The sequence below is a fragment of the Apus apus genome, chromosome 1 (assembly GCF_020740795.1).
Source record: "Apus apus isolate bApuApu2 chromosome 1, bApuApu2.pri.cur, whole genome shotgun sequence".
NCBI classification, from domain to species: Eukaryota; Metazoa; Chordata; class Aves; order Apodiformes; family Apodidae; genus Apus; species Apus apus.
Window position 1 is genome coordinate 101,411,453 of NC_067282.1, and position 72,089 is coordinate 101,483,541.

A 72,089-nucleotide genomic window follows, 5' to 3' on the forward strand; every position below is an offset into this window, starting at 1 on the left:
AGGCTTAGATATTAGAAGAAACTTCTTCACTGAAAGGGTTATTAAACACTGGAACAGGCTGCCCAGGGAGCTGGTTGAATTGCTGTCCCCAGAGGTGTTTAAAAGATTTATAGATGTGGTGCTTATTGTTATGGTTTAAGCAGTGGACTTGGTGGAATTAGGTTATGGTTGGACTCAATCTTAAAGGTCTTTTCCAACCAAAATGATTCTGTGAAAGTGCTCATCCACATTAACATGAGTTTTTTCAGGATGTTACAGGAAATAAATTCTATGAAAACAGCTTTGTAAAGACAAAAAAAAGATGTGTACGTGATTTATTTCCCCCCTCCCCCCCCCAGCCTAATCTGTTCTTTATTTCTGTTGGCCATTTTAGGGAATGTCTGCTGTTTGGGAATACCTGACATCAGGTATTTTCCGTGTCAGAATCACCATTTAGGAGACATGTTTTTCAACACTCATTTTTATCTGTTAGTGAAAGAGGTGGGTGAATAAATCTATGTTCTCAGCAGAGCTGCCTTGGTGAAATGGACATCCTTTACAGATAGCCTCCTCACAAATGCTGCTTTAAATCTGCTTATCTTTCACCTTCATTTTTTAGAGTATAAAATAACCTGCAGAAATTACATGCTCTGGAGGGGTCAAGGGTTAGATGTGGCACAACCATACCTAATTTCTTGTTTACCCTCCCCTTCTCACAGAAACCACCCCCCACACTTCTTCTTTTAACATTAGCCTTACTCAGGTTTATAGGAGGTGTTTTTTCTGTATGCCCAAGGTTTACAGCACTCTGCACTGATGTTAGTCTGTTCCTTCTCTGTTGCTTGAAGTTCTAGGGGCACTGCACTGCAGACCTGTGTTATGATGCTGCTGGTGCATGGGGGAAGGGTGGTGTTTCACTCTGCTTTAGATGCAGAGACAGACTTTAGTTGATCTGTATGTAACCCCTTGGGGAGCAAAGCCCTGGCCTAGGGCTCATTATAATGCTTCTTGTTGTAAACAGGTGTAAGAAATTACAAATAAAACCCCCATAACATCAGTAAAATTTCTAGAACAAGGTTGTTGGTTTTTTTTGTATTTCAGAAACAAAGAAACCATGTCTTTAAACTTTGATCTTCTTATGCATTATTAGCTAAAGCAACTATAGTCCAAGGTTAAAATATCCTTCTCAATGCCTCTTGAAGTTAGTCTTACCCACATTTCAGTCAGGTACTGAAGAAGCAAAACAAAGCAAAGCAGTTTTTCAGTTTTGTAAATCAAAAAGCTTTCCCCATCATGCAAAAGCTTTGTGCCAGGATTTATTTCACAGATAAGTGTACACATATGCTCTGTCTGAAACACCACAATTGCTAGAAAACACAGATGCTCTGAAGGATTAAAAGAGAGCATGGGACCTGCAAATAGATCTTGGCTAATAAGGGGTTTTTTTGCAGTTCACTGGCAGTACCGAAACACTGGCATAACTAAACTACAGTTTGTTTCAAATTGCCCCAAAATGAGGATATTCAAAGAAAAAATGAAAAAAAAAAATATTGTGGCTGTACAAAATGGCTTATTTGGCCTGAAATAAACCATTGTAAGTATTTAAGTATTAAGAAGCTGGAACACTGTTTTCAGTCACACAAGCATAGCATTTAATCTTTAAATTATGAATATTAAATTGTTGGGGTTTTTTGTTTTGATGTTTTGTTGTTGTTTTTCCTTTGTCAGAGTCTTAAGGTCTTGTTTTTCTAACCACTCCAACTAGGCAATGCTGAATGTAAATTAGAACTCTTTTTATCAATCTGTCAGTATCTTTCAGGAAAAATCTATAGCCACAATTGCCATCCCTCTGTCCAGCCAGAAACCATGTTACCTGCTTTTAATCTGTATAATAAGCATGATTCACTAGTGACATGCAACTGTTGGGAAATTATCGTGAGCTCTCGGTCTTATAGCAGTTTTTCATCCTTTTAGGGTAATATCAAACTATAAAGCAGAAGGAAGATACTGGTCTCTGCTTCCTCTCTGGGGGAAGGTTCTTCTCTGAAGTATCAACTCCATCTCTCATGCAACTATGTGAATCATGGAATATGCTAGGGCTGCCTGGCATGAATAAGTTTGTAGACCACAAGTGAACAAGTTTTTGAATGTTGTAACCAATTTTTAATGGTGGGAAATTTTCCACCTCACAATGGGATTTTACCTAAAATATGCAACAGACTTAGCATCCAATCCTGAGGTTTTGCAGAAAGCTATTGAAAACACAATAAGTGTTATTTTACATATTTTAATTTATTTGCTCTCCAAAGACCTATGATAAAACACATGTTGACCTTAGTAGCATTTCCTTTTTGTTTTGAATTTACAATGTATATTGTTGTTGAAGAGCCAGTACTTTCCTGTCTGTGACAGCCTTGCTTTTGAGAGCCAATATGGGAACAGAAGACTCATATAATGGAGAAGGAATACATCTGGCAACTTCATGTTTCTTTCTGGTGTATTCATGCACATTGTGGGGTGAGCTCAGTTGCTGAGTATTGGGCTCCTGTGTGTTTCCTCTGTATAGCGTAGTGTGAAGTCCAGTGGTTGTAATGCAACCACAAAGCAAACCCATTAAACCCTGAGCAACTGCAGTGTTTCATAACCTGGACCATGAGCACAGTGCTGTTGCTAGACTGTCAAAGCAACTGTGCAGACACCCTGACCCCTGGGGAGTTCGACTTAGCACCTCAATCAAGGGAGATAAGGACTTTGTGAGAGTCAGCATTAGTGTTAGCTAGAATAACTGAGATGCTTGTCTGTTTTTTCTTTTGATCTCTATCGTCATGGATACATGTGCACAAGAGTATTCCTTTGACTAGGAAGCCCACAGTGCTTTTAGTTTCTTGGTATTGTCCCACAGGACCCGCTTCCTGGGAAAAGTGGAGTAGGACTTCAGATAGTGACTCAAAATCTTTTCTTCGCTGGAGATTGTGCACAGCCCCAGGAAACAAACAGAGGAGGGCATGGAAAAGCAGCAGACATTAAAAGCACTATCACATGTTTCTTTTCCATTCTCAGAAGCCCTGGTTGCATAATCTGCTTGTTCTCTACAAGGAAGAAATAATGGGGGTGAGCACTAGGGAGGCATCTTTCAGTTCACTGGGGAAATGACTTCTCTCTGCCCTTCTCCACCTAGGAATGGCAACCCTCCAAGGGAATCTAAAGGGATACGCAGTCCTGGAAGGATGTCCTATCAGTAAAATATGATGTTTTGCACAACTTAAGAAATGTTGCAGACGTGCATTAAATCATGTCCACTGGTGGGAGAGACACTTCTGCCCTGGGTAGGGTCACATCTTTGGTTCTGCGGATTTACTGCTTAGCTATGGGGGTGGTTCATAGAAAGTCTTGAGTATTCTGGTATGAGCTATGCTGAGGAGGTGGGGAAGGTTTATGCCTGCCTTGGGCAGGGGCACTGTCAGAGGGCAGTGGAACTCTCTGCCATTACTCAGTTCTTGACAATAGAGGACAACTACTCAGAAAGTGAGGCTGGAAACAGAAAGTTGATGAAAAACCCAGAAAATAATTAAAAAAAAATAAAAATTCAGTTCCAGAGAAGTCTATGCTCTTGCTCTTTTGTGGCTGGTGGCACATTAAGAGTAGAACTGGTTGCAATGACCTTCTGGTCAGCAGTCAATGAGAGTACAGAAAACAGATACAGAGGGTACCACGAACAGAGAGACAGTTTCTATTAGGGGCAGCTCTTGCTGTTTCACAGTAACATACTACAGTGCAAAATTGTCCAAGGTACAATTTTGGCTTGTCATGTTCAAGTTTTCACTCTGGCTGAGGAAGACTGTGTCTGACAACGTGATCTGTGAAGACTGATTATTTTTTTCCAGGGGTACTATTGTGCAAACTGAGGACCTTAGCCTGTCACCAGGACCTTGATGGTCCACATAGCCCTGCTGGGCTTCCTATAGCATTGCAGTGTCTATGCTGGAGATCTCTGGGGATTAGGATCCCTCACCATTCAGAGTGTCTGGAGTCTTGAATCATTCCTTTATCAAAAATCTTTTTCCACAAGAAGAATAAGAGAAAGAAACATATGGGTGAGGGTGTATGGAAAGACAGTATAAAAGCAGCCAAGGTGCAGTGTACAAGTAAGAAAATCACTGGTCATGTCAGTCTGTACATTGTAGCCCCCAGCCAGACTCTGATACCATACACTTTTTATCATGAGCATCAAAGTAAACAAACTTCCTGGTGGTTTTTGCAGTTTTTCAGAAAAGACCCATGCAGAGTGGCATGTCATTTGGAGCACAAGGAAAGTAAGTGTTATTTTGGTTTTCCAAAGGCAAATAAGTGTGATCTTGGCAACTGCCAGGGACACGCATGGTCTCCCCCTCACCCTCCCAGGCCCAAATGAACAGCAATTGGCAGAGGCAACCCCAGCCAGTGATGTTGGGGGAAGGTACCCCATCCTTTCCGTCCAAACTGGCATCTATTCATAGGAAGAGAGTCCTGAACAACAGCAGTAAGGTCTTGCTCAACCTTTCTCAGCTGACTGATTCCCTCTTTTTATGGAGCTAGCCCATCTGCAGGTGTCCTTTGTGCCACAGACAATATTTGCTATTGTGCGATTGTTTTTCTCTCTGCAGCAGTGTATGCTTTCTGCACACCAGCCCCTTTGGGGTGCCATGTGACAGAAAGACAGCTGGGTCCTGTCCTTCCCACCCTGGCATGCCCAAAGCCCACCATGGCACCCCTGGGGGCTCAGCATTGCCTAAGAAAGTCATACGTTGAAATGCAGGGCACAGGACTTGGTCCCCTTTGCTTCTTTAACCAGCAATGTCAGCTCAGAGCGGGGGTTTCATGGAAGCTGGTAGTGATGGCCGTTTGGATCTCAGTCAAGAATAGAGTGGGACTGCAAAAGCATGGACAGGGAGGGCAGGTGGGTGGCCCAGGAGGTCAGTGGGACTGTGCCCTGTTCCCAAATGTATCTGCGATGCCTCTGGCAGTCTACTTGTTCCCAAGCACTTTGAACCAGCTCCCCACTTCTGTGCCTGAAGTCTCTGGAAGATCCCCAGTGTAGCCACTCTGTGTCAGCAAGTCTGTGAATGTTAGCATTTAATATTATTCTGAGTAGTATTTACAGCAGAACAATTTTTCTGGCCTAAACAAATTATTCCTTCATCTTTTCCCCATAAATTATGTGCTTCGGTCCCTTGCAGCTCTTCTTGTTCTGCTTTCCTAAATGCTTCTGCCTGCCTGTATCCTCTGCAGAGCCTGGTGCCAAGGTCTGGATGCAGGGCTCTGCTCACAGCTCCTTGATGTGGAGCAGAGCAGAGTAATTGTTTACAGTGCTTGCTGGCATGTCCCAAAATGACATTTGCCTTTTTTCCAACAGTATCACATTGTTGATTCATGCTGGCTCCCAGCTCCTCTCTGACCCCCAGACTCATTTGCACAGCAACCCAGTCCATCTTGCCAGCTTGTCCTTTTTCTGGGCACCCAAGTTTTCCTTCCTGAATGCCACCCTCCACATCTGTCTTACCAAGTTTCACCCTGCTGATTTCAGATCTGTTTTATTTGATTTTATCAGGACTGCTTTGAATTCCAGTTTTGTCTGTGAAAGAGCTGCTCAGGCCTCTCCAGCCTCATGCTGGTGAAAATCTTACTGAATCCAAGATATACCACATCTAGAGCGTGCTGCTACCCACCAGCCCTGTGACCCTGCCAGAGAAGGGAATTTGGTTGGTTTGACACAATTTGCTGTTTACAAATCCATGTTGGCCATTTCCTATCTCCTTGTTATTCTCTGAGTAATGTACTGATTGTCTAATAATTTAGCTGAGTATTTTTCACCAGTGTTTCATAACCTGGAAGTTCTGTTGACTGCTCTATCATTCCCAAGGTGACCTTTCTCTTCCTTTCTAAATGCAGATACCATGCTTTGCCCTCAGTGAACCCACATCTAAAAATTCCTCCACACCTGGCTTATTGGGACCAGTCTCCTTAGGACTGCCAGGAACACCAGCAGTATGCGATGAGTCCATGGCCAGTCCTGTAGGTAGATTTGCATGCCCTTACTGGCCAGCTTTCAATGAGCCATGTGTTCCCAAAAAGCAGTTTGCTGCTTTCCAACACACAGCAAAAGTGGTGTCATAGGAAGAAAAGCTGCTGCAAATAAATCAAGTCAAAACCTGCTGTGTAATTCTGGGAGCTGAATTTGTCCCGTGAGAAGTGGATCTCCGTACTCGGGTCTGGGAGCAATGCCTGAGCTGACCAACAGAACCACTGTCTTTTGCTGTAGTTTTGAAAGTGTCACACAGAGTTAACTCCTCCAGAATTAAAAGGAAAATAGATACAATACAACATCCTCGCATTCACCTCTCCTAAAATGCCTTCTGGTAGAGACCTCCCCCATTCTCTTGCGATTCACTGCTGAGTTTTCTGAATTTGAGAATGACATCATTTCCTTGGCCTTAATCTGGTCCCCTAGCCACCTAATCCTGCACTACTTGCACCTACCCACATGACTTAAACCCCTGGAAGATACCTTTTACAGATGCTTCCTTTAAGGATAAAAATATGTTACAATAATAGTAAAATAAGACATTACTCTTGCTGGCCTTCACACTCGTTAACACTCATCTGGATCTATGCAACCTCATTTTTATGCCTATAATTTTATTTCCATAAATTTTAAATCCATACCTAGGCTGTGGGATTTAACCACAGGTAACTAATGCTTTTCTTTATGAATCTCTACTATTGGTGCACTTAACTGTCGTGCAGAGTACAAAGCTCAAGAGAACATTTCTTTTGTAGGGACCATATGTTAAAAGAATAAAGCTCTGACTTAATGCCATAGCCTTGCAGAGGACCACAGTCAACAAACCATTCTTAGATCATGGGATAAATATCGACAAGTTCCAGAGTATCACTTAAGCCTGTTGCCATAGCAATTTGAGATTTTATTCTATCAACTACTTAAAAAGGGGGATAAATGAACAAGTCGGTACTTAGTTCTTACCAAATTTGCTGTGTTGGCAACACTCAAAGCAGATTTCACCTGCTTTTAAAAGTGGAGCACAGGCATCTCTAGGCCAAGGTACTCCGCTTAGGTTTCCACCCTGAACATTATTTTTTCATATTAATGGAGAAGAACAGTTGTTTTCCTGCACACTCACCAGATGCTTTAAGGTTCACAGCTCCAAAACTGATGACACTACTTACTTTTTGGAGTCACATAACTTTATAATTTCATGTGAAGGATAAGCTTTTTAATGGGTAGTCGCAGAAGGGCACAGGGGTCATATGGTGAGCTTTCCTGAGCACTGAACGCTGAGGCTCTTAAACACAGTGCAGGAAGGCATGTATTATCCATAATGTATGGAGTACCCCTGAGCAGACAGTGTGAAAAGCTGGTGTCAGTGCATCAGGGAACAGCAGAGATGAAGTTCAGGAACCTGGGCAAGCCTGAGGGGATTGGATTAATTGTAGGAGGTGTCAAGGGATCAAGTGTTGACTCTTACCAAGTTATTTCTTTATAGCTGTAGCAATTGTGTGAGGCTCATGTCCCTCAGCAGGACCTGACAAACTGATCAATAATAATTTTTCCTTAGTGAATCACAGTGCAATCTTCTGAGGCTGTAGCAGTCCCCTCCTACATGTACAAAGTTGCTGCAAAGATGGTGCAATGTGAGAAAAAGATTATTTTGCATTTTCTCCGAAGTAGGCAATACTCGTTTGCCCCTCTGTTTTTTACTGTCACCTTCAGAACCAGTTGGAGGTGTCCTGGTAAGTAGTTTCTTAGGATTTTATAGTTACTATTTCTTAATATAAAACTGTAGTTTAACTCTTAGCATTTTGTAACACTAAGGCTCTTGAAGGGAAAGGAAAGTGCTTTTCAGTCTGTGGTACACACATTGTGCCAGTCTGTAAGGCAGCAGATGAATGGTCTGTGGATGGATAAAAGAAGCAGGAAAATCAAAGCATCCCCATACACATCCATGAAAGAAACAAACAAGGGGGGGGAGGGAAACAGAAATTAACATCTGACGTTTAGAATCAATTGCATTCGGCTGTGGAAGAAAAGCAAACTGGCAGCACTACAGAAGCTGTCTCTTGATTATTATTTTTTTTTCAGAAGAATGCATAGCTTTTGGAATAAGGAATGCTAAAAGGCACTGTTGGGCACTATTGCCCATCCTGTTGCATAAGAGTTACGGAGACCACAATGCTGCCATGTGAAATTTGGTAAGTGCCTTTGTTTAATTGCATAGTGTAATTGCTGCTGTGTCTTTGATTTGGCAACACAGTGAAAATTATTAATTAGCTGCCTGGCTGTTATGACATTACTGTGTGAAGGCCTTTGATGGCAGAGGGTGATAAAAATGACTTCATTGGCTTTTGCAAGTCAGGATTTGTCACTCTGGTGAGTTTTGGTGCCTACCTGGGTACATTTGCTGTCCCTGCAACTCTCTGCAAGAGCAGTCCTGGAAGGGTTGAATCTTTCCGTTGCCAGTGACTGACTCACACCACTTGGTCCAGCCTTTCCCTGAGGAGCAGCCTTTCCCCCTTCTCAGTGCTCAGAAACCAGGCAGCTGGCACTCTGCCCATGGCTTGTTTGTCAGAAACTGGGACCCTTTCTTCTCTGAAAGCACGGCTGAAGAGCAGCGGGCATGCCTGGCCTGGCCTGGCAGTGTCCTGCAATGTTCTGGGGCTGAAAATGTTTCTCACATCTCTGGTGATTTGCTGCTGGTGTGGTGACAGCTCCCAAGATCAACTGGATGCCATTTTAAAATTATTTTTTATTATTTTTTTCTTTCTTTTCTTTTATTGCAATCCTGGCAGGTACAAATCTTCTATTCACTGCTCGTTAAACAAGCTTTTTTTGAGAGAAAGGGTTTTGTCCCCTCCTCTGCACTGACTCTGACATGCATCACCCAGAAACGAAGACACCCTGGTGGAGGGAGTGGAAGGAAGGAAAGGGGTGAAACACTGCTCCAGCGCTGGGGACAGCTCGTCCTCTGCAACTGCCACAAACACCTCTAGGGGCTGCCCCCCAGCTGAATTTCATGCAAGGCAGGTAAAAATAAATTCAAACGGCCTTATTGGCATCTGCAACTCATTTGGAAAGTACCAGGCTTCAGGTGTAACTGAAAGGTTCAGAACCAGTATTTTTTAAATAAACTGCTCTGAAGCACTGTTGCTTGGGTTCCTGGCGAAACTGCTATCTTGGTGATGGGGCCAACAGACACTTTTGCACATTCATTAGGGATCATATTTTCAGGGCTACCCACATAACTCTCATCTGGATCCTGACACATGGAGTTTATGAATATTCAAAAGGTGACAATCTAGTTATTTTTGCATTAATAAGTTGTCTGGGCAGTAGTGAACTGTAGCTGCTATGCCAGCCTGGAAACTCAAATAGCTTGTGTCTTCTTGCTTCTTTTTTCCCTGGGAAACTATGACAGATAATTCCATTCAGCATCATCTACAACATCCTGCCCTAGGCACTGTCAAACTCCCCCTGTGTATGAAGCATCTGGGAAGCTTTCTCATAGCTGTGACGTGCAAATTTGTCAGCTTGCCTGCATGATGCAGCCACCCTGAAGCTTTCAGCAGCTGCAGAGGAGCTGCCTCTGAACCCGTATCAGAAATGCCCAAGGTACACAACCCATACATAGCCATTTTGAAGAACTGCTTATGATTTTTAAAATAATATGCACTTTCTGGGCCAAGATCTCTGTTGGCACAAACAGAGTGTCAAGGACACAGTTAACAAAAGCCAGTTTTGTGGGTGGGAAGATTTATACCACTGAGGAGAGTGATGAGTTTGCTCTCACCCAGCAAAAGTTGGACAGAGTTTAGTTCTGCTTTGTTCTACTGGATGCTGCTGTCTTAAGGCTTGTCTTTGCTTGTGGCTGTAAGGAAAAATCTGTTTGGTGCAGCACCACCTGCTCAATGTTTTCTGCTGACAAGACTGAGAAGGAAGACCCCTGATTTTGGAGCCACAAACCCTCCCATGCTTCCCTTGCAGCACACCAAAATGGGCTAGCAGGGAAGCCATGTTGCAGATCCCCCTCTCTCCACATCTGACAGCTGGTCTCTTCTCTTAGGGCCAACAGTTTTCTCAGATGCAGAAGGCCAGGTAAGGTGATGGCTGCAAGTTTTGGATGAGGGAAGAGGAAGAACATGGTCTACTAAAAATCAGCCCTGTTGAGCTCACTAAAGATCATAGGTTGAACTCTGAGGCATCACCTTTCTGGGGATACCATTGGCAACATCAGTGAGAATTAATGGAAACTTTGGACCGGTTTGTAAAGCAGAAGCTTGGAAATGGAGCAAAAATCCCTTGGAAAAGCAATATTTGATGAAACTTTTCTATTGTGACTGAGACTAAAATATGCTCAAAGAAAATATTAATGAAACAGGTAAGAGAACAGTTCACCTAAGTCCCACAGAAAAAATACTTGGACACCCTTAGCTCATTAGCACACCCAAGGAAATCTTGCAAGAGTTATTATTCTTTAGATGAGACCTCTTTTTTTTAATTTTTAATTTTTATTTCAGCATTACTTCTTTGCAATCCCAGGATGGTCTCTAAAGTGCCTCTGTAGAGAACTGTAACTCCATATATGGCGTTTCCAAGCTTAGGGAGGACAGATGCAGCCGTGTTCTAAAGAAAAGGCTCTAGAAAAGTGAAGACTGACCCTCTCTATGACCTTTTAGAACTAGGAGCAGTTGGCAGGTCTAAGCATTGGGCAGGACTGGAGGCGAGTATGTGTATGCAAACACAAAAGCAGATACAAGACCAGATAACATTCATTTTACTTAATCCTTGGTAGAGACACATTCCTGAAAGTAACTAGAGCACCACATCTTGTGTGCATTCCAGAAACACTGTTTCTGCATCTGAGACTGCGCTGAAGGGGTGCAGAGCCTCAGCCACTTGGGGTTGCCATGCTCTTGGTGAAGGTTTGGGGCTGTGGCTGCTGCCTTGAGTGGGCAGAGGGAAGTATCAACATGGGGATGAGCCACGAGGCACAGCAAGGGTAGCCAAGTTCCTGGAGGGGGGCAGGGCTTCCCTATGAACTGGGAAGTGGGACCAGTGACTTTTTCCCAGCTCTCTGACTCCACTTTGCTTTCCATCCTGAATTTATTTTGGCAGGATGTCTGGCCACTTCTATTTGATTTAAGTGTATCTTCCATTTCTCAGTGAGTGCAGGCCTATGGGCACGAGAAGCATCTGAGCTCTTCTACTGGTGGCCAAAAGAAACAGGTCTGTGGCACACGCATGGCACCTTCCTCCTCCCACAGCAGCCTTGGATACCCTGTTGTGGAATGAAGGGCTCAAGTGTGTGCAACGTTAATGCAATGACATGAGTTTCACCAGGCTTATGGGCAGATGTGATATTTTTCATTAGACCAGCTGATATTTGAAAAATTGCCCCAAATAGGCAAATTGGTGGACACACAGCACTTTCTTCAGGACTCGGAAAGCAGCAGCAGCATCTTTCAGACAAAACACAGTACAAATTCTTCGTTCAACTCAGTTGTACTAGCTGACCAGTCAACTTGACAGAAAAAAAGCATTACAGCCTGTGGGGTCAAGATAGGGTTTTATCAAGGGCAAGGTGATAACACATTTATTCCTTCAGAGCAAAGCAGGGGAAAAACAGGTCAGCAGGCTGTCTGTGTGGAAGGAGCATCATTCAGCTCAACCAAAGGAAGATCAAAGTATGCCTTAAATACATGGACTTTGTTGAGTCCATAACTTCTTTTTCACTCTAGTAGTGTTAAGCATTTTGCTTTTCAGAGTTGTCTTTTAGGGTTATGTCAGAAGCCACCCTTCAGAATGACCCTCTCAGAGGTCTGAGGGAACATTCAGTGAAAAACATTCTCTACACAGAAACTGCATTCTACAGTCCTTTATTAATTGTCCAGCAGAGTTCACTCCAGCACGTAAGTGTTGTCCAGCTGCATAGTTTCCAAAAGTCCTGCAGTGCACAGGTGTACTGTGGCACATTTCATGGTGAGCCTGTGAAGGCTCCCTGGATTGCGATGAGGTTGCTCGGAGGGCAATAGTGACAGGGACTGTGCACAGGTATTTTCTTTTTCCTGCTGTTCATTTTTCAAGAGGGGTTCAGTTTGTTTTACTTCTGATCATGACCTGGTTAAGGTTGGGGGCTATTAAAAATTTTGGAAGTTAGTTGCTGGGGGAAATCTCTTTCAAATCATATAGTCTTCTAAAGCTGGTTGTAGTTGCTTACTGATTTTCCATGTGGGTCCCATTAGGGTTTAGTATGTGAAAACCAATGGGTGGAGCCAGTCAGTTTGTTTGGTTTTTTTGCATTGAAGTAAAATTCTGGTTGCACATTCACTGTAAGGTGAGAGTAGTTTCTTTGATAAGCAAAACCCAATCTAACACCAATGAATTTTCCACCATCATTGCTCTCCTCCAAGTGACTAATGGTCTCTAAGAGTCCGCTCTAAGGCACAGCAGTATGATATGGTTTGAATGGTTTCAAGCTCAGTGGAGACATGTCAATCTGCAGGCATGCTTGTGCATGGAAGATTTGGTGTGTCACTTCTCTAATGACAGTGCCCATGAAGCTGATAGAGGTGTGAGAATATTTCAAAGACAGCTTGATGGCATTGCTGATTGCTGGGTCTGCCATGGGAATTTAAACCGAAGTACAGGCTTCCAGTCCAGATGGTGAACATGTGATTTCTGAATGTTGGTTAAAGCATAGGCTTGGTGACATAGTAATTTAAAAGGAAAAATTTTCTGTGAAGTTAGTTATAAAACAGTTGCTGTATTTTGGGCTAAACCAGGTGCCTATGGCCTGAACTGATTGGAAAAAATATTGGAGACATCAGGGGTGAAGTGGGTGAGTTTGGTAGTATGCTTGGGTTGGGAATCTATGACTAAGTTTTATTTTGTAGGTTCTTAAGAGAGGCTGCCACGCTCTCACTGGGGATGTTGTTGCACAGGCAGTGCTTGGCTGTGGTAGCATGAATGGTACTAATTTGGGGTGCTTCATGTTACCCAGCCCATGGAAAAAATCCTCAGCTTTCTGTGTGAGGAGGGGTTGAGGATTGTTTCTCAGCCTTGTGATAATTCTGAAGGAAAGCTGGAAGCAGAAGATTGTTGGAAGCCAAAATTGTTGGTGTTTTTTTTTTCTTTTATGTATGTATTGCTGGCTCAGGAGAGCCAAAGCCCTGAATTCGGAATTGTTGTCTCAGTGCAGCCTTTGTGTGCCACGGGGCTTCCCAAACTCTGCAGCCAGGCAGCTGACTGGCCTCTGCCGACAGCCTGGCTCCGGCTGCCAGCCCTACGTGTGCACGCATGCAAAGAGCTGCCTGACCTCCCCCATCTGCCCCTCTCTTTTATTCTAATCCTCCCACCGAGGAAGAAGTTACTGCATGGCTCAGGAGTTGCACAGCCAGGGAGTTGGGGAATATACTGGGATTGTCAGTCAAATTTTATCCCAGCTTGGGGAGCTGCTTGTTCTCCTCTGGTACTCCAAGCAGCCAGCTTGAAAAGAAGTGCTTCTCCTGTGCTACAGGCCAGTCTTGTTCACAAAGGTCTCTTTGTTACACCCATGTCTATAGCATTGTTCCTCCAGAATGAAGCTCCCCTGCCAAAGCGCTGGCATACTTGGCTCTGGAAGTGCCAGGCTGGTAGCGCAGGGAACAAATTCCAGCTCATTCCTCCTTCTCTGCCGCCTGAATCTTCCTGCTCCACACCTGTTTTTTCACCAGCTTCACATGATCAGGTGTGCAAAAGTCCTGATCTCCAGACAGGTCTGGATAGGTTTGTCTAGTGTCTGATTTAGTGCCTGACCCCTGAGCAGATGATGGCAAACAGGCTTTCAAAAATGAGACCGGCTGCTCAGCCCAAGGGGAATCCAAACATCGAGCTTTTCATCATACATTAAGGCTTTTAATAGGAAGGATTCTTATGGAGGTTCTTCCTGCCTCCTCACTGCAGCCATAGGAGCAGCTTGAAGAACAGCAACATACACTTTAGAAACTGATCCTCCAGAATGTGGAGCAAAAGGAGGGCAGTCACAGACCCGGAGAATGAAACACTGGGACTATCTGGAATGGCCCTGCTCCTTGGTCTGTGCACAAAACCACACTGCCAGGCACCTGGGACCATTTGAAAGCTTTTTAGTCTAATGCATACATTTCTGCCACAGGACACACTGTGATCCCAGTGCAGCCAAAGGCTGTACCTAGAGTTCCTGGTGGTGAAAGCTTTACTTGAATTGCCATGTAATATTGTTATAGCTCTTTTTTCTAGTCAGCTTGCCCTGTACCTCTGTGTTTTTTCTCTGCTGCATTTTCTGCTACCTTAGAGGAAAACCAGGGGATTTTTCCAATCAGTATTTCTGATGAAGTTGACTCATGTTTCATAACAGGAGGCTTAATAAGGAGGTAACAAAAGCAGGGACCAGTAAAGCCCTATCCCTTTCCTCCTTTCTGGATCTGCATCTCAGTCCTGAAATGTCCCTCTAAGGCATCCATCTGCTCCTGGCAAACACCAGTCAAACACCTGTGAGCCAGATGTAAACAGCTGCATGGTAGGTGTCATTTGTGATCCAGCCTTAATACAAACCATGCTTAGGAATGGTTACAAACGGCTCCATAAAAAAGACAAAATGCATAGCACAGGTAAGTAGCACCTCTTTTCTTATTTCATCTTTCCTTTTATCTTCTTTCCTTTCATATCTATGGTATGGAGGATGCTTTTGTGTGGTGGGAGGTATAGCAGTTGCATTTCATTAGTCTGGCTGTGGTGTATTGCTTAAGTAAATGTTTAAGTCGTGCTCAGTCTAAACATTTGTTTAACTGCTTACCTGAACAGGGATATTTCAGTGCTATTACTTAGCTTCACTAACACTGTGGCTAGCCTGGCAGGCTGGCTACTTTTCTCTGATATTTAACTTGGTGCATGTAAAATTACCTAATCCAAGAGTTTCTGATAGCAAATCCCTTTAAAGACTGCAGTTCCTGGGCAGCACAGACCTTGCAAGGGCATTGCCTTATAGCAAAGAACATTTTGAACACCCCTCTGGTTAAGGGTAATGTGCCTTTTGCCTTTGAGTCATCAATGTTACAGGCTACAGCTGCCTTTGTTCACTTCTCCAGGGCTGTCTTTCACTACTTGTTTCCCATTACATTTTCCATTTTTTAATACTTTGGGTTGATATCAGACACCTTTTTTTTTAAGTATTATTATTTTTTATTTTATTTTAAACTTGTAACTTCTTGCCTTGTCCAAAGGCTGCTGTTAGCAAATGCAGGGCATGCACTGACAATTTTCCAATAGTCTGTGTGCCTTTGCTGACAACTTCAACAAATATATTGAATTTCAAGCTGGATTGTGATATTTTATAATCTCACTTTTTACAATCTCACATTCCAGGCAGTTACAGTTTGAGTCTCCCGTCATTGTGAGCTATTAGTATTTTTAGCAGGCTGCTGAATAGTTCATACTGTGTCAGATCATGCTGGTTTCTCTGTAGTAGTTGCATTATAAGCCCCCAAGGAAACATATTCTCTAAAACAGGTTTGGCTCAGACTGCATGTTAAATCCAGGTTATAAAAATGCTTACACTCTCTTTTCTTTCTTCCTTTCCATTCCTCTCCTTCCTTCCCCTTCCTTCTTTCTTCTCTTTCTTCCTTTCTTTCTTCCTTTCCTTTCTTCTTTCCATCCTCCCTCCATCCCTACCTTCCTCCCATTCCTCCCTCCATCTGTTTTCATTTGCCACACAGGCTGGGGATTCTCAGGAAAAAGAAAGCCCCTGGGTTGTTCTCACCTACCATCAAGTAAAGTTGCTGAAATGAACTTGTAGCCACAAGAAGAAGGATCGAAAGTTAAATGATAAAGGCAATGTCAATACGCTGCTTTTGCGAGCCAGTCTCAGGTGCATTTCAGAAATCTCTAGAAAGTGGAGTACCTTTAAGTAGAGTCTGAGTGTTTTTCTAATCACACCTGAATAAAGCACTATGGACTTGATACTTACAGTCAATTGCCTCATGTTTCATTTATAAAGCAAACAGCGGCCATTAACTGGCATCCTTACTAAAATTTTGAGGGGAAAAAAATTACAAATCTAGAGATAACAAGCACACGTCTATCAGGTAGGTTTGCAGATGCATGCAGACTTATAGTTACCACTCAATATAGAAGGGCAGCAGGGCTGGAGCTTATGTCAATGCTCCCTTGAATCGGGAGATGAGTTAATAATGATGGGCTCTGGTACTTGTGCATATTCCCTGCCTTCTCCTCAGTGCTGTTTCCATGGTATCTCTTTGGCGACAAGTCCTGAGGAGGTGGGGAGAGACCAGAGTTGAGCGTCTGCTGGTACTACTGCAAGTAAACATGGTTTACTTAATCTTCAAATGTCAAAAGAAAATGCAGAAATGTCAGGCTTGACTGGCAATACCAGTTGTAGGTTGGACACTTGAAAGTTAGAAATTCAACAAATACAAGCCTTTTGTTTGCTCTTACTATCTCCCCACCCATTTCCCACTCAACACTTCGCTCTCCAGCCCAGAAGCAAATTGAATAGTTTTTGTTCCAGTTCCAGGAAGTTCTAACAACAAATTTAAAACTGTAATAGAAAGCAAGAAATGGGGTAAAGGACACACAACAGTCTGTTTTTTGTTGTTTATTTTTTTATTTATTTATAATTATTGTTTTTTTCTCTTGAGAGCAAATTTGCAGAACAATATTTGGATAATGTATAAGGATGAAACAGAAAATTGAAGATGACAGTTAAACGTGTTTATTGTCTCGGAAAATTCTTAACATGAAAAAATCGCTTCTGCTTTCTTTGAAATCCTTGCATTAAGGAGGGGTGTCGCGAGCTGATGCCAGGGGGGGCTATAATCAGCAGAAGGCCTTTGCTGACTTAAAAGGCATTTTTTTTAGACTTATGTGGGGAAGAAGAAGAACTGTTTCCCACAAGGGGGTTCATTACTGAGGGGAGAAAAAAAAAAAGGAAAAAAGAGCAATAGGTAGGTTGATTTTCCCCATCAAAAAAAGGAACTGAAACAGAATCTTCCTTTGGAAAGCAAACAAGAAAAGGGTTGAGTAACCCTTGCTAACAGTTACTGGCACTGTACTTGAATCTAAATGAGGACTGTACATTGCACTGATCTGTGTGCACAGCCTCTGCAGTTGTGCTGCAAAGGAGGAAAAAAAGTTACACCGTGGCTGTACTTGATCTAAAGGCTCTAGCTTGTTTGGGGGAAAAGAGTGATGTGGTAATACAGGTGGACCAAGTTAAAAAAAAGTCATGCAAGGATTCCCATAAACTTCCAACAATGCACCCGCCTTTTCAGGTCTATCAATAAATGACCTGCTGTTTCAAAACAGCAAGACCCCGTAGCCCCCCAGAGGCTGCCGTTTTCAGGTCCCTGGTATTTAGTGCCCAGGGGGTGGCTGGACAGTGCCAGCATCCCATGGACACGTTTTTTTCCTTTACCCATTTTGAGATGACTCTTGCCCATCCAGGAATACTAATGAACAGCAGGATTTTGGTTTGGTTTTGGGACCCACCACCAGTTGGATTGCAACTCTGGAGCATTGGAGGGACTTGGACACGGTGATGTGCTTTAGTGAGCTCTACAGCTTGTCTCTCCACATGACAGTCCTGTGCATCTGGGAGGGTGATGGGGTATTGCTGCTGATGTAGTTCTATCAGCTGAAGATCTGAAAATGAATTAGCAGCTGACCGGTGGGTTTAGTTCTCTTTTTTTTTTTTAGATTTCTGATCCTTTGTACACATTAGAATTACCGGAGAGGTTTATCAGAATTTAATCTTCATATTTTTTATTTGGTGGCATTATGTTGACTTGTTGACTAGAGACAATCTTTTCATTTAACACTGTATAACTGAAGTTGCTGCACAGCTCCTGGGAGGAGTAGTTTATTTGCCAAATAAACTATCTTTTCATGTCTCTGTCATAGATTAGATATATGTCTACCTGCCACAAGTCAGTTACAAATTTTGTTGCTTCTTGTTCTCTTCTGTCAGACAAGACATAAATTAAATTTTATATTGTCTTCCAAACTTCATAGCAGGTGGTGCTCTATCTTACTATATTATAGATGGAATATTTTGGGATCAAAGCATGACTCCCTGCACAGGAGGACACCAGCAAACTCTCTTCTTCATGACAGGTGATGAATGATTTCAGCATTTTAGCAAGATTGTGGCTTTCACCTGGAAAATCACAATTCACAATGGTAATTAAAGAAATTGTTTATATATAGCCATCAATGCTTGAGTGTTATGAGCAGTCTGAGACTGCTGTGCTGGATAAAGATATTCTGCAATTCCTTACAAACTGGATAAATAGAGCTGGCCTCTTGAGCTCTGTAGACTAACCATTGAAATACATGTATTTGATTCACAACTGCAGAGAATCTGAATTGAAATTTTACTATTACGAAACTCCAGAAGAGGTAAGTTCTGTTTTCTAACAGCATCATTTTCTCCCGGAAAGTACAACATAAATGCAAATGAAATGTTCTGTGAAAATATAACAGTCTCAGGAAAAAAACCAAACCCAAATCCCCAGACAAACAAAATTAGCAAACCATGATATTGCTTTCCTTTATCAGAAGGCTTGATTTTGATACTTTGGGAAGTTCTGTTCCAAAGAAGCAAGATCATAGAATCATAGAATCATAGAATCTTAGGGGTTGGAAGGGACCTCGAAAGATCATCTAGTCCAACCCCCCCTGCTAGAGCAGGGTCACCTAGAGCACATCACACAAGAACGCATCCAGGTGGGTTTTGAATGTCTCCAGTGAAGGGGACTCCACAACCTCCCTGGGCAGCCTGTTCCAGTGCTCTGTCACTCTCACAGTAAAAAATTTTTTTCGTATATTCACCTTGAACCTCCTATGCTCCAATTTCCACCCATTACCCCTTGTCCTATCACTGGTCATCACTGAGAAAAGCCTAACTCCATCTCCCTGACACTCACCCCTTACGTATTTGTAAACATTAATGAGGTCACCCCTCAGTCTCCTTTTCTCCAAACTAAAGAGACCCAGCTCCCTCAGCCTTTCCTCATAAGGGAGATGTTCCACTCCCTTAATCATCTTTGTAGCTCTGCGCTGGACTCTCTCAAGCAGATCCCTGTCCTTCTTGAACTGAGGGGCCCAGAACTGGACACAATACTCCAGATGCGGCCTCACCAATGCAGAATAAAGAGGTAGGAGAACCTCTCTTGACCTACTAACCACACCCTTTCTAATGCACCCCAGGATGCCGTTGGCCTTCTTGGCCACAAGGGCACATTGCTGGCTCATGGTCATCCTCTTGTCTACCAGGATTCCCAGGTCCCTTTCTCCTACACTGCTCTCCAGCAGGTCAGCCCCCGACCTGTACTGGTGCATGGTGTTTTTCTTCCCCAACTGCAGAACTCTACACTTGCCCTTGTTGAACTTCATCAAGTTTCTCCCCGCCCAACTCTCCAGCCTGTCTAAGTCTCTCTGAATGGCAGCACAGCCTTCTGGTGTGTCAGCCACTCCTCCCAAATCATGTCATTTGGACTTCATAATTTGATTCACTTAATTCAGCAAGCTATCATGCCATGATATGTCAAGCTATAAAATATCATACTACATTAATTATAGAAACCTAAGCATGGCTGTGCTGCACCATGCTGAGGTCCACCCAGCCAGCATCCCCTCTAGAGCAGTGGCTAGCAGCAAACACTGGTGGTGAGGAGCACCCAAGCTTATGGAGAGGACATTTCCTGGGACCAGCCTCGTGATTTGGAGCCCTCCACATACAGGTCTGGTGTCTATGTTGCCTTGCCATGATGGCAAAGTCCTCCTTGTCACCATGTCTTTTCACTCTTGTGGGAGATCTGGAAGCTGCAACTCACCCGTGTTGTCAACAGATTTGGATGAAGAAAGGAGGATGCATATTTCTCCTGCCATGTTATCTAACATTGCTGTAAGCAGCTTTAGAAGATGTAGTACCAAAAATGTTGATGTTTTGTCTATATTACAGCTCCAGGTCCTCCAGATAGTTGAACGGACTTGACCTACTTCTGGTGTGGCCCTACAGCATTAACTCACATCTCAGACACAGCAGAAGGGTGAGTTTGCACAACAATGTGCAGATGACAAATCCAAGGATGGGCAGCTGAGGCATGCACGGGGAGTGCAGCGGTGTTTGCAGGGCTGAGGTGCACTGATGGTGTGCACAGAGCACAGTGCCCTCATTGCACCAACAGTCTGCTCTATGCCTGCTGCATCTGTATCTGTGTTGTATACAGTTCAACAGTAATAAAACATCCAGTCTTGCTGGTAATGAATGCACCTCGCTTCTGGTAACTAATTTTGAAGGCTGCCTGTTTTTAAGTCAGAACAACAACAACAAAAGAACAAAACAGCAACAACTTCTAGGGACTGACCATCCCTTTTCTGTGTTGACAGTGCAATAAAATGCAAGTACCATGTCTCCAAACTCCAGAGGTTTTTTAAAAAGCCGAGAACACACCCATGATTCCTTTCCAACTGACCACAAGAAGTCAGCACCCTACAGTACTATGTTTTAAGCACTGAAACAATACAACTGCACCATCCCATCCATTGGATTTAATAGAGCAATACATATTGAAAATGCCAAATTAGATACTATCACTGTGTAACTGGAAAGGTAAATTTAGTGCTGGTGTAAATTTAGGAGTTTCACTGACAGAATTAATGCAAGCCCTCCTATTTTATGAACTAGGGCTTTGACCTTGCCATTTTGCTTTCCAGAGTGGTCTTTTGAAACTGAAGGCATTAGCTTAACAGGAGGGAGTGCTTCAGTTCCAGAGTATCTCTTACAGTCCATGCAAGTAAATGTCATAGGCTGGTGGAAGAAGGCAACCCCAACCTAATCTTACAGAGGTTGTAGCTACCTAGGATCTCAGTGCAGCCAAGGGAACTGTGAAGGCACAGTTGTGGAGGGGATGAATAACCAGAGCTTTTACAAGCTTTGGACCAGTTCTGACTAAGCTAGTTCACAGCTCAGAGCTGTTGGTGATCACAGCCAACTTTGTGAAGCTCAGAAATGAGGGAACCTGACAAAGACCTGATTAATTTATTCATTCATTCATTTATCCTTTCATGCAGTGGCTGAGTTGTAAGTGATAGGCATAGCCCACAAGGAAGTATGCAACTCACAGCCACAATTGCAGCTAGCTCTTATAAAGCATCCCAAACACATTTCCTGTGTCTTTCCTAGCTGGTTAAACAATAAACATAACAAGGAGGAATCAACAGCACAGAAATTAATGCCATATAAACAATGTACTAATTAGTTGTCCTTGCTGAGCCTCTGAAGAAACTTTCACTGTCAAGTGAAGATGGTGGTGTTGCCAGGGATGTCTGCACCAGTGCTGTTAGAAAGCAGCAAACCCACTGGTTGTCCTGAGCTCTGGCCCTCAGCCCCAGCCTGCTGCAATGGGACAGACTGGGTACAGGCTTACAAGGATGGCTGGGTGTTTCCAAACATACATCTCAGAGTTTGCTTAGTTCCTGTGAGGCTGTGCACTTGTCTGATATTCTTACATTAGGTACAATGTCTGTGGAAAATTCCAAATCTTTCTGCCTATTTTCCAAGGCCCCCAAGGCCATGGGCTCACAAAAGCAATGGTAAGTCTTGTTTCCTTCACTGTGAGATTTGTTTTGGAGACAATGAGCTGGGGTGACCCAGAAGAAAGCTGGGGAGTGGGCTAACACTTAGGCAGACCAGCAGGAAACCATGCCTGAGCTTGATGCATCTGCCTCTTCTAGTTAGCAACATACTCACATCCTTACTGCCCTTCTTGTGTCCTTTAATGTTAAAAGTCTTCTTTTAGGAACAATTTTTTTCCCTTTAATGCTTGCTAGGAAGTGGGAAAGCTTGGTTCCTTCATTCTTGCCAAGAGCTTGAACCACTGTCTGCAGGGCTGGCCAGTGCCTTTGGCAATCACACTCTGCACTCCATCTGATGGCATCCAGATCTGCTTTCTTCTTCACTCTTAGGCCATGGACAGCTGCCTTGTGCCTGATACACAAGATGTTTATGTCTAGGCATGGGTTTCATTCATCCTTTGCTTGGAGTTTAGCTCTTACATTTAAAAGCCTGTGCAGAATCAGAATCACAGAAACACAGAATTGCTGGTGTTAGAACGGACCTCTAGAGATCCTCCTGTCCAACTCTCCCACTGAAGTAGGATAACCTAGAGCACTTCACACAGGACTGTATCCAGGCAGGTTTTGAATATCTCCAGAGATGGAGATTCCACAGCCTTCCTGGGCAGCCTTTTACAGTGCTCTGTCATCCTCACTGTAAAGAAGTTTTTCCTCATATTTAAATGGAACTTCCTATGTTCCAACTTGTACCCGCTGCCCCTCATTCTGACACTGGGAACTACTGAGAAGAATCTGTCTCCATCTTCCTTGCACCCACCTTTAGATATTTATATACATTGATAAGGTCTCCCCTCAGCCTTCTCATCTCCAGGCTAGAGAGTCCCAGCTCTTTCAGTCTTTCCTGATCAGAGAGGTGCTCCAGTCCCCCAGTCATCTTTGTCACCCTCCTTTGGACTCTCTCCAGTAACTCCCTGTGAGAAATTCTGTTTTAAGCTTACTCTCACGATGTTGCAGGATCAAGGATACTTTAAAGGTTTCTTCCTCATTCTTAAAATGTAGACACCATGAGCACTGGCTAGAGCTGCCTGAGAGTCTTGTTAACTTGGTAGTGCTGTGAGCAGGTTACGCACACAGGTCACCATCCCAAGGATACTTTGCATCCTCTCCTTGTCTGTTGGGATAGGTGTATCAGTAATCATTTCAGCTCTACTAGGACCTGCCTGCACCCTCGCTGTGTTATTCCCTGCTTGCAATTTCTGTTGCATGCAGTTGGCAGTTGCTGTTAGCTTACACAGAATGATAGAATCTAAGAATGCCAGGTTGGAAGGGAACTCAAGGATAATCTGGTCCAAAGTTTATAGTTAATGTTATGGTTTATAAAAGATGGCTCAGCACCCTGTCAAGCTGAGACTTAAAACTGTCCAATGTGGGGGAATCTACCACTTCCCTTGGGAGACTATTCCAATGTTTGACTGTCTGCATGGCGAAAAATTTACCTCTTTTGTCCAACTGGAATCTCCCCAGGAGCACCTTGTGCCCATTAGCCCTTATCTTTCACATGTGACTCCTTGTCTCCATCTTCTTGGCAGCCACCTTTTCAGTACTGGAACATTGCTTTGCTGCAGCTGCGGGAGGCCAGCCCATTTCCCAAGCTCAGTTCCATAGATTTTCTTCCCTTTAGACAATAAGATTGTGTATGAAGACTGGGAAGCTTTATGCAGTCAGAAAGGTGGCTTTTCTTGAGAGGTTTCTTTTCCCGAGAAACCTCCAGTTTTGGTCACTGCCCTGATGGCAGTGAGTCTGAAATGAAGGTGCTGAATGCACTCTCTGTTTCAATCCTGGCTCCTGCCCACAAGAACCACCGGGTCTGCTAGCTGTAATGTGTGGTATCAACCGTTTCCTAAAAGCCATTCTCATCTGGGAGGAGAGTAAAACTTGGTCTGTTCACTTACTTTCCTTATTTGTTAAGGAAGCAGTATTTCCTCCTGTGGATGGACATGGAGTCCCTCCACTCCTGAGGTTCACCCTGGAGTGCTGATTCCCAGGGCAGTGCTCCTGCATCCATTACCCTAGGCTGGGGGCCAGAGGCTCCAGCCCGTCCTCCCCCCCCTCAGGAAGGGGCTGGGGAGGGTGAGGTGCTTTTGTGCTCTTTTCTGCAGTTTGCAGAGACCACCTTTACTCCTTGTTGTCCCTCAGCATTTTCCACTATTGTTTTGATTCCAGTGCATTAACTCTGGGGATGAGATCAAGGATGTGACATTTTAAAAATCCCTGACACTATCATGAACTCTCTCTTTCATTTGCACATGCCTTTATCTCCTTCAGTGGGGAATAGCCCTTCTGAGCCTTTTCTTACCTTATGCTGCCTGTAGTTTTTCTTTCAGTGCTCGTAACCCTGTCAGACACCTTATCAGCCTGTGCAGCTTTGACCAGCTGAAAATTGATTATTGCCATTTGCCTACGGTCTGGTTGTCCTTTTATCTTCTGCCGCAACGTTTTTCATGTCTCCTGTGAATAAGCCCCTTCCCTCTAATGGTGCTGTCACCATCTTCCTCTCCCATGCTGTGCTCCATAGGTTCATGTTTATTCTTTTTCAGACAACGTAATCGGTTGTGATTTTTTCAACTTTTCCCGAATGCTGGGGGCAGCTGCAGCTTGCCAAGACACATCCTTCATACATGGTCTTTCAATGTCTCCCAGCACAGCAGACACAGATAGCCCTTCCATTTCAGGGCTCTTCTCTGAGGTGTTTCAGAATCTCTGCCTGTCCTCTCATCAGCCTCACTCTGTTCTGGTTCTTTTACTTTGCAAATCCTAATTTCTTTCTCCAGAGTTAAGTCTGCTTCCTGCCGTAGCCTCTAGTCTCTGCCTCAGGCAGCAATTTCAAGGGAGGCTTTTGCCAGGGACCACTTCTGAAGCTTCTAAAGTTGTAGCTTTGGCTCTGCCACATGAGGGCAAACTTTCCTTTTTGTACCTCTTATTTATCTTTCTAGCTTTTCGATGAAGTGCAGGATTTGCATTTGTACAGTGGTTCCTTTGCAGAACTGAACAGTATTTGGAAATATCAAGGAATGGCTCTTTCTCCTGTTTCTCGTGCTTTTTCCTGGCAACATCTCTTACCCTCGCTGTTCTCAGTCTCAGTAAACCATAGTCTATGCCCTCTTCTGGTGTCCTCTCCAGCTCCAGCGTGTTTCACCTCTGTCAGGTATTTTGCCACCTCTGGCCTTACACAAATAATATTTTCTTGGTTTGTTTTGTTCCCCAGGCTGTGCACTGCTGTCCTTGCTGCTCAAAAAACCCCTCTGGGGTCTTGTTCGTAACAACCCAAACTGGGGCTGAGAAAGACTCTGAACTCCTTGGCTTTCTGTGTCCTGTCACCTCTGTGCCCTGAGTATCCCCCTGCAGTCAGCAGAGCCCCAGGAGCTTGATCAGCCATGGAGAATGGTTGGCTTTTCTTATGTGGTCCTTGGTTGTGCAAAGCATCGTGTCTGCAGAGCATCTCTCCTTGCAATCCAAATCACTCCTTTCTAAAGGTAATAATGAGGTAGTAGTTTAAAGTGCTTTTCTCTGGTTCAAAAGTGCTTAAATCTATAACCGTATGAGCCTTTACTCTTTTTCTGTACCTGAAGCCTGTCTCTGATTTACACTTGCAGTTTGATGTATATTCTGTATCAGAAAGGTGTTCTTGCTTTTATTCAAAAGGAAAAAGAAAAAAGCAAAAAAAAAAAAAAGCAAAAAAAAAAGCGTAAGATGTCAAAGCTTCACTCATCTCAAAATCCGTAACAAGAACTATTTAATTCCTTATTCTAGGCTTATAGTATGGTGAAATAATTAAGTTCATATGTTGCTTTAGACTGAGTAGGCTGCAGTATTCTAAGCAAGTTCAGTGATCTTCACCTCTGCTGTGGAGAACAGAAGGCAGATTGTGAAAGGCCAGACAGTGGTGGTACCTACTACAACAAGGTCACAGGTTGCACCAAAACCCACAGAGCATTGCTGGCTTTTCTTAGGTGAAGATGTGACCCCTGGGTTGTCTCCTTCTACAGTCTGACTTGCAGCAAGCTACCTCTGCTATTTTGGCATCTGCCAGCATATGCATTTATTGCATTGAAGCTGGGGACTGCACACAGCTTTGTACAGACCTGTCCTTGTGTCTCTGCTCCCACCAATTGCTGGGGCCCCAGGGGTTCATCTGAGTTCAGAGTGACTCGTGTGTGTAAAACTAGAGGCTGTCATGGATTTTGGTGCAATTAAAGAGGTGCCCACAGAGAGTGCCAAAAAAGAACTTATTTCTGGTCCTGGTTAGTAGGTGGGAGTTTAGACCATGGACATTTGTGAAGCTGGGATTTAAGTGAATTGGCAAAAATGGCCATATGTCTGAAGAGCTACCTGCAGAGAGGTATTAAAATGCACAGGTTTTGCAGCTGAGGGCACAGTCTGGGCATCTGACCATTCCACCATAATGACTTTTGTCCTAATAATAACTTAAATGGTTTCCTAAACATTAACTTGAACTTGCTCAAGGGAATGGCATTTCTTTGCTTGTAATAATTTCACATGAAGTACAGCATGCACACTGGAGGGTAACTGGAATTAATGTCAATTATGAATCACCAATTTCCTGCTCTAAATAACATTTCATTTCAGCAACTTCGCATACAGCAAGCTGCCTTGCAATTTTAACCCAAATTGTTTATCTGAAACTGACTTTCAGTTAATGTTCCCTCTTTAAACATGAGGTTTTGCACAGGGAGTAGCCACACAAACCTGAGCGGTACACAAATTAATTTGCTGTTATTTTTTCATAGTAAACAACATAGAAAAATTTCTCCTCTACTTTTCTTGTTGCGTTTTTACTGCAAGAAAATCACATCATTCGGGTATTGGCAGGAGATTGCAACAAAATAAGGTTGCCATTATTAGTATCTAGCTGTATCTTGCCAGGTCATTTTAGCTGCTCTGAGTTATTTGGGAAGGTTTTTGTCATTATGGGTGTGTTGTTCAAGTCCTAGCCTGATATTATACTGAAGAAGGCAACAACCCCTTTCTCAATTAAGTGGAGAACTCCTCTCACCTTAGTGTTTCTTCTCTCTCATGCAAACTATCATAGAAATGAAGCTGCAGTTTGACTCTCAGCGATATGAAAGCTGCACAGAAGCCCTCAGGATCAGACCCTTGCTGAGGGAAACTACTTTAACCACATTTAAGAACATTAACCCACAGTCTGTACTCAGGCAAAATTGCCAGTTGTGCCACTGGATGCTGTTTAGGACTTTCTGACAAACTCTGACTGACCTCTTGAGGACAGGAGGGACAGAAAACAGCCAAAATATTATTTTTTGTGATTTGGGGTGGTGGAGTAGAGAAACCAAAGTGCACCACATACCACTCACATAGGGAGGTGGATATGAAAATGCTGTTCTTAAATGGGAGAAATTGCCAGAGATATTACATACAGGCTGTATCCTAGGGTCCCAGACTCCACATTGAGAGCCTTGGGGGCATGATTGTTAGTTCTTCCTAGAAGAGGCTGGGGCTAGTGCAGCCTGCTTTTACCTATCTACCACATATGCTTATAAGACGATTTGAAACAACCTTAGAGGTGGAATTCATCTGCCCTAACCCAGGCATCCAACAGCTGGAAGTCTACATCTGAAGTAGTCACTCCTCCCTCCCTTTGTTGTTAATAGAGATGAATGGATACTGACATAAGAGGCAACTTCACCTGGTTCTATCATCAGCAAGTGAGCAGCCCTTCAGGAAGTACCTGCTTGTGGTTTCCATTGACAATAGGAGGACACAAGCTGGGACTGAGATATCTAACTTCAGGAAGCATGGATAAATTCCACATGTGTCTGAAGAACCATGGATCCATATTGCTGAGATTGAGAGAAGCATGGTAGCTTTCCTCTTTCTGCATTAGGTATAAGGAAGTGTCAAAGGGGACCAGAGAGGTACATCCAGTGACTCCATAAGTGATGGAGACAGTGATTATTGTGACCGCAGTCTCTTCTAGGAGGTAGAGACTCTGCCTTCCAGCAGTTTGAAGGTAGAAAAATGGTATCTTTACTTTCATATTTATGATTTGCTAATAGATTTGACTTGCCTTTTTGTATGTCTGCCTTGATGTTAGCCTCTTCCATTGACATTTCAACCAACTGTCCGATTTCAACCAGTTTTAGCAGCAACGCAAAGGTTTCCCAGAAAATGAAGTTTCTAGACAAGTTCTTGGGTATGTAAGGAGCCGAGGTGCTAAAGCAGGAGTGTTGCATCCTATTGCTGTCCTGCAGAAGGAAACTGAAGTGCCCACAGTTCGGCAGTCTGAGGATTCAGGAAGCCACAGTGTAGTGAATGGTGAGCACATCCTTGCTAACCATGGACGGCATGCTACTTTTGCTCAGTCAGCAGTCTAGTAGGGACTTTAAAAGCAGTTGAAAATTTTGTGAGAGAGAGCAAAGGTGTGGTGGAGCATTACACATCGTCAAGAGCTGCAGGTGTCAAGGAGCTGAAGTTAATGTAGAGGCAAACCTGAGTGGGTGACCATGAGTGACATAGGCTTAAAAATATGTAGGAATACACTTCATTGTTACATCCATCTTGCTCTTCACAGCTCTGTGGTGAATGCAGGGAAGCCCGAGTGTGAGTAGCAGCATCATCACCAGCGACTTTGTGCACTTTGACCACTCTCTCCAACCTTCCCCAGCCTGACTGCTGCCCACCTCTCTGCCATAAACCTGCTCAAGCCACTGGTCATCCAGGATCTCTCCTTGGTATAGTGTTTTCCTAGTTAGGCTCTCGAGCTTGTCATTTTTGTGTGGATACTCCAATGTCATCTGTCATCTGCACTTTGTAGGCAGCACACTATAGGGGAGCCCAACTTGCCTTGCTCCTGCTTCTTGCTGAAGGAGCCAAGGGGGCACCAACTTCTGGTCCTGCTGCAACTGCATTTTCAAGGCAATCTAAAATCCAACTATAGTCTATAGGCAATATGTCTTTCTCACTTCTGTGGTAAAACTAATAAGCAAATAGCTCAGATCCAGTTTTCAGTCTTCTCCAAACCATCCTTATTCCCTAGATGAAGGGATTTCCAGATACTTTGTCTTAACAGCATATATATATGGATAGATATAAACGTCAAAAGAAAAGGATCATTCAGGCTACAGAAGAATATGTCTGTTTAGGTCTCCTTGCAAAATGAATCTGAGGGAATGCACAACAGGGTGACAGAAAATATGAAAAACATGGAGTGCCTGAGCAGGCTTTTGTTCCACTTGATCCTGCACTGGTGTGTGTGGAATAATATTTACCTAATGCTTTATTTGATTATTATAATGATAGAAAATACATCCTCTAAGAATTCTGGGTGCCTCTTGTTTGCATAAAGCATATATTAATCATATAAGTATTCTGTTGCTTATTACTGTACACTATCATTACAATACTTTCAGTTCCTCCTACATTCCCAACTATGAAAAGAGCACTGATAGCCAAGCTCCAAGCATAAACCACCCTTTATCTATTCAGTAATGGAACAAAGCATAGTCCTTCCTTGAACCACATTCCTATACATCCTACTCCCTCTGCTTGCAGCAATGGTGTGCATGTTTACTTCTGATCATGTCTATATATCTACACTTAAATATTGTCCTTACGGATGTGCTCCCTTCATAGTCTTCACAGACACAACCAGCACAGATACCAAGTAGTGCCTGTTCTGATAGTGCATTTGATGACATGAAGGTCTGTTATCCATTGTCTCAGAATGTAAAAGTTGCCTGGGGAAGACTCCAAAATGGCAGCACGGGAAAATCCTTCAGATGAAAACAGAAAATTGATTTTTCTGCAGAATTCTGAATGCATCTCAAAACACATGCACAATGGAGATACAATATGGTGCTTGATGATTCCAAGGGGGAAAACAAGTATGTTTCACTTAATTGCAGGTAATGGTAACATAATGCTTTTCTGAGGACAAACATTAATCTTGTAGGTCATACAGTGGTGGAATAAGGTAATATCTGAATTAGGGTTTCAGGTCTGCAATGCATTTCATGGGGAGGGATTAGGGATTTATCTTACCTAGTTTTACCTGTTTTAAAAACAGGTCCAGCTTGTTTTTTGTTTTTTGTTTTTTTTTTTTTTTTTTTTTTTTTTTTTAAAGTCCAACTGAGTCAGCAGAATATGATTCTATGAATATCTTTGGATGTCCACAGGGAGAAAAACTGTTATTGATGTCAACCATAAACTGGCCTGAACTGAAGGTTATTTGGGATAGAAACTCTCCATTTGCTGCTGGGAAGCCCTAAACTTAATTTTTCAGGAAACCACTGTGAAGTGAGGTAAAATCCCTCTGAAGTGAACTCAGGTCAAAACTGGTAGAAGCAGGATACCTTAGATCTTCTGGAAATCTTATCTAATATCTGGGGCCATCTCAGATGTTTGATCATCTTTGAAAACTGAGCTCTGAGCTCCTGTGCTTTCCGCTTTCGTTTCTTTAAGATGACTGTTTTTATGGGTGTGATTAAGTCACAGTGGTTGAGAGAAGATGAAGATTTATGAACAGCTATGAAAAAGTTATGGGCCACGGTATGCCTGAGGTTGGGGGAAGCTACATTTGATGCTTCTACTTTTGTGCTGTGATCATGTGCAAGTTCATTCAGAAAGCCACAAATGAGAGCTTCAACTTATAAGACAGTCATCAGCCTGTGAGACCAATTAACTGCCTACCAAGTCCCACTTACTGCCAAACATGGTCTTGAAGCTGCAGATAAAGAACTGAGAGCCATTTTAAATTTCTTTAAAAATTTTTAGGCCAATATTTGCAGATTTTCCTGTCTAAAGAATTTATAGCTGTGGTAGCAAAAGACTGAGCATTGCTTCTCAAAAAACACCACTGTTTCAGGTATAACTGATAATTGTTGAGTATTTAAAGTATGCCAACAAATAACTAATGCAGATATTGTCTCCTGTAGAGGACACAAAGATAACAACCTTCAGCTGCACTAATAAAAAACCAACTCATCATTTTCAGTAAGGATTGTGAGTAGGGTATTTACTGTCTCCTGGAGAATTTAATCAGGAGCTACTTAGCCGGGCTCTTGTCTTGCAGATGGCCGGTCCTTATTGCAGGCAACTGGAGTATGTGAGCCACTTATTTTCCCATGTAAAAAGAGAGACAACCTGGCAGCATAATGGTCAATACCCTTAGTTTTAAAAGAGAGTGTTGGTTAAATTTAAAAACATCACTATATATAGTCTATCTGTTTAAGTTAAGTGTAGTGCCAGAGCATCAATGACATTTGAGCCTGAAGTTACAGTGAGGCAAAGACGCTGGTGAGCTCTGCCATCATCCACCCTGAGCAACTGTGGTGGCATCTGTGGGGCAGGAAGAGATGGTACACAGTGACAGAAACCCTGAGTTGACTTAAGAAACAAAATAATGTAACTGCTGAATATGAGTGAAAAAACATGCAGCAAAACTCACATCCTGAGCATCTTGGTCTTAAGAGGATCGCCTGTTTATCCCACCAGCCAAACCTGGGTCTGCAGCAAAGCAAGTCAAAGAATGTCTTCTTTATTGTTTCCATGATGCTTACTCATCTACAAGCCATTCCCCTTTTAGATTATTCTATTTTTAAGGCATAATTTCCATCTGTTCTTTGATCTTATACCACATAAGACATTTAGCTAATAACATCATCCATCAAATACCAACTTTCTTTTAGAGTTCAAACGGAATTGACACAGGACCCTGTCCATCTGCTGGCCAGTGCCTCTGAACAGATCCAGCTTGTGAATGGCCAGCTATGTCGCCTATTTTTTAATTAACCAGCTAAGGTCTGTGCTTCCTAGAATGCTGCAGGATGACTAGGGGGCACTCCAAAGGGAAGTGAAATGTGCTTCTCCATGGAAGCACAAAAGAGTTTGGTGCATCCAGAGCTGCGATGTACTTGTTTGCAAGTGGGGGTATTCCAGTGGATGGAGTCTGCCTCCAGCCCCTCAGGGAATAAGTTTTTGCATAAAAGATTAAATTTTTCTATAAAAACTTGAAGGATAACAGCTTCCAAACTTGGTACTCTTCAGAGGAAGGTGGGTAAAGCACAAAGATAATGTTTTTTTGAAAGCTTAAATAGCTCTGCCTTTAGGAGAAAACTTCTGAGTTTATTTGAGAGAAAATTCGTCATTTCAGGCAGATTAACTGAAACATCAGAATTGCAGATTTTCAGGCAAGTATTTATACAGAAATTGCTTGTCTGCTTACCCAACTGGAGATCCAGGGAATGTCAGATGATTTCAGTGACCAATTGTAGTGAAGCAGCACAGCTTGAGTTAAGGATATCTGAGATCAATCACAGTTTTAAAAAAATAATCTAAGAAAAACCTGTGAGAAATGAAGGACATTAATGAGTAAATCAGGGAAATGGTATTTTTTTCTATGGATGTTTTCCAAGTGTAAATAGATATATATATATACAGATATATATATATATATTTTTAATCATTACTTTCATGTTCTTTACTAAGCTCTGTTATTTCGTTTCTTAGTGGTTTGCTTATCTTGCACCCAGTGAATTTGTTTAGGAAGGAATTTGATTCAGGATTGTTATTTGACTGGTTTACATATGCCACAGAGTACATATCATCAGATCCAAAACAATGACAACAACAAAAAAAGCGCCTACATTTCCTTCTGTTTCCCAGCTTGCCAATAATAAAAAGTCTCTGCAGAGAGGAGCTTGGCTGGTGGTGTTTTGTGATTTCTCAGATAACAAAAGCTTCACATTTCTGTGGAATTCCCATTTGCCAGTGAGCTGCTGCTGCCGCTGCCCTGATTGATATATGACTGCAATGGCACTTTTCCATTTGACATTCCCTCTCTCTCCCTCTCCCTCTCTCTCTCAAACAACAGGGCTAACTTTTTTGTGTTGCAAATATAAAAGGCAAGCCATGTGACAGGGGGACAGAAGAAGAAAAGCATTTGGAAGTAACAGGACCTCTTTTTAACTCTCCGAAGAGTTTGAGGGGAGGAAAGAGCAGTGCATTTTCCAAAGGTAAGCAGAAAAATAAGAGATTCCTCCTACTTCTGATTATTACATGGGCTTAAATCAAGTGCTGAATCTCTTTGTCTAACAAGAACACTTTCTCCTTGTACCATTTTGAAAATTAAAAAGTGTTGATAGGGAATCAACACAGCTCTAGTACTTGTGTCTCCCTCTTATCCTTGTGTCTTTTACTGTATCCTGTCTGAAGAATGCCTGTATGCAGACAGATAGGTATCCCAGTGTCCTTCCGAGCAGCTTGGTTAAACATCTACTCTTGTGAGCGTGACAGGCTCATGTCTGCAGCTCTGCTCGGGTCCTAGCTATAGGGCTTTGGAGTGAATGAATATGCTGGACTCTGCCCTGAATTCATATAGAGAGCACCGGTATTGCCAGCACCCTCTTTGTCCCATTACAATAGGGCTCTATGAACACAAGCAAGCCTGCTAGCTTAAAGCTGAACTGTTTACTTTTATCACTATTTATGCATGCTGTTCTCTTGCCAGTCATCTGCCAGAGTGCCTAGAATAATTTGAAACAATAGGCGATATTTATTTCTAGCTTCGTGTGTCACGCTCCCCAGGAGCGCTCTTAATTTGCACGTTATTATTATTTACCCAAACTTCTGGGAAGCTTTGCTATGGACTGGACAGCAGCGGCTACGGATTAGGACAGATTTAATATACGCTCTTGGTTGGCTGAAACCTGTGAGGGGAAGCCGCGGTGTTTGCCTTTGCTGCAGCGCCGAGGGGTATATTTAGTAGGTGTCTGACCCCGTGGGCGCGACACGTCACGCAGCGTGGCTGTGCAGCCGGTGCCTGACACGGGAGGATGCTGCAGCAGCCCGGCCCGCCTGCTGCAGGAGGGAGGGAGGCTCGCCTGGTTTGCTGGCAGATCATTTCGCTGTGTGTCAGCCTCCCAGGCACGAGCATAGCTGTTCTCTGTGTCTTTGGGACAAAAGGAGAGTTTCGCTGCGTGAGCCCAGCGACCAAGTGTCAGCGCAGTGGAGCTGCGAGGCGCGGGAAGGGAGGCTGCTCAGGGAGAGCCCGGCTGAGGAAGAAAGACCTGTCTCCCTGCTAGGATTCAGGTGAGTGAATTCTTATGGAAACTCTAATCAATGGGTACAGAAGCAAAAAAGACCAGGGCAAAAACCATCTGAAGAGCAGTCTCAGCACTACTTTGTCTGACTGCTGCAGTGTCAGTGAAGCAGACTCACACAAAATGTGTGGTGGTGGGGGGTGATTTTCTTGTGGTAAATCTGAATTTGCAAGACAATGTGTGTGGGGACTGACTCTTGTGGAACTGTCAGGCAGATTTCTTACCCTACGCCTCAAGTCCATTTACATTTTTCCCATAGCCTCCCCATAACACATCTTTCTTGTTTCTGCCTGGGACAGATGGCACAAGAAGTAACTTGTTAAGGTTTCTGCAGCTCTTTAAAGATTGAAATAATGGTTCCTATATAGTAAATGTTACTAACACTTCCCAAAACTTCGTAACTGTCTTAGTGCCTGAAACGTGAGACCTCTCTGTATTGGAAAAGGACAGGCAAACGATTATTTAAAACCAACAGTGGCGATAAACTCACTTCAAACCAGTTCCTTATTGCAAAGCTATTTTGTAAGAGAAGCAACTGCCTGTAGGGGGTCAATAAATGTGAATGTAACAACCACAGTGCTGTTTTTTGTCCCTCCTCAATAGAACATCTAGGTTTTTAGGATTTTTATTTTTTTTTACTTACTAATGATGCTCACTTTTTCTTGGTCTGTGGGACTTTACTCATATTTCTGAGCAGTTATACACATTTAAAAAATGTCTTGACCTAAATAGAGCTATTTGGTGAGTAATGACTTACCAGCTTGAATCTGAGGTTCCCAGTATGACATATATACATGGGCATGCTCTTACTGGAATAATGAAATCTTATGTGCAATACTGGTATTATAAGAAGATACTTTAAGATTTGCCAGTTAAAAGCGAATATGGAAGGACTAGATGTTTTAAGCTGACGAAAGAAAATGCAATTTGATTTAGTGAAAGGGTATAATTAGGGGCTGCTGCTGATTACTCTAGTTACAAGCTTAGATCCCTACCTGAAGGTTTCCTGGGTTTGCGCAGCGCCTGGTTTGGATCAGATGCGTGTACCCTGGTGATTGCTCCTTGCAGAGCAGAATATTTGTTATGGACAGTCTTGTGTACAGTTTGCAGTTGCAATACCCCAGGTAGCTACCTATTCATGGCTGATCTCCACAAGAGCCATCTGCCCCTGCCAGAACAATCCCTCACATGCCATTGAGGCTTGTGAAAGCACCTGTATGTTCTTCCTTGCGTGAGCTGGCAGGATTGCACTCTGTTTTGCCCAGGTGGGAGGCAAGAGAGCCACTTGCTTGGCAGTTGGCATCAGTGCCTTTGGTGACTCATTTGACAGGGATTCCTTCTGGATTCAGCTTCATTCCCTGTTTACCCTGTGGCCGACTGTGTCTCCTCCCCAGCTTGTTTGCTCTCAGATGCACTAGGAAGTTCTCAAGGTTGTTCTTGGGCCTGGAGGGGAGTTGACTTTCTAGAGTGCGAAGGTTTCATGAAGCTACTGAGACTCCCCCTCCCCCCCAACAAGTCTGGTAGAGTATTTCTTTAACTGAAAGTAGAGGAACAAACCTTCCCTTTCCACCCCCTCCCCCCAGCCCAGTACTGCCATTGTAATTATAATTATAAATATTAGATAGTTGCATTACAAATACTTTTAATTCCTCTGCCTCTAATGTCCTGCTGAGTATGAGGACAGACTTGTCTCTACGAGTTTTAGAAAAGTTTTGCTACATGAGACCATGCCACAGTCCCATGTTATTTGAGTAATCCACTTCTTGAGCATGGCTGGAAGCGGCCACATCAAAGAAAGACATAAGGACCCCATGGCAGGCAGCTACAGGGTAACTTGCTGTGGTGAAGGATTTTTCCCTAACCCCATCAACTGAACTCTCAGAGTCCTGAGAGTTTATAACCCTCCCAAAAACTCTTTAAAAATAAAACCCTTGCAACTGTAACCCTCCCATACATAACAAGGCCTTTTGCTGAGCCCAGCTAAACTTTTGCCCCCTGTGATATCTTGTTCCATCAGATCATTGTCGGTTGTGTAAACATGTGTTTCTTTTCATCAGTGTTAAACGTGCAGCCTCTCATCTCCCCTGTCCTTCTCCACATCCTGGCATCTTGGGATGGGGTGAGTAGCCATGCCCAGATCACCATTTTTGCTGCTGTCTTGATTCCTGCTCGATAGCCTTTTCACTGAAACTTAGCTTGACAGAAAGAGAAAGGTTCAGGTGGTGTCGGGTTAGCTGGAGTGCCTGAATCTCTCTGGCTACAAGCACCCCACTTCGCCCATGCTTCTGTGCATGCATACAATGAGATGCTTCAGTCTCCACTGACTGTGATCAGCTGTTATTTCCTTTTTATATGTGTCAGTGTGGAACATATTAAAATTTCTCCGTGGTGGTATGTTAGGAATCCCTCTGATGCCCCACCTCTAACTTAGCAGAACAATAAAAGCAAGGTTGTAGTAAGCCTTTGAGCAGCTGGCCGTCTATATATTCCTTCTTTTTTCACATAATCTAATTCAGACTATTATCCGGGTAGCAATGGCACTACCACTTCCAGACACCATCAGTCCTTGTCCTGTTTGCTGGAATTTCGTTGCATGGCATGGAGTTCCTTTCTACCATAGATGAATGTGGCCTTTCTTCTGGTGTCAGGGTATTAGGCCACCGGTGCCATGGAGACACCACTCCTAGGAATTCCACTGTATTGCTATTTTTCAGCTTCCTTTTGTTATTTTCTATTTTCATTAATCATGGTTATGGCTTACGCTTGTCACATTTACGTGCTTATTATTATCGAACTGCAAACTGTGTTGGTCTGGCAGTGGGGAGGCAGCACAGGTTATGTTGCCCTTTAAGACATGTGAGTTGAGGATCTGAGTTAATGCCTCAGCTCTGGTTTGGCAAAGGTTAAGCATACCATGGCAGTGACAATCGCATTACTGTCATAGCAGCACGGCTCAAAGAGTGGGACCTAGGCGAACGCTGTTCCCCTTGTTAGAAGACATTGAATTGTTGCCATGAGCCAAATATTTAGGTTCACTAATTATCAGAGGCCGAGGTATATGGATGGTAGTCTGAATTTTGTCTGTATATAAAAGAATGAACTTTGCCCCTAGGATCAGAAAAAAAGGAACATCCCCTTCAACTGTGTGCTGTCTGCAGCATGCATGGCATTCTGTGTTGGTCCTGGTGGCAGGGATGTCTTCATTTGATGTTAAATAATAAGAAAGCCATTCCTACTGCTGCATCTCATCTACTGATGACTACAGTACTTTGAGTTCTCTAGGAAGTACTTCAATCAACCTCTAATCTTTAGGCATGCAATAAAGCAAAAGACAGAGAACAAAAACCACCCACCTGCTTCTAACACACTCTAACAGGTAGAGGACACATGCCTGAATGCCCTAGGCCTCTCGGCATCTTGTCATTTGGCCAAGAGTCATTTTTCCTCATGTTGGGTCATAAGACTAAAGTTGACCAAAGTAGAAGTAATTACTGAAGCAAATCCTATAGCTAATGCTTGGCTGGGAATATTCACACTTTAGCCAGCAGCTACCCTTGCTGGTTTGCCTCCTGAGAGGGATGGGCAGACTTACTTAGACAATTAATCTCTGTGCCTGTTGCTTCACTGAGGAGTGATCCCATCCAGAACCCTCTAGATGAACAAGTGGGAAACTGTATTCCTCTTGATTTCTGTCCCAGACTTAAGACTAAAACTACTCTGATACTCTGTGAGACACAAGAATAAAGAAAAAATCCAAGGCTGGCATCACCTTGCAATTAAATGGCTCTACTAGCTCACTAGAGAGCGATCCCATACATGCCCCTAATCAATCTATTTAAAGTTTCCTGGAAGCAGGAAAAGGAAAGAATAAAAATACAAGCACTCTTTTGTCCACTAGTAGTTATTCTTTGCGAGTGTATTAAAAACCTTTTCTCCATGTTGGCTGGTGCCTGTCTGCTGGCAAGGCGCCAGCTTGCAGTACCCACTAGAGTTTGTTATTTCAACTGCTTAGCAGGAAGGCACTGTTAGCTCCCCCTCTCCTAGCTACCTGAAGGACTGGATATATTCTTGGGAACTTCAAAAGGAGAGGAAAGCTCAGACAGCTTAAGTGTTGTTCAGCTTAATTTGTTCCACCTCATGCACCAGGTCTCCACTGCATGAACACTTGTGGGGGCCTTACACAAGCTGCCCCATCAAAACCTGGGGAACCAGTCTCAGGCATCCTCATTCCATGCATACTGATGCTCCTGGGGGTGTTTGCAGCATTGTATTTTTCCATTATATTTGCTGAAGCTACTAAGATTTTTCGTATGCTTCAGATACCATGGTGTTCTCAGTTTTTCTGTCTGCTTATAGTCACAGGTATTCATCTCTTGAAATATTAAAAGATGTAGCAAAGCCTAGCAGCAGAAAATGATGTGCAGGAGTTTCTATCAATACCATCAGCATGTTTGATGTTTCTGACTGCTCAGATACAGTGTCTGCCTTCTCCTCTTGTTTTTTTACTGGACAGTGCTCTGCAGTTGCTGGCTGGCAGCTGGTAGGACAGCACAGCCTCAGTAGGACCAGAAGGTGTCCTTCTGTCCTGAGGACACCTGGATGAAGAGGCTTAAGCCCCTTCTTTTGGTCCTGTTTTGCTTCCTACTGCCTTTTTCCTTCCCCTCTTCTGCTGTCCATCAGCTGCCTTCAGCTCCAGCCAGGAGTGCATGTTATTCATGTAACCCCCTTGGCCATTGCACACTGCCCTGCGTCCTGCTGTGTAAGGGGTGGATGGAGCTCCCAGACTGAGTGAAAACATTCCCTATGGTCTCAAAGGGGAGAAGCTTCAGCACAGCTGGATATCAGCAGGGCAAACGCTCATTTAGCATCATGAGGCCTCAGGGAAGCATTTAACTTATTTAGACCTGTAAGGATCTCACTCAAAATATTTAGTGTGGTATTTGCCCTGTCTTGGGAGGGGAAGGAACCTGTTCAAATGCTGCATAAAGGCATTTCACAAACAACTCGAGTTCCCTGCATTCACCTGCTGCTTCCTGACTGCCACATGGACCCTTGGTGACTTGGTCAGGTGTTGGAAGAGGCAGCTGCAGAACTCAGCAAGGATTTTGAAAGCGTATATAAGAGCCCAGTTATTTCACTGCTGGAACAGAAATGGTGACTGTAAAATAACTAGATGAGAAGATTATTACATTTATTTACAGAACTAAAACACACACTGGAGCTGATCCACCATCATCCCTGGATGTGTTTAAAAGTCATCTAGCTGTGGCGCTAGGGGATATGGCTTAGTGCTGGACTTGGTGGAGTAGGGTTAATGGTTGGACTCAATGATCTTAAAGGTCTTTTCCAACCTCAGTGATTCTGTGTGTGTGATAAAGGCTCTGAGTTGATGCAACAGAAAACAGGATCAGACCCAGCAGCTTAGGTTGTCTCTCCTACTACATGTATTATTCTCTTAAATTGCTTGGTTGATCACTTGTAGGATTTTGTCCCAAAGCATACAATGCTTCCCAAGCAGTTCCTGGACATGATGCAGGTTGTTGCATGGGCTGGAAGCCATCTGAATGCTTTAAAGGCTGAAGGAGGTCTGGAATCAGACCACAACACACTGTGTGGCTGCAGGGCTAGAGAACCACTCCAGGGAGGTCTAATGTCTCAGCAGATGTGTGGCCTTAGAGCAGGACTTGAGCTGTGGACATGCCAGATGCTGCTGTCATCTGGTAGCTGTGGTCAAGTGTGGGACGTTTCTGTACAAGGGGAACCCCCAGCCCAGCTGAGGCCTTGTCAACTCATGGCAGGAGCAGAAACAATGGTTTCCTGAGTTCCCTGAAAACTCAGATCTGCTATTCAGAAATTCCAGTGATGGGTTGTCACAGGCCATGCGAGCACTGTGGGCCGTGTGAGCACCGTGGCCAGGCAGGAGCAGTGGGGACACCACAGTGCTACCCCATGCCCAGGGCAGGGGAACTGGGGGTCATCTCCAGTGCAGATTGCTCCTCCTTGCTTTGCTATTTCCCAGGCCTTTTTGTGGCCTTTCTCATGGCAGCAGGGAGTTTAACCCTGCAGAACAAACCCTGGTGTAATCTGATGGTGTAGTTTGCCCAATATGGTTATTTCCACTCCATAGCAGATCTTTGAGAGCAAAACCTCCAAATCCTCATCTTTCTGGCCTAAACTTTTCCAGGCTAGCTAAGATACTTGAGAAACCCATTTTCGTCTCCTAAAGATTTTTATGGCTTCTCTGTCAGATCAGCACCACAAACTGTATGCACACCTGTGTATCTACATGTATATGGTTAGTGACACTTTTTTAGGGCTGGAGTTTGGAGAAACTGGGTAGTCTTGTAACATTTCTGTTTACATAAGAAATTCAGAATGAGGGAACCACATGGAAGGATCCAAGTAATTGTGTTTACTAAATATACACAACATGCAAGGCCAGGCTTAGTTGTATATACACACTGCTGCTCAAATGGGATTTTGGCAGCCTCTGAAACATAAAAGGCATTGAGTGACTTGAAGTGTACCCTCATTGTCAAGCAGGAGTCTCAAACATGGAAAATGAAAGCCAAGCTGAACATACGTGCATGCCTAATTCAGGGGTCTCAGAAGCAGGGAACAGCTAAGTAGAAGTACCCCATAAATGAGCTTTTTCCATTTTTCCCTTCCTACCTTCCAGGGTAAAAGCGGTACAGATCCAACAGACCTTTGGAGAATTGCTCAGCTCTTTATTTTTTCCAAGATACATAGCAAAAAGGGAATTTCTGTTTACGTTCTCACAAAGTGACTGGCTAAATAATTCCAGATGATGGAATTTTCTCTGTTCTTAAAGCAAAACAAAATCTTAACCTTCACCACTCTCTAAATGATATTAAGACTATGATAAGAAAACGTTATTTCAGCATTCAAAAGCAGTTAATTAGAACATAAAACTGGAAAAATAACCCTAACTCTGCCCCTATGTCCATGTGCAATACAGTCTTAGATTGTATGTTCATATGGTCTTTCTTTGGGATGTCCTCTATTTTTCTCTGCAGTTTTTAGGTAACAGCTGTAGCAGTTCTAAGTAACAGCTGTAACAGCTTCTAGCATGTTATGTCTCTATGAATTCCTGAAAACTAGTTATATGGAAAGGGTACTATAACCCTATTATTAACAGCATGTAATGCCCATATCAGCGAACTCTGAAAAAATGGGAAGTAGTGATTTTCATCCACAGTTAGGCCAAATATTTTTGTAGCCAATTTTCAGCCTGAGATTATGAAGTCACCTTGGCATTTTTTCTTTACTGGACACTGTAAAGAGGGAGCATTTAATCTTCTTTTTTTTTAGCTTGGCAGATTGGCTGTTTACCATAGTTTTGCACATGAAAAGACACTGAGGAAAAACAACTTAAATAAAATAAAAAGGATTATATGTGAAGTGGCTGATTTTTATTATAAAGCATATTTTTCAGATGAAACAAAATTTAATCTCGAGTACAGCTATAATGATTAATGATTACAGGTGTACTTGCTTCTGTTTTTGGACAGCTACATATGTCACTTCTGATATCATGTACTGTCTAGGATTTTATGATTTCAGACAACATTTAAAAAAGAATACAACCTTAAACAAAACAAAACAAAACAAAACAAAAGCAAAAAAAGAACAAATTTAAAGTGAAATGCCATTCCACACTATCATCGGGAAATGGAAAATATCATGTCAGCATACTTCATCATGGTGATGCACCTGAGTGAAAATATTTAGACTCTTTTTACACAAAAATCTGCACACTAGCTTCTATATGTTTAAATGTCTCTGTGAGAGTTTTTTTCCATATATCTCAACTATATAGGCATGTATACTGGAAAAATGTATGTGTATACTTCACAGATGCATGACAGGAGATTCTGGCATGTGCAAATAGCCAGTCCTGCTTCCAATACTCACACACTCATTTTGTCAGTATGTCTATCAACAACTGTACACAGTTTTTTTTCACAAAATATCGGTCACATTTACATCTGTGGTCTCTCTTTCTCATAACAAATATGTAATAACAGTGCTTTTTTCTTCTTTCAATTTTTTGTTACCAAAGCCCACTACATTTCTTTGCCAGGGAGGCATGAAGGCAATTTTAAAAGACTGTCAAATTGTTAGTATCTTTTGTATTGTGCTGTGCTTATCCTGAAGAAGGTACAGATGTCTTCCTTTTCTCACGTTTTTCCCTGCTTCTTTCCAGCTTTCTCAGAGTGTTTTCATGAGGCAGACTCTATGTCATCCAATTATTTCCTGAAGAAAACTAGAGAGATAAGCCTTTGAAAACTGAGCCAGGATTCTGGATTTCTCTCACTGTATTAAATCATACTGATCAAAACCATAGAAAGATATAGAAACATAAAATTAACAGTGGGACAGAAAGAGTGGGAAATGGGGATGCCTGGATGTAATAGCACATGAGATGAGACCGTCCAATATCGAGTAAATTTATTTGGACAGAGAGGGAATTACTGGGTGTGTAATACTGATTAACTATGTTGGAGAGAGACCTTGCCAAGCAGTGTGTTTTGGTCAGCCTCTTTAAAAAGAAGAGTAGGAATGTAGGTAAAAGGTTAAACATGAAAAAAAAAAAAGTGCATCACTCCTCCTGTTAGCTAATCCTTGGGCATCATCTGCATGAACTACAGTAGTACAGTTCACTTCTGGGAAGAATCCATCCCAGCTCCCATGACCGAGAGATTTCTCTCTTACCCAGCTAAAATGTTTGGAGGGATATTTACTGACATGAATGAGACTGTGCATAAATGTATAGGACATCCTAAGTGTCTAGAGTTGCTTAAGCTCCTTGTACTACACAGTACTTTTTTAATGTCATATCCAGGGAAAAACATTTGTTTCAGGAAAAAACACCATGCCATAGATCAGACTCTGGCAAAAAAAATACATTGTCTACTAAATTCAAAGTCACAGTATTTTTCCTTTCCTACTTACACACATAAACAATAGCTTGAAACCCAAAAAAGGCTTTTTAAAATGTCTAACACACAAAGCATCCCTAATTACATTTCTTCCCAGCGTGAGCCTTTGTGTGTCACTTCAGCCCCACAAGTCCTAACTCCCAGCTTGGATGAACTCTGGAAGTGTTTCTCACTGCTATGCACTCCTCTCACAAAAGCCTTTGAGCAAGCTATAGAGCAACACACAAATCATTGAGCGCTCTGGTGGGGAGGCCTCGTAATTTCAGGCTGTTTGGGAGATGAGTATCAGTCGGTTTAGAGTATTGCCAGCAAACCACCAAACGGTTTTGAAAGAGGCTTGTATAAGGCAGTAAATGCACACATCAGCTCTTTAAATAGGCAAGACACAATAGGGAAGCATTTCTGCCTGGCCAGAGAACTGCTCTATCATAAGTTTCTCCAGAAAGTCCTCACGCTTTTAACTCTACTTAGGGCTGTCCTCTTCTTTGTCAGTTTACATAGAGATGGATAATTCGCTGTGCTTTCAAGCTTTAGCAGTTTGTAGTAAAAGTGAAATGAAATCACTCACGTAGGACTGTGGGCTTTGTGAGAAGGATCAAGAGGCTGTGCTGATGCAGCTGAGGGAGATGCCCCCCATTCCCTGCTGACATAGAAGTATGGAGAGCATTTTGGAGGTTGTCCTGCTCCTGTTAGCTGAAGGATCTCCTGATATCCAACACGCGGCAGAAATACAGATGTTTGAGTGGCAATCTGCACGATTCCACCTGTGTGTTTTTTTTTCCTAATTGATAGCTGGGATGTACTTGGATATTACAGAAGCTAATGTATTTTTCAGATGCTGCTCTTTAATTAATGGGAAAGAGACTGAAACTCAGCAGCCGCAGCCTGACAAATAAGCAGGTAAAGTTGCCCACCTTTGTGCATGGGAGTTTGGTACTCAGGAGGGCAGGGCAGCCGCAGACATAGGTGCAGGTCTCCCATGCAGCACAGGACCATGCTCAGTGAATTTCCCAAGGAACTTCTCTGCCCATGTCTGGGCTCAGACCCATGGCATCCCTCTATCCTGAGTGTGCCCCTTGTTGTTGCACGCAGTCTTTAGAGCCAGGCATCAGCTGCCTCCAGCGTCTCCATGTGCTACCTGCCAGAAATTCCCATATGTAATGCAAGGGGCAGCCTAGCTTTGTCCCCCTCTCCCCATGCACCCGAGGGTGTTTTTTGATGTTTTGAGTGGATGCACAGTTCTCTGAATTTGCAGAAATCTCTGATGTGTTACTAATCACCAGTTTGAGGGAAGTTCATTAGAGACATCACCAAGTGAAGAAGATTGGCATTGCAGCACTTGCGATGTTAAAACTCAAAAAGCTCTCCCCAGTAAAATGCCAGAGCTATGCTTAAAGCAACAAACTCTACCTATTGTGGGAATGATGCTCACTCGGAGCGTGTATTTTGGCCAGCAAAAATCCTGTGTGCCTTAATATTATTTATGTCTGTTTTTCTCCAGAGCTCTTTTTGATCAGGATTGTGATTTATGTTGGTTTTATTCCAGCTATGCAGGAGATTCTTTGACGGATTACAATCTCAGCAAACTCCAACTCGAGAAGAAAAATGACAGCTAAGAGACTTAAACCAGACTCTTCACCATCCTGGAAAGGAACTGGCTGCCAGTATTTGGAGTTTTTTTAATACTCTACCTCCCTCTGCTGTCATCAGTGAGAAGTTCCTCGACAATGGGAAATCATGTACTCGCAGCTTCAATTTCCATGCTCTCGCTCCTGGCAATGATGGGAGATGCGGATGGTAAAACAGACAGCTCCTTCATGATTGACTCCGATCCCAGCCGCTGTATGAGGCATCACTACGTTGACTCCATCAGCCACCCCTTGTACAAGTGTAGCTCGAAGGTAAGGACTTGCATCATCCCTTCTCAGCAGGGTACTGCCCTGGCAGAGTTGTTAATTTGACCTATTTTGATTGATTTTCTTTGCACAAATTCCTTGCTACCAAAATCCAGCTGCGGAGCCATACAGATGCAGAGACGTCTGAGTTTGTACATCAGAACTGGGGCTGCAAAGAAAGGCTCTTGACTGTCTTTTCAAAAGGAGAAATACACCATGATAGTAATAGTAACATGGGGTAAATGCCAAGATTCAAATGAGGATGTTGGGTTCTCAGCCACCAGTGCCAAGGAGATGAGCTAGATTGGAAGTTTAGATCATCCCAGTCACCCTCTCCTTCAAGTGAATCTTTAAGCCAGAATATGTAAACTTATAACTTTCAAGCTGAAGTACTGAGATGAACAACTGAGCTGTAAAGTTATAATGAAAAAAGAATGTGAAAAACATTGGTAATTCTTTTTCCCCATTTAGTTTCAAGCCCTTTTTTTTTTTTAGGTATATATATATGTGGAGAACAACAATTTGATGTTTACTGTAGGGCTTAGGAGCCTTTCATTTGGAATTTCAAGCCTGAAAAATTTTGTGTTGAAATACTTTAACAGCCTGCCCATGTAGCCTACAGTTATTTATTTCATTGTGTGGAGAGAAAGAATGGGGAGAAACACTGGGAAAATCCTTTGTGGTCCCTTTTGTCTTGTCCTAATTTGTTCTGGCTGAGTTAACCCAGTGCTTATTCAGATGTACAGTCTCGGCTTGGACCACCCCTCTCCTCTGTGGGAAGTGAATTTGCCTTATGCATCCGCATTCCTTGATTAACAAGTGGGAACAAACCTTTTGTTTGATAGTGCCAATGCCTTTGCCAGCCCTGTGTTGGGTGAGAGGGTGATGTGAGGTGGGTGGGAGATTGGAGGCTTTTGCCCCATTGCTCTTGAGGTCAAACAGTAAAATCATGCATAACTTGTGATTCAGGAGAGAACTTTGTTTTGCTTTTAGCCTAGACTAGACCTTCTTAACATCTGAGAAACATCCAGCCTTGACATACAGAACTGCAGAGAGGCATCTGTTCATAAAATACTGATTTTATTCCAGTTGACTCCAGTGCAAGGCACAGTGTGGGTGGTTTTATGTCCTGGCAGGGGGGTGTTAGCAGCCCTCTCCTCCCATAGCAATTCAGATCACCCATTACACCTGAGAAGCCATAGATACCATGATGGTTTGGTCCAGGATGGTGATGCTCTACACAGCTGGCCCTTGCTTTTGTCTCCCTGTGCTGCCAGAGGGCAGAAGCAGCTGCAGGATGTAACACAAGCATGATGGGAGGTGGCCCTCAGATGCCGTTTGGCCGCCATGTTTGGATAGTATCCCTCTTTGCCCCTCTACATGCAGAAGAGAAATGAGTGGTGACTTCACTAGGATGATGAAAAATGCAGAGTATAGCTAACTGGGGCAGCTGCCTCAGAAAAAGAGGATAAACACAACAGGTACCAGTCCAGCCCCTGAGGCAACTCAGACCTGGAGGATGAAGGATGGGGCTTCTCTGACCCAGGAACAAAGGGGTCTCATGTCCTAATCTCTCCTCTCCTGTGGCCATCACCCACCCACCTCCCTACCCCAGCTGCAGCAGGTTCTCACAGCACAGCTTTGCCTCTCAACACTGACAGCTCTTTGGCAGCCACCACCATGGACAACCCCTCCTGTCAGCCCCACCATGAGGTTGCTGCCACAGAACCCCCAGACCAGCAACTCTTGCCCTGCAGCCAGAGGGAGGAAGGGAAGGGAAGGGAAGGGAAGGGAAGGGAAGGGAAGGGAAGGGAAGGGAAGGGAAGGGAAGGGAAGGGAAGGGAAGGGAAGGGAAGGGAAGGGAAGGGAAGGGAAGGGAAGGGAAGGGAAGGGAAGGGAAGGGAAGGGAAGGGAAGGGAAGGGAAGGGAAGGGAAGGGAAGGGAAGGGAAAGGAGAGAGGCAGGCATGCAGGCAGGCAGGCAGGCAGGCAGGCAGGCAGGCAGGCAGGCAGGAAGGAAGGAAGGAAGGAAGGAAGGAAGGAAGGAAGGAAGGAAGGAAGGAAGGAAGGAAGGAAGGAAGGAAGGAATTCAACTTGTTAGCATCTCTAATGACAGAGAAAAGCAATTAGGCCTTTAGGAGTGGGACTGATGGAAATGAGAACAGGGAAGGCATTGCAATGAAAAACATTTCATTTCAAAACTGAGCTTTGAGAAAAAAGTTGTTGACATGAATATTTGTAACTCTGACTGGAAAAATATCCATGACTTTTTTTAAAACAAGCCATAAATGGAAATCATGTTTGACATTATCATATCTCTTGGCTTCCCAAATTCCACAACCATTTCAAGAACAGTTTTTAACAATACTGCAAGTTGTATGGACTTTCTCATGAAGTGGAAAATGGAAACAGTTTCCTTATGAAGCGAAATAAATTTGACATTTCCTAGAAGACTTTTATCTATTAAATCAAGCTATTTTTTTAAGGTCTTGGGGATCTGAATTACCCTGCTAGACATATGGCTTCTGTTCTGGATCTAGCCTATAAACATAGACCAATATTAGACTTGCTAATGAAAATTAGACACAATGTCTGTTCCTATATATATTGTGATAAAATATAAACAATTCAAAAAAAGGACAGCCCTGTGAGAGTAGCTGTGGGAAATGTGGTACCTCTTGTTTTCATCAAGTTTCCATTGTGAAGCTTCAACCGACAATTGATGTCAAGTAGAGACTTTGCCCTTATTTGGTGTGATGCATTGGTTCCACTGAGCCATCCTGTTTCACTCCATGTTTTCCCTTTTAGTGCAGCATAGAATTACAGAAGTTAAAAATGGCTTCTGAAATTGCAAGACATATTATGTTTGCTGTCCGTCTTGGTTAAAAAAGGATTATGTCCACCATGCTTCTCTGTGGAGGCTGCCAATTATACTCTCATGGGAAGTAGTTTTGCTACATTTGGAAACATCCACTCAATATAATTTAATTATTAAAATCCCTCTTTCTTGTGACCTCAGACAGATGTTGAAAACAGGTTTCCAAAGCCTTTGGAAATGTAGTCCATTATAGTAACAGTATGTATACAAGAGATACAGAGGAGGAATGGAAGAAGGTCATTTGTCCCTGAAAAACAGCCTTTTCGTTTGACTTTAAGGAAATGTTTGTGTCAGCTTATGAGATACTGCTTTTCCTGACCATAATGGATTTGGCCTGACCTCTGTCAAGGAGACCCACTGGTCTTCCATATGCTCAATCACTGCGGCTCAGCAGTCAGAGCCTCCTAAATTACAGTGTTGGTTGTCACAAGGGCTTCCTCCAGATGTACCAGAAGACCACTGCCACTGGCAGCCTCACACTGAAGAATCCAGGCCAGGGAGACGCGGACCAAATGAAGAAAGATTTAGCAAATATTTGAAGACATTTGCTCATGAGGTACCTCAGGACATTTTCAGCAGTATATGTTTGAAGCCAGGACATGGATATTGTGCTAAAGTCTGTTCTCATGCATCTCAGCCCACCTGATTTTGTGCCTCAGCTTGTTGCTGAAGAGGATGATAAATACCAGTTCACAAATACCAGGTTTCCAGAGTATGGCTTGAACGATCAGAGTCAAGAACCTCCTCAGATTCAAGTTGCTCTCTTTTGTGGCTGTCCAGATACCTGTGAGACTGCTGGCTTTAAGTAAGAAGGCCTGTTTTTCCCCAGCTGCTCATACACGTGCAAACGCTGCAGTTCCCACGCTGCAGCACACCGTGCTTTGGGATCCGGCACTGCAAGGAGACATGCACAGGCTTACATGTGTGAGGGACAAGGGGATCCAAGAGCCATGCATATCAGGTTATAAAATACCCACACACTTTTACTATATATACACCCACTGTATTACTGTGCTATGCCATCATATCATTGCTAATTATTTAGGTGATAATCTCTGTTGCGCTATGGTATACGATGCAACAAGCAGCTGGTGAGATTGATGAAATGGCAAAACAAAGCTTTTGAAGTACATGCTATTTCCAGCTCATTTGCACACCTGCCAAAATCCACTGTTCTCGATTTATGATGAGGAGGAGGTTAACTTTTGCTGAGGACTTCAGGTTAGTTCAGAAGTTTAGAAAGGTATCAAAATACAAAACCTGATTTTTTTTTTTTTATCAAGCTTGACTTGATACCTGTGGTGCAGTCCCATTTGTAAAAATTTACTGCAGAGTAGTAATTATCCAATGCAAAACCAGAGCATAAACCCCACACTGTGTAATTTTACATGATTTGGGTACTGACCATACTTTTATGAAAAACTGAGTATCCAGTGAAGTTTGAGATTAAAATTAGTCTCCACAGAATAAAACGTTTTCAAAGATAAAGCTTGCTAAGCAATTATAACTGCAGTTGCAGATTGAAGAAATACTGATTGGTTTTTCTTTAGAAATCTTGCTGTTCTTATGAAATGTACTGAGACACAGATGTTGGCACATCAGGTAATTCTGCCCTATAAAAACACTGCTGCAACTCTTCTGTAGTTCTTAACACTGCTCCTCAGGTTTTTTACCTGCAGATACAGGAGCAGATGTGTGCCACTAAAAGTCCTTAGGGTAACAGTACCAGAAGTGACTAACCATTCCATCTCTAGAAGCATCAATCCTTCTGTCACTTCCACCATACAGCTATGTGTGCTGTCACATTTGGGCTGACATCACAGAATCAAAAAAATGTCAGTTGGAAGGGACTTGGAAGCTCCTCTAAACTCACTAAAAGCAACTTTTGACTATTGCATGTCCCCCATTGCCACTCCTGAGGAATGTTTTGCTCTGTTGTCTTTGCTACTCCCCTTCAAGCAGTTGCTAGCTGCTGTTGGATTGCTCCTCAACCTCCTCTTCACCAAATGCTTGGGAATAGTCTGTGATGGAGTGTGTACACAATCTCATGAACTGGTCAAAGTGGGGCAGCTAAAAAGAGCTGTCAAGATGCTGGGAAGGAAGCATTTTAAATGTGCCAATTTGCTGTCCTTCTTTTGTGGTACAGGCAGGATTAGATACCTACATATCTCTTCTTCAGCTGCCTGCCTGTCACTATGGGAAGTCAGTTTTGCTTATGAGAGGACAAAGTTGGATCTCTAAAGCACTGCAACAATTGTCCCTTTCTTTGTTCTCGTATACACTAAAGACACTGATATCAAGGAGTTTGACATAGCTCATATGTCTAAAGTTGAGGTGTGGCTAAGCAGAACATTGAAATTTCCTTCCTACCAAGAGTTGAAAGGAATTTGTGTGTGAATAGTCAGCACCACAGGAAGGGGACCATACATTTATTTATATTACAAATAAGGAAGACTGGGAAACCTAAAAATCCCATATTTTAATTAAACTGAGGAAAAAGATGGTATCAAGCCCAGATCATCAGCTCATGAAGAACTCTTCCCTGTGATCTGTGTTAACTGGAAGTGGGCTTGTTGATATATTAATACGTTTTCAAGCAAAGCATTTGGCATGCAAGTACTCTTGGAAGAGTAATTTTCAGCACTGCCAGTGCTGGTGTTTCCTACCTGATGCCAGGAATATTCTCTCTCTCTCTTTCTCTCTCATCTTTCCTCCTGACTCAGAATAAAGTGAAAGTTAAACATTTGACATACCTGCTTGCAAGGCTTGGAGATTTGCAGTCAATTCATCATGTATAGTGAAAGAAGATCAGAAGTGTTTAATGCTGTAAAATATTTGCTGTCATATTTGTAGTTAACCTTTTATATTTTCTGGAATAAGCATGAGATGTGCAGCACGGTTAAAAATCTGATTTTCTTCCTTGGTTATGGGATAGACTTATGATTGTTTTACTGCCTACTCTCTTACTTCTGTTACATTTTGACCCTTGGGATAACAGAATAAGTTGATTTTGAAGTTTCCGTTCCTTAATGAAAATTATCTGTTCTGGACTTAAATAGTATTTCGTTCCCCACAAAGGTATAAGTTTGTTTAAACTTGACCAACATTTACCCATCATCAAGGTAATAACAGCTGTTTTCCAACCACAAGATTTCTTAAGCTTTAAAAGATTATTTTGTATTTTTCTATAGAACTTAGGAGGCTTTCTCTATCTCCTCTGCTCAACAAGGAACTGTTGGGAAGGGAAGTAGGCTACCCCCCATGGGCTTCACTTCCTTAGCACCTCCTGTTGTGCAAGTTACCTTGCTCTGGTCACAGCTTGGTCAGCTAACTCAGAAGGAGAAGACCCACGAAGCCTGCACTGCTTTTGGAAAATCTCACTAGTGAACACTCACATTTGGCAAAGAGTTCATACTTTTTTACATTTTCACTGCCTTACACTGTGCAGTTCATTTTATACAGACACAACTGATGAAATAATATATAAATGCATACAGATAACTGCAACTATATTTTCAAGGTGATCTTTGTGAAAGTAGCTAGAAACTTATTGATTTAGAAGCAATCAAATGAGCATCTTCCTTGTACTTCTATTTATATGTTTCTATCTCTAAGCATTTGCGATAACCACTGGCCCCAAGAACCAATTCTGCTGACCACTGGTATATGCACTCAAAGTGTTGGAAAATCTCCAACTGAAGTATCAGTCTGGCTGATGATTTCAGGGTTTGGTTGCCAAAAATCTGAGGTCAACAAGTTGCAGTTGCAGTCACCACGCCTGGAAAACAGGGCTGGCTGTGGTCATTCTGAGCCCTTAGACCAGCATTCAGAAAATGGGGCCCTGTAATACTTACTGGTGTCGGTGCCCAGGGCTCCAGGAGGAGACCACCTTTGTCTCCTGGCCAGTTACCTCCTTCACTCTCAGACACAGCTCAGGGGCAAGGCACCCTCTGGGGCTAGGTGTCCTCACCAAGGCGGGGAGATTCAGTAAATGCAGAAACACCAGCCAGACTGGGAAGGAGGTACCCATCTGCTGCTGTTAGCTGCCCTCTGGCAGCCACGGGGACACATTACTTAACGCAGCTCTCTTCCTTCACAGATGGTGCTGCTGGCTCGCTGCGAAGGGCGCTGCAGCCAGACGTCGCGCTCGGAGCCGATGGTTTCATTCAGCACGGTGTTGAAGCAGCCCTTCCGCTCCACCTGCCACTGCTGCCGGCCCCAGACCTCCAAGCTGAAGGCCATGCGGCTGCGGTGCTCGGGGGGCATGCGGCTCACCGCCACCTACCGCTACATCCTCTCCTGCCACTGCGAGGAGTGCAACTCCTAGGGACCTACTTGCCACCGCAGTGGGGGGACTGGGTTGCTGCTGTCAGGGAAGGCTCCCCAGAAGAAACTCGAGGTGAGGCCGATGCTGCCAGTGTAGTATTGCAGTGAGGACAGGACTAACCAGACTGGACTGGATCTGAGAGCTGAAGTGTAAAATACCCTGGGGCTCCAGATGGTGTCGGTACCGAAGTGTGGGCTGTGACAAAGGCAAAAGCACAAAGACTTGTTTTTCAGAAGCCTTTCTTTTTTTCTGAAAGGCTATTTTTTGGAGTTTCTTCTTTTTCAGGCTCAGCTCTGACTACAGAGAGGCGCTTTTACCTTCAACCAAGGGCAGTGGAGGAAAAGAGAGGAAGGTCTGCTGGATGACAACATCGTGCTTGGGGAGTTGGTGTTTGGACAGAGGATGGGCATCAGTTCCTATATATGACCTCTTAAACTATCAATTTATTCTCAGTCTCCCAGTTATATTGACCTTCAGAAGAAACTGTTGTTGGCAAGGGCTATCTGTCACTGACTGAGCAGCCAAGTGCTGGTTAACTTTAACTGTGGTTTAGCAGAAATTACAAATAAATCATTGAAAAGTAAGCTGAATATGAAATGTAGAGCGGGGACTACCCAACCCTAGCCAGGTGAAGCAATTATTTGCAGCGTGCAGCACCACAGCTCAGTGGCTGAGTCACTCCTGAGAAGGGAAAGGTCATGCAACCCATTATTTTCCTCTAAAAGCCTGAAAATGTGGCACATCACATCTGTCACAAAACCCATTATTCAAACACTAAAAACTAATCAAGGATTAAAAAGACACATACTAAATGGAGTCCTTTCTTAACTTGGGCAGATCTGTTGATGTACAGAACTGGAGCCACCAGAATAATGACCAAACCTAGGACTTATTTTCCTCTTTGGCTCTGAGGCCATAGAGGCCTCTGAGTGAGTACCGTTTTGCCTTTTAGAGACAGGCTATCACAGACACATGGGAATCGCACTGAAAGGCCCCTAGGATGTTTAAAGCAGAGCCAGCCATTATCCACTGGACCACAAAAGCTGTGTTTTGATTTACTTAATGATCTGCCACCTGGAATCCTGGTTGATTCACCATCCAGTTTGGCAGCTGCTCGGGGAATAGCATAGCTCTTGGCTGAACCATATGCCCATGCATCCTTGGTGTGCACACAGGGAGGTAGGAGGCTGTGGCTGGTAAGCAGGAGCCCAGACCTCACCTGTAGGTGAAACTGTCCTACAGCTGGGCCCCAGAGCAGGAAAAAGACAGCATTGCAGGGTCCTGCAGAACAGGGGTAGCCAATGCTTCTCTGTGGGAAGCAAATGAGACCATGAGCCGCTTTCGCCTGTAGGGCCTTTGCAGAAAGAAATGCCCAGAGTAGCTGAATGAATTGCAGTGACTGACAGGGTGAAAGTATCCTAAGTTTCGGGAATGGTATTTATAGTGAAACTGTGTCCCTCCTCTGTTAACATGAGGTTTTAGGAAGGTTCACTCACAGTCTCTCATGACTGCAAGGAAATAACATAATGTATTATGGTTCTTATCTCCTTAAATGGCAGTATATACAGTCAGTCAGCAATATGCCTGTGATGTTCACACAAACCTTGGCAAGACACTTTTGATAGAAATCATGAAGGTGTCAGGAGCATCTCTGCTGTGTAAAGATGCAAAACCAGTGCAGTTTCTACCCCTTTGTACCAGCCATGTGTGTAGTCCCACAGTTACTCTCTGGGATGGACTGGAACAGCTTCCCTGCACAGCAGTGCCTGGTGGGGCCCCCATGGTACGGAGGACACATCCTTCCCAAGCCCAGCATCCAGTTCCTCTGTGCAGCACCAACCAGTATGCAGCAATTACAATACACAGCAGCTTGGGGACACACACGGCAGGAGATCCTCAAGGTCTGGCAAGGAGAGCAGCTGTCCTGTGATCTACACAGGAGTTACTATGGCTGCTCTGGCAAAGTCAGATTCCTTTGCCACTGCCTCCTCATGGTGAGTATGTATGGGATATGAAGGCAGGCAGGTGACCAACACTGGCCTTGCAAGCCAAATCCTGGAGCTGGATGGCTGTCAGTCAGAAGTGGAAAACAGCAAGGGAAAAGTACAACCACAGACACCAGTTAGAGAGGCTTGTGGTCCACTGAACAATTGTCTCTATCTTCCGGAGATGATTTGGAGATGGTCAGTTTTCAACAACAAAGAGCTGAGGGCAAAAAAAAGGGTGAATCAGATTGTTAGAAGCTAACGAGCTCAGATTAAAATGTCAAAGCTGAGAGTGATGAGCCCGAGTGAGCTCATTAGACACCACTCATTGTTTCAGCATTGTCAGTCATTCTTTTCACGTCTGATGTGTGGTCTGAACATCAAAGGTAACGCGATGGGAGTGTGGGCCAGGCATTACCACCAGACTACTTTATATGAAAGATCATATGTGCATCCCTTTCCCATCTCTTTCAACCTCCAGCATCTAAAAATCCCATTATCCAAAAAAAGCACCACCCCCTACTGTTAATTATACATAGAAAATTCCAATCCTTATCTGAAACATCAGCAATATCTTTGATAACCAAATAACTATACTGCAAAATATGTGTGACCTCTAAGTGTGGGTATAGAAACTGCTGCACACAAGCAATGTTATGCAGTTATCTAAGGAATGGGGAATGTTTTGAGGGTAACTGCTATATCTAGATTCACACTCCCACCCCCAGGTTGTGCTGTCACTGACCTTCTCTGCTGGTGATAAATGGGATGCTGGGGGGGCTGTGACACAAAATTTGGGTGACAATATGTGGCACTCCTGCACAGCTGCAGGATGTGGCAGAGCAGCGAGGACCCTGATTACCATCCTCTGGTGAGAAGAGAGGAGAAGCTTGAGCAGAGACCATGCCTGAGCCAATTTAGAAAAAAAAAGAAGAATATTTATAGTGAGAGAAAAGCTTGGCTGGTATTTATTCCCACATCTCCTAGCTATCACAGTGCCAGAGCTATAATTGTTCAAATCTGTCTCACCAAAGATATTCTTTTGTTTCAACAAAAGCTTTTTTTCCCCCTCTCACACCCCACATTCCTTCCAGTTTTGCATGGTTCCTCTAATGAAATCATCGCCTTGTGACCACAAAGGCTATTGCCAGGCATAAATGTTGAGGTGAATTCAACATTATCTAATTTAACAGCTGAGTTGAATAAATGCATGGAAGGAATATAACAGAATTATGAATGACAAGACAAAACATGATTGTAAATAGTTAGAACTAGATATTAAACAATTAATCAAATTCTCTTTTGGCTTTGCCCAGCAATCTTCATATTAACATTTAAAAGAAGGAGGAGCTTTTCTTAAAAAAAATATGCCCTAATGCCAGTTATAGATTTGTATTTTGATAGTTTTATCACCATTTTAGGCAACTAAGTGCTGAATGAAGCACAGAAGTGCTCCTCATGTCAAAATTCAGGAAGCATATTGAAGCAAAAAAAAATGAGGTTTCAGGTAGAAACTACAGGATATGGCTTATGGTGAGAAAGTCCAAATGGCACCTGGAGATGAAATGGTGTGGGAACAAGTTGGAGCATAGGAGGTTTAAGATGAATATCAGGAAAAATTTTTTTACTGTAAGAGTGACAGAGCACTGGAACAGGCTGCCCAGAGAGGTTGTGGAGTCTCCTTCGCTGGAGACATTCAAAACCCGCCTGGACGCCTTCCTGTGTGATGTACTCTAGGTGACCCTGCTCTGGCAGGGGGGTTGGACTAGATGATCTTTCGAGGTCCCTTCCAACCCCTAGGATTCTATGATTCTATGATTCTATGATTCCCCACATAAGTATACAAATGGCTTCCTGATTTCTTGGCCTGACACCACTCTGGATACTTAAGCTCTGTTTTTCAAGTCAGTGTAAGTGCTTATTTAACTGAACAATGTGGATGGCAGTGTCTAGTTGTCCAGATAATTTTGTAGGGCTTTATCTTTGCTAAAGCATCCTCTAAATGGAACTTGAATGAGAAAACTTTGTCCTTTCTTCCTCTCACTGCACCTCACCCTTCAGGCACCATCTTTGCTCACAGAAAGGCTAGTTCAGCTGTGATCATCCTGTGGTTTGCTCAAGATGAGATATGGTACAGACTATCAACTTGTCATCATCCCACGCTTTCTCTTCTTTTGATAAAGTTTCTGAGTCCAGCTTGGCTTACTTTTGAAAGCCACCCACCCCAGCAGTGGTGGTGGTACACTGGAGTGATTGTGCTCATGGAGATCAGGGGGAAGTACTAGACTTTTGCTGGTACTCTTCCTTGTAAGAAAAGACTCATAATGCCACTGCATTTTTTGCTTATGAGAAATAATGTGATATGCCAGAGTAAAAGGGTCTGTGACCCAGCAAATTTTTATGCTGCTGCCATTTGCAGTGGGTCTCTTAAGCACTTACAGCTGCATAGATACAAAACTGGTTTACTGGTTCAAGCCTTATATGAATCATTAAACTGAAGAACTTACTGCTTTCTTGGGGATGACCCCACTGACTTTCCTTACACGTCACCTTGCCCTCTGAGCTTGGAGAACTTCTACCAGACAATTGAACCTGAGCCTGGCTGTCTCCTGGTGGCATTTATCAAGGCCTTTGTAAGCTACTGTCATGGTGCTCACAGCAACAATGGAGATGTGACATCCATGGTACACCACAGCCTGTGCAGGGCCTTCACATGAGCCTTAGCTGAGACCTATTCACCAAGTCTTTGCAGATATACCATGAATCCCTGAAACTCAAACAGAAATGTGTAGATTAGAGCCAGAATATTTTTGTGAAAGAGGAGAAAAATAGAAAATGGGAGGTTACTATCTCATAGGAAGAGTCTGATGCTCTGCTACTTTGTGTGCTTCTCCTCAGTTCTTAGAACCTGATATGAGAAAAGTGTTGCTCCTGAGCTCTCTTTTGAGGGTGAGTGTTTTCTCAGTGCTTAGTCCTACAGGTTTAGAGACAGTGGTTTCTTACTGAATTTGTTTGAAACATGATTAAACCCTGTAGGAAGTACAGCTCTGCCTAGCAAGGAATATTTTCTCTGACTTGGGCCATAAATATTTTTGAAAAATCTAAGTGCCATTATAAAAGGTCAGTGTAAGGACTGGTGGGTGAGGGTGTGTCTTACTTCCTTTGACTCTGTAGCTATCCAGGGGCTACAAGGACTTTGAAAAAAGAAGAAAAAAAAAAGGAAAAAAAGACAATATCCAGCGTAAAAGTGACTGACAGTCTTCTAAGATAAATTACATTATAGCTAACTGGTACTGACACACACACTTTCACAGAAGTGCAGCAGGTGGTGTTGGAAAGTAGCAGTCCAGTTAAGTTTGCTGTGTTGCTCATACACAAATAAGCTGGTTGGAAATCCAAATAGTGAGTCTACCCCTTTTATTTTGCAAGCAAGGATCACAAACTTTATTTATGGCTGAAAAGAGAGAGGACAGGTAATCACTAGTCTGCAAGCTATGTTAGCAAGCAGGCTAATGCACTGAAAAAGGTTCTTTGTGGTTCTATGATAAGAAGATGGTATATGTACATCAAGATACAGAAGAACCAAGCTTACTAATGACAATAAGTAATCTTGTTTCACCCTCATCAGGAATGCATATTTTAAAATGGTTTGGTTTGCTTTGTTGTTTTGTTGGGGTTTTTTTATAGAACATTTGGGAGTGGCCTAGGAATCAAAAACATGTATGAAAACACAAAGGACATCTTTAATTTGTCTAAGTCATAATTAATACTTCCATTAGATGCTAAAGAAAAGTACCTCCCATGAAAATGAAATATTAAATGTAGTTAATCACATTCCCAAATAATCTACATATACTAATCTGATCTTTTTTCTAGGAAGAATTAAAGAACAAAACCTGATTTACAGCTGTTTTCATTTGGATGAAAAACTGTTATTCCAAGCTCTACATGGATCTCAAAACTTCAAAGTTTGCCATCCTTTTGAGGTTTTTCAGACACACAAACTAATGGAAGTTGAGACTGATGTTGTGTAGTGTAGACAATCACTGTATAGAAAAGAGGATTAACCTGGGGAAAAGCAGTAAGTGATGTGCCAGGATTAATTTCCCACAGCTCCCTTCCCTAACCACTAGGGACTTCCTCTTGCTGGTTCAAGTTCTGCCTCCAAAATGACTAGTACTCTGGAGGAGAGGTTGAAGCTCATCTCCCCTGAAGCGTCTGTCCCCAGCTCTGCAACAGATGGGGTTCAAATTCTCTGTTTGAGTGGAGGAAGGTCTGGAATCAGTCTCCGCTGTCTATGGTGAGCATGCAGCCATGCAGGAGCTGTGCAAAAGGGAAATTGTGAAACCTCAGAAGTGATTGTCACTAAATGCAATGCAGTCTGAGAGAGCCAGACATGCTCTGAGCATCGCCAGAAAAATTAAGCTGCTCTTTGGCTTGAGTTTTCTTTATGCCAAGTGACTTTACAGAGATGCAAGTTCCCAGGTAGTCCCTGTAGGAAAAGCAGAGACAACCTCTGCTGGTCAGAAAGGCTTCTGTCTGAAAGTCTGAGACTGAAAGTGTCCCAGGTAGGTGTCTGAGTGTGTTAGAAGTTGGATTTGTGGAATTCACACAAATAATATTGGAAATACATATATTGTATTTCTAGTATTGAAATGATGTGCTTACTGCCTGCTTTGCTCTTTGAAAATGGCATAAATATTCTTTTGCAGAAGTCAAACATTCACAAGAGCAATCAGCCCCAGAGCTTTATTGAGGAGCAGTTTGGTACTATTAGAAGCAATAACTCTTGATCTTTTTGTTATATTCCTATGTATGTGTACCTACATGCACAAAACATGGCTCTATTTCACAGATACCTCTCTTCAGCTTCACAGGCTCTCAGGCCTTCAGCCTTCTACCACTGTCTCATAGCTGGAGAGGAGCAAAGACCTCTCCTAGACCCTCTCCACTGCTCTTGGGGAGCAGCTGTTTCACCACTGTTTGCAAGATGGACAAAATTTAGCGAGTAGGTGGCCTGAATCACTGATTGTTCTCCTGAAGTGAGACATCACAGTTGGTGGACAAATCCACCTAAGTTCCTCAGCTGACTGCTCAAATACAGCTCTCTGTGGTTCCATCAGGGATCACTTGTTGGAGCCAAATAAATATTCCAGACATAAAGTTCTGTTGCTCCCTGTATAAAAGGAACAAGGGTGATCCCATATGAAGCTGCATGTCTACATTTACTCTTTTCATCCGTGCTTCTTATGATCTCTTTTTTTTTTTTTTTTTTTTTTAAATTGCAGATCTTCGTAGCTCTTGTTTTGATGCCTTTAGAGTATTGACAACGAGATTATTGGCACTTCAACAAAACTGTTGTATGGTGTACACTAATTGTGCCATTCCTCATCTCTGGTATTATATTTTAAAATGTAGTTCTTTTCTACAGATTGTAACTGTGGGGAAAAATACATCAGAAGATGAAATGCAGCAGAGGATGCTTGGTGGAACTAATACCCCATATTCTACACTTTGCTGAAGTAACAGTTATGGATTTTCTTTAGCTTAAGAGATCCCATAATTAATACTTAATAATAAACGCTAAAGGAATTCTGAGTGGGAACTTTCAAGGTGGTCAATACTGACTTAGCTCCACTTTGATTCACACAGAAGGAGAGCAATCGGGAATTTCAGTAAGAACAAACCCTGGCCACCACCCACAAAGCCTGCCTGAGGGTGATGGGGGAGCCAAGGAAGGAAGAGAGAGGGAAGGATCCTCTTCTGCAATGTACCTGCTCAGGATATTGGCAGGCCTCAGCATCAGATGTTCATGAGCTAACTGCCCTTAACTGAGGAAAATTCAGAGTTATGCTGACTTAAGTTGTCTTCATCCCTTTCACCTGCCCTGCTCCTTCTCACCCACCCTGCACCTCTAACACATGGAAACAACCATGTTGCTGGGATTCCACTGCTAACATCAGACAGCTTGTTCAAACATTGCCAGTAACTGGGAATGCGATGCTAGAAGAAGAAACCTGTGACCTGCTGCATCAAGACTGCAGCCTTAAAACTGATTCTGATTTTACATGAGCTAGACATGTTCAAACATTACCACTCCAGGGACTACAGTTACTGGTGCCTCACATATTTCATTCTCTTTGAAGTGCAAGAGACACTGGGACAACCCATTCCCATGTTTCTTATTTTCTCCCACACTGTTTCTTTGTTTATATTTGCTGCTGGGAAATATATGTATCATCCTCCCCTACAACTAAAAGCTTCTCTCCTCTCTTGCATTTTGTTTCAAAGATTGAATGATGTGCTAACTCTGGCTTTCCATCTGCAGGCACTGTAAACTCCAGAACACCAGGGCTGTTTTTTGACCTGGTCTTGGAAACTTGACTACCAACTACTTTGAGATTTTTTTCCTTAAACTGTAATGATAGATATAGAAATGTGTATGTCTATGCATATGTGCACACCCACACACACCCAGAGACTGGGAGGCTGAAATTGTTAACTCTAGGATGTGAAAGCCTATAGTTTCTGGCCTTGACTTCGATAATCACAGCTTTGTGGAAAATTATTTATATTTCAGTCTTCCAACAAGATATGAACATACAGAGACACACACAAATCTGCTTTAATACATTAATAAACGTATTTTTGTGCTTTTAAACCTCAACAGTGCCATTGCTGTCAGACGAAACAACTGCATGAATGACCTTGAAGACAATGAAATGAAAAGCAATAAATACACAATGATGCTAGTTCAGCAGCACACCTGCCTGCGGTGGAGGCAAAAGGGCAGCACGGCCTGCTCCCACATCTTGCTGAGTAACCTGCACTTTTCCCTGGAGGTGGAGCACAACGTGCGGCTAAGGGGTGATTAACTCCCTGCGGATCCCTCCTCCCTTCCTGGGAGAGAGCTGGGCTGAGCCTTTAGGTGGAGCTCACGGACCGCCGCTCCTGGGAGGAGCAGCTACAGCTGCAGCTACAGCTACAGTTGCAGCTACAGCTGGACACCCCCGACCTGGCCCAGGTCTGCAAGGAAAGAGCCAGGTCGGGGAGCAGAGCTAGGTTCCTGATTTTCACAGCTCAGGTTAATAGCCTGGCTCCTCACATGCTGAAAAATGGTTTCTTTCGAGTTGGGGTTTTTCAGCCTAGAGAAGAGAAGGCTCTAGGGAGACCTTATAGCAGCCTATTCCTCTACAAGAGGAATTCTTTGTAAATATTTGTAACAGGAATAAATACTGAAGAAGGACATGGAGCTGTTGAAGGGAGCCCAGAGAAGGGCCACGAAGATGATCAGAGAGCTGGTGCACCTCTCCTGTTAAGACAGGCAAAGACAGATGAGTTTTTCAGCCTGGAGAAGAGAAGGCTCCACAGATACCTTAGAGTGGCCTTCCTGGTGCCTGAAGGGGCCTAAAGGAAAGCTGGGGAGAGACTTTTCTACAAGAACTTGTAGTGAGAGAACAAGGGGTAATGGATTAAAACTGGAAGAGGGTAGATCTGGCTTAGATGGCCTCTCCTGGTGCTGCAGCTAGAGTGGTGGTGTGTGTTAACAACAGAGTTGCTTTAATACATGTCATTTAATGAGGTTTTATTAAATACCATGACTATGAGCTCTTGCTCCTTTCTTGCACTTTACATAAGTTGACAAGAGATTTGGTCAGGGACAAGCAAGGTTGGTATTGCCAGTCCACAGCCATTTCAGCCAGGGGAGTCTGTCTTACAACATTGGAGTTTATGCAGCTGGGGCAACAAACAAGGAGGCAAAGTTCAGATATTCAGTTAGCAGCTAAAGCTTTTGAAGAGCAGATTGTCTCATCTACCCTCAGCTTCATACTGAGATGATATTTAAGTCTTTACAGCTGAGAATCAATGACAAGTAGAAGAGGAGATGTAAAGTGATGCCTCCAAGCAAGAACTGTCTGCAGCCATTTTATAGACAAAGGACAGTCCAGAAGAGCATGAAACATTTTGAAGAAAAACTATCATAAAACAAATCCTCTATCCAAACCAGACAGGCTTTGTAATTCTGCAACCTGCAGAGCTACTCTTCTTTCTTACTTTAGCACCTGAGTATTTCAGTTGGATTCTCACAAATTCCTGGTTATTCTTCTCTATTTGAGCAAGGAAAAAACCTGATGGTTGTGGATATCTATAAACTAGCAAGTTGCTTGGTGAGTTGTTTTCCATACAAACCTTCACCAGCTCAAGCTACAGCTGTACCAAAATTGTCCCCCACTTTGTGCCCACTTGTTCCAGTATCCAAACCTCCCTCTCATGTATGTGATAAGAAGTTTCAAAAGGAAATCAAGGGGAAAAAAAATTAACAGTGTTGCTGGTGCATGCTTCTTATTCTGCTGCTACTTTATTTTCCTCCCCGGTCCCATGTTTTTTTTCACAAGATAAATCACAATTAATAGAAGTGTAAGAAACATTTGTAATTTAAGATTATATCAGGGGTCAGGGTTAGGAAGGCTCCCTATCCCTTTCACGTAACAGATTATTACCCACTATTGTAATACTACAATAACTAAGTCCAGAGTTGTAGTATTACTCCTATTTGCACTGTAAATATTGCCCTCCTCACTGTTTTTGTTCTGCATGCTAAAAAATGTCTATCAAACCATGACTAGAATATATTGAATACAGCTTATTATCCTGTGTGTTATACAGAATTTATCAGGTAGGTTTGGCTCACAGATCAAGGTGCCCAGAATCAGGCCTGTGTCTAACTTTCTGCTGCAGCTCATGGAGATCCAGTCAAGAAGATTGATTCTAGAGTCAACTCACCTGCCTAGACATTAGTGTAGACCTTTGGGTAAGCTGAGTAGGTCTCTAGACTGAACTGACTAGATGTCTGAGGATTATAACAGGAGGTTAGACACCTATTGCATAGGTAGTCGTGTCCTCTCCAGTCTCAATCTGCAAGCTTGAACCAAAATGCTATTTCTTTCCTCAGAGAAGGAGAGCCTCTCCGTTACTGTTATTTACTACTTTTACTATCGTTCTTATTGAAGAAGTTCACAGGTACAGATCACTATACTGTGCACACACAAAAAGGACAAGTTTCACTCAATGAACCCAGCTGCTAGGTATAGCCACACAGCAGCTGTGGTGATAATAAGAGTCACACTGACACTCCTAATACAGGCTCTCTCATTATACTCTCACACGTAGAAAAAGAAAACATGGTCTAGATGAAACTAATGGGAGATTACATCAGTTGAGGCCCTTCATATTTTCACTGATGACCAAGATGATGGAATAGGGAGGATGCTCACTGTATTTGCACATTACATTAGCAAGAGGGACTGCAAGTACATATTAGTACTCAAAGCAATCCTGACAAATTGAAAGTACTGCCTAAAGTAAACAGAAGGGAGAGCTGAAAGATGCAGCAGCCAGGAAAGAATATCAGCTGTGCAAACACAAACCTTCACCAGGAGGAGATACAGGGGCTATGGTAGTTCACAGCAGAGCATAAGTCAACAACATCATGTTGTTATGAGAAAGTTAAATGTGATCCTGGGTGGCATCATGAGGTACATGAAGCAGTCCTTCCACGTTATTCAGTGTTAGCGAAGCTTCAGCTGGAATAGTGTGATCACTTCCGAGCTCAAGAATGATGTTCACTAACTGGAGTAAGCATAGAGGGTAAGAAAACACAGCCTGTAAGAAAGGATTGAATGAAGTGGGTTGTATAACCTAAAGAAGACTGAGGGAAAATCAGCTGACAATATTAAAATATTCAAAAAGCAGCTGCAGGGATTAAATTCCTAATATCCATAATGAAAAATCATTCTTACATGGAAGACAATGAAGGACTGGAAATAATTGCAGTAAGTGGTTGTTAAGACATATCCTTAGGTGCTTTTAAGAACAGTTGTCATCATTTAACCCCAGCCTGCAACTGGGCACCACAAAACTGCTCACACACTCCTATCCCTCAATGCCATGGGAAAAAGAATTGGGGAAAAATAAGAAAAGTCGTGGGTTGATATAGAGACAACTTAATAGGGCAGAAAAGGAAGAGATTATGATGATGATAACAAAAACAACAATAAAAAAGATTCTACAAAACAAGTGATCACAGTGCAATTGTTCACCATTTATTAGAAGCCCATCCCATCCCCAAGCAGTGATCACCACTCTCCAACCAATTCTCCTGAGTTTATATGCTGAGCATGATGTCCCATGGTGTGGGATATCCCTTTGGTAGATCTGGGTCACATGTTCTGGCTGTGACCCCCTGCCAGCTTCTTGTGCAACCCCAGCCTTCTCACTGGGTAAGCATGAGAAGCTAAAGAGCCCTTGACTAGGTGCTTAGCAACAAATAAAACATCAGTGTGTTATCAACATTACTCTCCTACTATCCTAGCTGAAACCAGGACAACGGTTTAGTAAAATATTTAGGTATAGTCAGTCCTACCTCAGGATGGTGCAGTGAAAGAGATTTTGTCCTTCCTCAGCTGTCTTTCCATGCCCTTGTGTGTAACAGTGTATCACAACCATTTTGTCACAATAACTTTCTTTCCGCTGACTTCATGATCCATGACCCCTGGGAAGAAGGTTAAAAAGATTGTGCCACTAAACTAAGCAGAGAAGGTCATGGCATACGTCCTCATTGCAGGTGCTGCCACAGGAAAATTATGTCAAAGTGATTCTCTGATCAGGAAACAGAAAAGGAGAATCACCTGCGAGCAGTTGATACTGAACTAAAAAGACAGCAGGGCTGCAAGATTTAGAAAAAAGTAAATACACCACAAATTTGTTCCAATTAATGGAGCAGGCTGCAGAGGTCTTGGCAACATTTGGCTTGTTAAAGTATAGGATAAGGTAGCTTATTTGTTTTGACTGTTTTTTGGCAAAGGGAAACCTAGCTTTATTTTGCAGCTGTGAGCACGAGCTCTCAGTGCCTGCTGGAGATCCCTGTAGAGCTGAGGTAGATTTAACCCAAAATCTTGAACATAGGTCTGCATTTGCTTTCACTCTTTTTCCCCCTCACTTTTTTCCCCAAGGGTGATTTTATACTGTTCCTTCTGGTTTACATTTTCTGCTCCTGTTCTTGTTTATACTCTGCACTATCCAAATACATTAAAATGTTTCTCTTATAGCCAGAAGGCTTAGAAATCTCTTGAGGCTTGAAGTCAGGTCCTTGGCACAACAGTATCACCACTAATCCTTCCTTACTTTAATGCTTCAGCAATAAACAGATATGCTACTGCTCTGAAGTACAGTGTCAAGACCATAAGAAATAAGATACCTCATTTTTGAATAAAGGAACAGATGCTTAGGCTTTATAGCCACAAAGGTATATAGGAAAGAGGATAGCCAAAAGGCAAGGAAAAAGGTGTTTTGAAACCTCAGAAAACAGCCCAAGATAAAATATTTTGAGGGGAGAAGGTAGTGGTGAGGCATAGGAATATGACTTGTAATTACAGTGCAAAGAAAGATGCAAATGCTCGTTCCATAGATAAAAGGCACACACACTATCAGGGCAATCATTTCCTGGGAGTCTCTGCTAATGGCAAAGAACAAAGGGTAAGTGAAGATGAGTGAGGATCCTCAGCCTTTCCCCAAGTGAGGTATGCAGTGTGTAAGCCTCTGCTAAAATGCTATAGCTCTGAGAACCCACGTCAGGAGGCTCCTAGGCAGCTTCATTGACTACGTGTAGCACTTTTACCAGTTTTACTAACCTAATTTTTCACTAGAACTGATCAAAGCAAGCAATTCCACTTTGAAAAGAGCCAATTATGCTTTCCTTCTATTCTCCACCCTCCCAATCCCAGCTGAAGAAGGAGTTATGTTTGTGTGTTTCTTGCTTTCCTACCCACTTATCTGAACTCCTGAAACAGCTGACTTTCAACTGAAGCAACATTAAACTGCACTCTCCTGAATTCAAAGACAAGTTAGTGGAATTAAACAAACAAACAAACACACACAACAACAGGCCTTCAGTTGCATTACACCATGTTCTTTCTGGTTGTAAGGTTTGTGATGTTTCTTTCTTCTCTCTGTGATGACAGACAGTAGCAAGAGCCTGCTGGATTCATCTGATGCTGCTCACCTGCTACCTCTCAACCTCTGAGGCAATGAGCAGCTCCATATTGCCTGGTGTTTAGAACCATACAGCTGTATTTTACAGACTGGTTGGAGTGTGAGAGGCAGCATGGGAAGTGAATGATTGTGGGGAGCTGTTCTCTTTTTTGTACCAAGTGTAAATCCTTCAGACACTAAGACTGCAGTTGCATAGTCCTCTGGGGAACAAAAATGCTCCTCGTAGCTCATGAACAAGTATGACCTATGGACCATTTTGGACAATAACTATGATCTGAAACATGCCCAATGTCAACAAGGACATAGGGTGACATTATCATAGCTTGTTTGAAGATTACTTCATCTGTAATCTGTCCTGAAATCACTAAGGTTATGAACATTCTGCAGAAGTATATACCAGCCAGCAGAATGAGTTTCCTCTATCTCATTTAATTGCCATGGCCTTTTCAAATGTCAGCACTAAAAATTTTTCTGTACTGAACACAGGGCACGTGTTCAGGCTCCAAGGCTTCATACAATAATAACTAGAACATAATTTTTAATTGTATTCTGAGCTGTTGCTCTGATTTTGCTGGATTATGAATCATTGATGAGTATCAGACAAATCTACCAAAGCTAGACACAAAGAGAAAAATATAACCTCATTGCTGATAAAAGGCTAGATTTATAATTTTGCTGCTTCACACACTTAAACCAGATTGTTCTATCACTTTCTTTATAAATTAAATCAGCTTCTCTGTCTCCTGACAGGCAACGTATGTGTTTCTCCCCTCATCCCCTCTCCCTTGGGGACTGACACTTTGATGGGAGCATGATTAGATATTGGAAAAAGAAGAGGAATATCGCTAGAACAGAACTGATGTCAAGGGAATGTAATAAAAGACTGCACTGTTCACATGAAAGAGAACAAACAGGTACTTCATAACATAGCTGAGACACATCACCTTTTAGCTTGCTTATTCAAAAGCAAAATGTGACGATACAGTTTGTCTTACTTTGAATACAGATGAAAATGCCAGCAGGATGAAATAACTATCAAATAATGAGGCCTGTGGTAAAAGTTGTTAATTTTATGATATCCATAGAATCACAGAATGGTTTGAGTTGTAAGGGACCCTAAAGATCATCTAGTTTCAACCCCCCCTGCATGGGCAGGGACACCCCCTATGGGCAGGGACTAGACCAGGTTGCTCAAAGCCCCATCCAACCTGGCCTGGAACACTGCCGGGGAGCGGGCAGCCACAGCTTTCCTGGGCAACCTGTTCCAGTGTTCTATCACCCTACCACACTAAATAATTTATTCCTAATGTCTAACCTAAATCTACCCTCTTCCAGTTTAAAGCCATCATCCCTTGTCCTAACACTACCCTCTCTGGTGAAAAAGCCCCTCCCCAGCTTTCCTGTAGCCCTTTCAAGGACTGGAAGTCTTCTAGAAGGTCTCCTTGGAGCCTTCTCTTCTCCAGGCTGAACAGCCCCAACTCTCTCAGCCTGTCTTCATAGGAGAGGTGCTCCAGCCCTCTGATCATCTTTGTGGCTCTCCTCTGAACTCACTCCAACGCTCCATGTCCTTCTTCAGTATGTATTTCTGTTACAAATATTTGCAAATATTACTCTTGTAGAGCACCAATAGTGCTCAAATACAACTAAAATTGCTACAGTCTCTGACTAATACTAGTGGGAGATAGGACAGGACTAATGCTAACTGCAGAATATATGCCGTGACTGCCCTCCATTGAAATAAACTGTTTGATACTGTGTGTGGCATGTGTGAATTTTAAGCTATAACTTGCATCGGGAAGTGTTGCAAGTATTTCTTCACTCTAAGACATTCAGGTCTTACACTATTTCTAGAGGACAGAACTGAGATAGGCATTTCACATCAGCCAAAGAAAGACAGACATTTATGAGCAGAAGAGCATTCTTTTTTTAAACATCTCTAATCATAATCAAAACAATTCCTTTCAGGAAGAATGTTGTTCCATTCTTAGGAATTAATGACATCATTTAAATTTTCTGCTGTATTGGTAAGCTGTCCCCAGACATTAATATTCATTAATATTTTGTCTACATTTCTCTACAAAACTCAGAGGTTATGTAATCTGGTGTTTTTCACTTGGTGATTTCCAGATTTTATATTCTTGAGGCCCATGTTACCTCTCAGAATTTCTGTAGGCAAACGTGCATCTTCGGCATGGTTTTAACTGGCAATATTGTGAAGGTGATGTTAGCTCCATGAACACTGGAAGATCACTTGTCACATTCTCTCTGAACACTATATTTTGAAGACAAACAGTTCCTCAGGATCCATTTATAGGGTATGAAGACTAATTTCCTTTACTATTCAGAATGATGTTATTTGGTGGCTAATCAGCAACACCATTATCTCTGGAACAGACCCTTGTTCAGGATGCATTTTACAGTTGGCAGAACGATGAAGACCAACAGACCATTAATGTTGGAAACTGTTTTAAAGATATTACACAGTTACTGCTCATGACATCATCTTACCTAACCTTGGTCACTTGGGGAAAGATTATTCTGAATATGCAGTGCCATCTTAAGATATATAACCCAGAGCATGGTCCTAATATCCCCATTTTTAAGCAGGTCCTCAAATCCAACAGTGAGTGCTCTGGCCACTTAGGGCTTACTGTATGCCTGCAAGATTATCCACAGGGGAACTGTGCACTGGGTCTGCAGAATCCCTGTGTTCACCTTTATTAGAGTATGTCCTATCCACAGGTGTCATACCTGTTTCTGCATCATTGGTTAACACTCATCTGCAGCTCACACCTTGCAGAGGCTGTTATCATGAATACTTCTCAGAGGGAAGTGAAAGCAAATTACAGGTATTCCTAATGAAGAAGACAATCAACAGCAAACTGCTGTCATGACAATATTCCATGTCTGGACCAATTAAATGTCACTATATTCACTCCTCTACAGTACTTATGACAATATTTGTGCTATCTTAACCTCCTTTCACCATTAAATCCTTCATCTAACCCTTACCCACACTTCACTCTGTACTGTTCATTGCCAAAGTCTTGTACCTCTGCAACCTCTTTTTCAAGCACAGGAAACCATGGTGAAAATAGGTATAGCAAAACTGTCATATAACAACAAAATGAGAACTAGACACATTATTTCACAACATGGTTTACAAGGCATGAACACTGTTTACTCTACAAAGTGTTATGCAAAGGAAAAAATTACATGGAAAATTCCGGGCATGATCTTGGGAGAGATGAATCAAACTTTTAAATAGAGCAGAGTTCGCTGGAAGGAGTTAGTTGTCATTTAAGGCATTGCTGCCATCTTCCTTCCCATTCAGAGTGGCCAGAAAGAATTTTCGTGTGAACAACAGCACTGTTTGTTTTGCTGGGACCCTCTAGATGTTCTTAGACCAAAGTCTCACTATTTCCTTACATGGGTTAGGAAGCTGTTCAATATCAGCACTGCCTGACATAGTGTGAATGCAGTCATCATTCTGGCTTCAGGAGGCTTCTCTGGCTCTCCATCAATACTTAGCTGATGTGAAACCTGCAAGTTTACCTCTGACCTTTTGCTCAACCTGAGGAAATACAGACACGACCAGGCAGCCCAGCCCAGTTTGCACTAGCACTGCAGCCTAGAAAACAGTTTTATGCATCGTAGATTCTGAGGGGCACGAAAATGGCAATGTCTCCAGGAGACAGCTCAAGGACACAACACGGAGTTATAAGTGTTTCACCCCTGGATACATAATTGAGTGGCTACAGACTAGATTCTGCAAGATCATTCATTAGTCACCACGGGACCAAGTCTGAGGAGCCCAGATCCCAGCAGCTGTGCAATGGAATGCTAATAATCAATGCTGCGGATTCTTCTTCAGAGGAAATCCTATACCTGTTTCTCAAGGGAATGTTATTCTGTAATGCAGTAAACCCAGGGCTCATGGTGACATGACTACTGAGTTCCAATTTAAAAGGTACAGGTATATAATAGAATCTCACTTCAGAATACATTCCCTCATTAAGCAAGTCTCATGGTTATATAACGTTTACAATCCCAGAGTCTCCTATGAAAAGGTCAGGATTTTTTTTCAGAAATACCACATATATTTGCTAATTAATCACAATGTGTTTACTTTGCTTATCTCTGCTATTTTCATTGGTCAGTAAATCCCAGACAAAATGCTGAGTATTCTAATGAACTCAGGGTATTTGAAATCACTAACCAATATTCAGAAGGCCATTTCTTTCTGGTATTGTCTAAGCATATTATCCAAGTGTGAAAGTATGCAAATATACTTGGTTTATTAGAATCTTACATCAATGCTAAGGCATTTATGACTGTGAATTCATAAGACCTGACTGACAGAATTGCTTCACTTGACTGAAATGACTTAAAAGTCACATTTGTTTGCCAGAAGAATTACCAGATGAGTTATTTCTTGTATCTTTGTCCAGGTATCTCTAGACAGGTACCAGTCCCAGCAACTTGTGTGGCTTAGGCAAAAGTCTGTCTAACTTCAGTGAACTCCCCGCACATGTTCATATTCTTTTCATCTAAAATAATGCAAAAAACCCCCACAAAACCCAATTTTGTCAAACGCCATAATTTTAGAATAGCAATAAAAAAACGTAACACAGACTCTCAGAAAACAGTCCCTGACACCATTATGAACCTCTCCACTGATTTTGACGGTCACTGGAAAAAGATCACAACATAGGGTATAAACTAGCCCCTTACACCACCATCTGCAATACTAAAAAAAATCCAAACAATGAAACTATGATTTGTCTCCAAACTGGTGGAGGGACAGTGGATGAACCAACCCATAGCTGACCTAGCCATAGGCACAATATAAGAAAGAGCAGGAAACAGCACTACTGTGTTCAGAAAGACATCACAGCAGTTTCCCTGATCACTATGCTTAATATGCAGAGACATGCAGGTAACTGCAATAAAGACTGAGAAAGTACAGGCTCATTCAGCGACAGCAGAGAATGCCAAAAATGGGGAACCAGAATAAAATAATGCAAAACAAGACAGACCAAAAGGATGCTAGGGAAGCAGACAAGACATCAAAAGGAGTACAGACTCAAATCACTGTGCAATCTGATCCCAGGGCATCATTTGGCGTTCTAACAGAACTGTTAAAATAAAAGGATTCCTTTCTGAACAAGCAAAGCAGATGGAAATAGCCTTGCAGGGTACTCTATTCCAAGTGCCTGCATACAATGAGTTACAAATGTCTGACACTTCACCATCAGTTATCAATCATTCTCCAAATGGGGATGAGAGAAAGCAATGGCTTTCTGCATACAGAAAGGAGACAATCAGTAAAATGCATGTGATGACTCAGGACCAAGATTTCAATCCCAACAGAGAAAACACAGAAGGTTCACTTTGATTTTCTTGTGCCATCTGCTTGGAAATTACACTGGTCATGAGAAATGTGAGAGGAGATCAAATAATGTCTTTATCTGAAAGCTATTGTTCAGTGTCTGTGTGTGACAGCAGCTAAAATTCTGATACACCTAAACACAGAAGATTTTCATCTCATTGAAGCTAAAATATTTGCTTCTGTAGGAGACCTGTAAACATAAAGTGAATGTGGCAGGTTCATTTTGCAGAAAACAGAGAGATCTGACTAATCCCAGCTGCACTATAGAGAAGTGCTAATATAAATAAAAAACCCCTTGCAAGTTAGGCTTATTAAAATAACCAAGTGTTTCAAAAGAAGCAGGCTATAAAATGGAAGACAATCAGCCAAGACAGACCTAAACACTTAGACAAAAAATAGCACAAGGATATGAAAATCTCTGCTTATTGTTAGATCCAGATTCTACAGATTTAAAACTATGGTATATCTAGTAAGTGGATACATAGGTATCTTTTTAGTTCTCTGGAGAAGGTTTGTCTTTTATGGAAATTAGTTAAAGTAAGCATACAATGAAAAGTTGATGAGCTGGATTTGGGAATTTATAGGGTAATTACAGATTTTTGAGAAAGCCTAGGCCTGAAAAGAATGAAAACTGTGTATACAATAGAAAGGAAAGAGAACATGAGTATGGAAAATCCATGCCAAGCCTCAAATAATAGGATAAAGTCCTGACCCTAGAGGATTTAGCACAGAAACATTTGGATTAAACTCAGCACTTGGCAAAGATGGGATTTTGAATGTTTAGAAACTGCAGAGTGTAAAGGGCAATTACAAAATACAA

The 72,089-nt window shown here is 42.7% G+C and overlaps 1 protein-coding gene across 2 annotated transcripts; it reads left to right on the top strand.

The window, feature by feature from the left end:
* The first annotated feature begins 33,489 nt into the window (after window positions 1–33,489).
* NDP (norrin cystine knot growth factor NDP) lies at window positions 33,490–52,106 on the top strand. 2 transcript variants are annotated; one of them, XM_051609101.1, is made up of 3 exons: window positions 33,490–33,769; window positions 44,290–44,644; window positions 51,614–52,106. In XM_051609101.1, exons 2-3 carry the CDS (start codon window positions 44,471–44,473, stop codon window positions 51,839–51,841), a joined length of 402 nt encoding a protein of 133 aa, XP_051465061.1. In that variant the 5' UTR covers window positions 33,490–33,769; window positions 44,290–44,470; the 3' UTR covers window positions 51,842–52,106. The 2 variants fall into 2 exon arrangements, with proteins under 2 accessions (XP_051465061.1, XP_051465060.1); XM_051609100.1 differs by lacking the exon at window positions 33,490–33,769 and adding an exon at window positions 43,603–43,643.
* The last annotated feature ends 19,983 nt before the right edge of the window (window positions 52,107–72,089 follow it).

Coding starts and splice junctions, on each gene's coding strand:
- NDP (XM_051609101.1), top strand. CDS start 44,471: ATGGGAAATCATGTACTCGCAGCTTCAATTTCCATGCTCTCGCTCCTG. Junction 44,645..51,613: donor TGTACAAGTGTAGCTCGAAG/GTAAGGACTTGC, acceptor CTTCCTTCACAG/ATGGTGCTGCTGGCTCGCTG.